The 60,948-nt window shown below is 38.8% G+C and overlaps 2 protein-coding genes across 2 annotated transcripts; one reads left to right on the top strand and one right to left on the bottom strand.

Moving 5' to 3' along the window:
* Positions 1 to 41,063: 41,063 nt before the first annotated feature.
* Positions 41,064 to 41,738, bottom strand: LOC125828060 (uncharacterized). Its single transcript, XM_049507364.1, has one exon. It carries the CDS (start codon positions 41,736 to 41,738, stop codon positions 41,064 to 41,066), a length of 675 nt encoding a protein of 224 aa, XP_049363321.1.
* Positions 41,739 to 56,151: 14,413 nt separating this feature from the next.
* On the top strand, positions 56,152 to 57,989 carry LOC125828061 (uncharacterized). The gene is made up of 4 exons (XM_049507365.1): positions 56,152 to 56,532; positions 56,616 to 56,682; positions 56,839 to 57,185; positions 57,261 to 57,989. Exons 1-4 carry the CDS (start codon positions 56,152 to 56,154, stop codon positions 57,987 to 57,989), a joined length of 1,524 nt encoding a protein of 507 aa, XP_049363322.1.
* The last annotated feature ends 2,959 nt before the right edge of the window (positions 57,990 to 60,948 follow it).

The following is a 60,948-nucleotide window of genomic DNA, read 5'->3' on the forward strand; positions in this document are numbered from 1 at the left end:
TAGAAATGGGCTAGGAATTTCTAACTGGGTTGGAAAGGTTGGGAATTGTATTGAGAAGGTCCAAATTTTTGTCCCTTAAGGTGGGTTGAAGAAAAAGGTTAGATTTGGCTAAAATTGTAATAGAAATTAATTAACAATTTAGCCAAATTAAAAAGGTAACCAAAAGAATTAATCTTAGTAGATTCGGCTAGAATTTCAAATAGGACGAATTAATATTAATTAGTTAACAAGCTTCTAAATTTTAACGAAGTAAAACAATTAACTTAATTATAAAATAATTAATAGCTACAAATTAATTAACTCGAAATTATAACTATAACTTAAACCGAACTAAATTAATAAATTATTTAACTTAAAACGTAAAATCTTTTGAGATGATCTTTAAATATTTATAAAATCTACTAATTATATATATATATATATATATATATATATATATATATATATCTTAAAAACTTATAAAAACCTGACTGAAATTACTTAAAAAATATTTGAATTTTATAAAGTTAATTATTCTAAATCGTTTGAAAATTGAGAAGCTCAAAAACTAATCCATATCGTGGGGGTCAAAACTGGTGTCAGCAATTGTCCCTCGTTTGACTTGGATTGATGAAAGAAATCCAAGGAAAATAAAATTGACCAATCCAATTTTGACCAACCACATCCTCATCATAAGTAAAAGGATTTTCGTATGGACTTTAGTAGGGGTGTGCATCGGTTGGTTAGGTTCGGTTTTAGGTGTTATTGGTTCGGTTTATCGGTTTTCGGTTTGTAAATACCTCAAACCGATAACCAAACCAATAACATATTTCCTATCGGTTTTTGGTTAATCGGTTTATGGTACTTAACGGTTCGGTTTTTGGTTTAACCAATAAGAAAATACTCATATATATTATATACAAGATAAGAAAATTTTCAAATAAACCATATGATTTTTCCAGCATTTGGCATGAAAGTAATAATCATAAAAGTAACAATCATTTTTCTTGCAAGTTTAGACACTAGACACATTCAAAGCAAAAAGTGTGAAAGTAACAATCGTTTAACCATACAAAAAGTGTGAAAGTAACAATCGTTTAACCATTAACAATAAGACCAGTAAATTTAGTATAGTCTTATTGGGTTATCGGTTTAACCATTAACAAAAATTATAAAACCGGAAACCGAACCAATAACCCAATAAAAAAGTTTGCAAAACTGTTTAAAAACCGTTAGTCCAATAACCCAATATCAATAAACCAATAGTGTTTTTTTCGGTTTGATTTACTGGTTAAATCGGTTTTTGCACACCGCTAGACTTTAGGAATAATGGACGAACCCCAGAAATGGGTTTCCTACATATCTCAGGCTATATGAGAATTCAGGCCAATTGTAGTTCGATACGGTTGATTTGATGCATGATTTCGAAAGAATTTGAAAGCCATCCTTATATCAAATTATGGAGAAATCAGGATGCTCGAGAATAAGATTTAAGAGCGAGTGTTGGAGTACACCCGAGATTTCAATATTGATCACGCCTACATATCCTTCAACTTAGGGAATCAGGCAACTTGTAGTTCGACTTAATCAGTTGAAAGGAAATCTCTTATGCTAAGATATCCTTCGGTTCAGCAAAAGTGACAAAGTAAGTCGAGTATGAAAAAGAGGCTTGTAAAATCTTAGCCATTAGTGTGGCACACTTCACACCCATAATTTAGAACTTACACGAACATAATTTCCAAAGCTCTTGGCACATTGTCACTCGGATTGGAAAACTATTTCCAGTGGACACCAAAAATTTTGGATGCCAAATTAAAATTCATAAACCTAAGAAAAACCCACATGCCTTCTGATAAGGGAATATTTTGATTCTGGTGGAAGTCGCTTCTCAGATCGCGTCCTAAGAGTTTGACATTCCTCTTTAGACTGTGTCTCAGTTCGCTGCTAAGAAAAAAATTCACGTTGTGCTGCATGCTTTTTGATGTCATCCGCACATGTGGTTTGTTTTGAGAATTTATCCTTTCGAATTCTCTCGACAAAGACTGAGATAAAACTCATTAGCATGAAAATGTAATACGAATGGGAGATAGCGTCTTTTACCGTGTTGACACTTAATTGCTTTCCTTGAACATTTGACGTCAACTTCCTTTAGTTTGACGTAGGGCAAATAAAACTTGTATTTCATATTTGCAATATAATTCTTCAATATACGCTTTCTTTGATATCAAAGTAATAAAATAGACTAGCGTATTATGTTGATGGTTTTCCTCGCGATGCATGAAGATAGTGCTTCCGTGAGAAATGTGGTTGGTGCTGATTTTCTCGCAATGCATGAAGATATTTCTCCTGATGCATGACTCTTCCCGTGATGCATGATTCTTTTTCAGGATGCATGACTCTTCCCACTATGCATGATTCTTTTCCGCGATGCATGAATCTTTCCACGATGTATGAAAGTAATACTCCCTTGAGAACCGCAACAAATTATGATTTTTCCGTGATGTATGAAGATAATGATGATCTTCTGGGTGGAGGTATCGCCTTCATTCGACAATGCAATGTAAATAACTCTTAAGGGATATTATCATCTACGATAATATGATGCAGATAAACTTCCTCAAGGTATCTTTAGTAGCTAGAAAACAATAATATTGCTTTCTTCAAAGTTTTCATTTGTTCCATCTCCGGACATAGTTGCATGTTCATTATGAACCTTGCCTTGCTGAGAATTTTACTGAAATAATGCTAATCATATTCCCAATTTTTGGTATAAGAAGAACAAAACTTATCCTGCATCCACAAAAAAATAGTTAGTTTAAAATGAATTGATCTATGTCGACCTCTTTGGTTGTCTACTCCTTGTCCTGCTATCTTCGGTTGATTTCTCCGATCGTCCGCTTCTTTATAGATAAGACAAAACATTTTCATGCAAAAATAATTAGACCACGAAAGAAAAGTTTTAAGGAAAATAGATTTTCAAAAAGTAACATTTGAAAAATGTCACTGCCAAGTGTCATGTCACGTCAAGCTTAGCGAATGTCTTTGAAGTTGATGGTTCGGACTCCATCTGATAACTTGTTGTAAAGATTCTGAAGATTCTTGAAGTTTGGGCGATTTAACTCTTGAAGTGTAAAAGATTCCTGAAGTTAACTTCTAATCTTGTAATGGACTTGGGGATCATTTGAAGTTACTTCTAAATTTCTAATCATGCTGGAGGTATTCAAAGTTGTTCTAAACTTGTGATGAACCCTATTGAAAATATTGAGGTCATCCAAAAAAAAATTCTCCTAGTTAACTATCTTGACGTGTTTTGAACCATCGATGAGTAAATCGTGGAATTTTTTTAGATCTTCTCAAAAAATTTGTCCCAATTGCAATTCTTGATATCACTTTAGTCTTGACTTGTTGGAGAGATCTTCTTCTTGAGAATTTTTGAGTTCCTCTCAAAAATTATGTCCTAGTTTATATTTTTAAGAAAAATAGAAATCTTACGAGAGATAGACCGAATCGTTGTGGCGCCTACATATCTCGTTAAGGCAGGAATCAGGTCAAACATAGTTCCCCCTCGAGGACTAACAAAAATAAGAAATTTAACTAAGGAAACGACCGAGGCCGACATAGGCCGCCTACATATCTCATTCTTGAGAATTCAGGTCGAACGTAGTTCAAGTACAAGTAAATATTAAAAGGGATAAGGGGGAGACCGACGCCGACATAGGCCACCTACGTATCTCATTCTTGAGAATTCGGGTCAGACGTAGTTCATTACAGAGGGATAAAATTATAAATAAAACGATTACAATCAAATAAAAGCAATTACAAGGAAATGACAGAAATACAAGCTGAAACTTCACACATAATATATCTTGACAACATCTGAGTTGATCGGTTTTGGCAATTCGGTGCCATCTATCTCTAACAAGACCAAGGCACCTCCAGATAACACTTTGTGAACGATATAAGGTCCTTGCCAATTTGGTGCAATTTCCCTTTTTACTCATCCTGATGAGGGAAAACGCATTTGAGAACCAACTGACCAATTTCAAAAATCCTGGCTCTTACTCTTTTGTGGAAAGCACGAATCATTCTCTGTCGATACAGTTGACCATGACAAACTACAACCATTCTCTTCTCATCAATCAATGTTAGTTGATCAATCCACTTACGAACCTAATCAACATCACTCAACTCAGTGTCCTGGATGATTCTCAATGAAGGTATTTCGACTTCTGTAGGTATAACTACTTCTGTTCCATGTACTAACAAGTATGGAGTTGCTCCAATTGACATTCTGATAGTCATTTTGTAACCCAACAAAGCATTTGGAAACATCTCATTCCAACCTTTGTGATTGTTAATCATTTTCCTCAAAATCTTCTTGATGTTCTTGTTGGCGGCATCTACAGCTCCATTCATTTAGGGGCGATAAACGGTTGAGTTCCGATGAGTAGTCTTGAATTGTTCACATGTCTCTTTCATCAAATAACTATTGATATTCGCTCCATTATCAGTAATGATGGAATCTAGTACTCTGAACCTACATATCACATTGTTACGGACGAAATCAGCAACCACTTTATTGGTTACCGACTTATACGAAGTTGCTTCCACCCACTTGATAAAGTAGTCGATGGCAACCAAAATGAATTTGTATCCGATAGAGGCGGCTGGTTCTATTGGACCAATGACTTTCATGCCCCAAGCTATGAAAGGTCAAGCGAGCTCATAGCATTGAGTTCGTGAGGCGGCACTCGAATCAAATCTCCGTGCACTTGACATTTGTGACATTTTTGCACAAACTTGCAACAATTATGCTCCATAGTCGTCCAAAAATAATCGGCTCGGAGGATCTTCCTTGCCAAAGTGAGTCCATTCATATGAGTACCACAAACTCCAACATGTATCTGTTCCAAAAGTTTTGCAGCTTCACTAACATCAATGCATCTGAGGAGGCCTAGATCTGGAGTCCTCTTATAAAGGATTTCCCAGCTTGGAAAAAAATTGTTGGCCATACGGTGTATCGACTTCTTCTGGTTGAACGTTGCATTATCGGGATAAGGCTCCGTCTCCAAATACTTCTTTATGTCAAAAACAAGGCAAACCATCTGGTTCCGCTACAACGTGTCAATAATGAACAGGCTATTATTTTACCTCTATATCCAAGGGATCAATATAACTTCTATCTAGATGTTTAATCATCGAGGCAATGGTGGCAAGAGCATAGGCCAACTTATTCTGTATCCTGGGAGTATGCCTAAATTCAATCTTACTGAATCTTTTGCACAACTTTTGTATATACTGCACATATGGTGTGATCTTTGGGTTCTTTACGGCCCACTCTCCTTGAACTTAGTGAATTAGCAAATCTAAATCTCCAATAACTATCAACTCATGAACGTTCATATCAATTGCCATCTTTAGACCGAGGATGCAAGCTTCATATTCAGCCATGTTGTTTGTGCAATCAAATTGGAGTTTAGCCGCCATAGGATAGTGTTGACCAGATTCTAACACTAAGACCGCTCCAATACCTTTCCCTTGGTGATTTGGTGCTCCATCAAAGAAAACCCTCCAACCAGGGTATTCTTCAAAAATGTCTTCCCCAACAAACACTACTTCTTCATCAAGGAAGTAAGTCTGGAGTGGCTCATACTCTTCATCAACCGGATTTTATGTGAGGTGATCAGCCAAGAATTTCTCTTTTATAGTCTTTTGAGTCACATACACAAAATCAAACTCACTCAAAAGCATTTTCCATTTAGCCAACTTCCCGGTCGGCATCGCTTTCTAAAAAAATATACTTCAACGGGTCCATTTTGGAAATGAGGTATGTAGTATAGGAGGACAAATAATGTCTCAATTTCTGAGCAATTTAGGTCAAAGCACAACATGTCATTTCTAAAAGAGTGTAACAGGCCTTATATGGAGTGAATTTTTTGCTCAAGTAGTAGATGGATCGCTCATCCTTCCCAGACTCATCATGTTGACCAAGCACGCATCCAAATGCACTATCTGAGATAGACAAATATAGTAACAACGGACCTCCTTCCCATGGAGGAACCAACACCAGTGGATTGGACAAATAATTCTTGATGGCATCAAAGGTAGTTTGACATTCTCCGGTCCATTTGGTGAGGACATCTTTTTTCAACAACTTAAAGATGGGCTCACACACCACAGTGGATTGAGCTATGAACCAGCTAATGTAGTTCAACCTTCCCAGGAAACTCATCACCTCTTTCTTGGTCTTCAAAGGTGGTAACTCTTGAATAGCTTAAATTTTAGAGGGGTCAAGCTCAATGCCCCTTATATTGACTATAAATCCCAACAACTTGCCACCTAGCACCCCAAAAGTGCATTTAGCGGGATTTAGCTTCAAATTGTACTGACACTGGCGATCAAAGAATTTCCTCAAGTGGGTCAAGTGATCTGAACTATCGCGGGATTTGATTATGACATCATCTACATACATCTAGATCTCCTAGTGAATCATATCATGAAAGATGGTCATAATAGACCTCATATAAGTAGCACCAGCATTCTTGAGACCAAAAGGCATCACCTGAAAATGATATACACCTCAAGGCGTAATGAAGGATGTCTTTTCTACATCTTCTTCATCCATCAAGATCTGGTGATAACTAGCATAACCATCCCCAAATGACTGCATCTCGTGTTTAGCACAATTATCAATGAGAATGTGAATGTTTGGCAATGGAAAATTATCTTTCGAGCTAGCTTTGTTAAGATCTCTCTAATCGACACAAATTCTAATCTTTCAGTCTTTCTTGGCCACTTGAACAATATTGGCTAACTAAGGCAGATATTGTGTCACTTCTACTACTTTAGACTCAATCTGCTTTGTAATCTACTCTATGATCTTCAAACTCAACTCTGGCGTGAAATTCTGAGTCTTCTGTTTTACCGTACTAAAATTTGGATTAATCGGCAACTTATGAGAAACCATGTATGTACTTAGCCCTGGCAAATACGTCGACGTATTTTCTAAGCAAATGAACTAGGTCCCTTCTTTGAGCTTCAGTCAGATGGACACAGATTCTCACTTCTTTGATGCATTCATCATCTCCCAAATTTACGGTCTCGGTTTCTTCTACATTCGGCTTGTGCTGGTTCTCAAATTGTCAAAACTCCTCAGCAACATGTTCGGGTATCACTGTTTCTTTTCATAGCCCTCGCATTCATCATCATCTGCCTCATTTTGTTCGTTCGGCTCATGACATGACATAACATTGGTAGGTTTCAAATTACTATTATTGTAATCATAAACAAACAAAGTTAGATAAGTAATACAAAAACAGATAGGTAAATAAACAATTTTTTGATAAAAGAGGCTTTTCATTTAAACTTAAAATAGGCACAAACTTTGGTCAGGGCCAATGGCCAATCAGCCTAGTTAAACATTATGGGGAATTTAGTGACTTAAACAACTACAATTTGCATAAAGGGTGGATCTACGGCCTCTTCTTGACTACCATCAATTTTGTAAAAACAAACATAAATGCATGTCCTTTCTACCAAGATGAACAGGGAATCACAATCGGTGTGGAGGTCCAGTTTGGCAATTGCTCCTCTAGCTCAGCATCACAGATGCCCGATGTCTCGGCCTCTTCCTCAACGATCGTGTCAACTTACTCGAAAAGGCCCCAAATTCCTTCCTTGAGACCACCATCATTGACATAATCTCGTACTGGAATGACTGGTACAAATGAGGTATTGGCCTAGCCAACGCTCGATCAACATTCTTGTTCATCATCTTTGCCTCATCATCATCTGTAGGGACATACCCGAAACCAGACTTTTCTCCTCTGGCGGGAATTTGAATAGGCTCGACAATTCCTTAAAAAATCTTCCCAAATCTGAAACCTAGTTCAAAACCGCTTCAGAGAAAGACAATGGCTATCATTTTATAGACCGAAGGAATAGGGGAATGTGGAGCCAAATCATCACCGGTGGCATTTACCAGCTCCACCGTGTAGAAATCACAACCTCGGGAGACCTCATCAACAATCGACGCATACCCGTTAGTATGGCTTCCTTCACCATAAATGACCAATTCATGGTCCTTCCAGATGAACTTCATCAACTGATGGAGGGTGGACGGCACAACCCAACCATATGAATCCACGGTCTTCCCAGGAGCAAGTTGTAACTGGTGTCGATATCCAAAACCTGAAATTCTACACGAAATTCTATAGGACCTACCTCAATTTTCCAAATTTACTATTCCCAACGTATCTCTTTACTCCCCATCGAAAGCCATTACATTGACTTGGTTCTTGTGAACCTTTCCCAAGTCAAACTTTAACTGCTTCAGAGTTGAGAGTGGACAAATGTTGAGACCCAACCCGTCATCAATCAAGACAGTATTTATAATCTTGTCCCGACATTTGATTGTAACATGTAGAACCTTATTGTGCATTGAACCTTCAAAGGGTAGCTCTTCGTCACAAAAGCTGATGTGGTGCCCCCGAATTGCTCGGCTGACCATTACAGCCAGATTATCATTGTTTTTACCCACGGGTACGTAAGTGTCATCCAAAGCTTTCATGAGGGCTTGCCTGTGTAGTTGTGAGCTCATCAATAAGGCCTACATATAAATCTGAGTTGGTGTCTTCTCCAGATGCTTCACGATTGAATAATCTTTCAGTTGCATTTTTCTCCAGAACTCTTCCTCATCAGCCTCACTAATTGGCCATTTTGATTGATCCTTTTTGTTCCCCCCTTGGGCCAATTCTTTTGGCATATAACATCTACCGGGTCTAGTCATGCCTTGAGTAGTAGCCATTTCGATCACGAACTTCTCTCAAGTGGGAATTTCTCTTGGCACCAAGGAAATAGCCTTCTCAGGTGTCATAATCGCAAATTCCTTCTTCTCTTTTATGCTTAGCGAGGCCACAGCCTTCTCAAACTCATAAGCAATAACTGGAACTATCGCTTTTGTCACGCACCACTCTTTCTCTGTCTCTATCATATTGATAGTGACGCCCCCATGATTTGGAAAAGGATTACTATTAACATTGGGTGCGGCTGTCTGGAGGGTAACCACTTTCTGGTCGATCAGGTCCTGCATCTTGTGCTTTAAATTGATACAGTCCACGATATCATGCTTAACACTGTTGGAATGATATGCACACCTTTGATCAGGTCTGTAAGATATCGAGCTAGTGTCAAAAGGCTTGGGCCCAATTGGATGAATAAAACATGTTGCACTCACTCGCTCAAACAACTTTTTCCAGATTTCAATGAGTGGAGTGAAATTTCTAGCGAACTTCTTCTCAATTCTTAGACAAGGAGGATCGTAATTGCCTTGTTGAGGGGGAGGCATTTGACAATAATTTGGAGTGTTTTGACAGGGAGCTTAATGCCTTGGATATGAATTGGTTCGCTAATTTGGTTGTGGATCTTGGTAATTCGGAGGGGTATTTTGGTAATTTGGAGGTGGGGGGGGTAGGAGCTTGGTAATTTGCGTGGATGTTTGCACAATTAGGGGCGACATTTCGGTAGTGAGGAGGTGGGGTTTGGTACACTGGAGGTGGATTTTGATAACTAGAAGGAGGAGTGTTTTGGCAATTCGGGGGAGGGACATTTTGGTAATTTAGGGGAGGGGTATTTTGGTAATTCAGGGGAGGGGTTTGATAATCAGCCTGAGCATAACAATTCGAGTATGAATTATGTGAAGGTTGAGAATGACCTTTGTGCGGCAAGGATTTCCTGGAGTGCTTCTTTCCCTCAAATGCATAGGAAATAGAAGATATGTCTTGTCTCTTCTTCTTCAACAATCTCGAGGATCCAGACACGGCAGCAATGCATGCAATCTTCCCAATTCTTAGCCCGTCTTTAATAGTCTCACAAACTTTGACTATCTCTGCAAAATTTGCTCCAATGAGCAACATAATCCTATCATAATACTCGGTCTCTTGAACACGTACAAATACTTCAACATTCTCTTTTTGAGACATAGGAGGACAAACTCTAGCTGCCTCTTTTCTCCATCTATATGCATATTCTCTGTAACTTTCGGTCAATTTCTATTTGATATTCTCCAATGAATAACGATCAGGAACGATCTCTACGTTGTAGGTGAATCGTTCGACAAAATAGGCCATTGTTTCGTTTCCTGAGACGCAAACCATTCTAGTGCTTCTCCGTTCAGACTTCGGCTAAAGAGCCGCATTAATAAAGCATCATTCCTTCCAACTCCCATGAGCTGATCACAGTAGGCCCTCAAGTGCACTAAAGGATTTCCTATTCCTCCAAAAATGTCAAATTTTGGATTTTAAACCCTTCCGGGAGGTCCAGATTTGGATGGATGCATAGATCCTCGTACCTCAACCCAACGACCTCAAGAATATAGTGCAGCTTCTTCATGGCTTTCCTAATCTCTTATTGTATATTCAGCTTGGCTACCTCTTCATTTGTCCTCCACTCTCTTTCTTATTCCTCATAGCTATCGAGATCGGAATAGTTGGAATAGGGTTCATTTGGGATTGGGATTTGAAAAGTAGTCTTTTGAGGCAAGGGTAGAGCAATGGAGGGATTTTGGGTATTTTGCGGGGCTTGGTAATTTTGGAGGAGTGTTTGGGGGTTGGTATGTTGATTTTGGTGATGGAAAGGTTTGCGGATTGTAACATTTTGGCTTGAGGGGGAGCGCAAGCCTGCGGGTTGGCATTTTGAGGAGGAGGGAAGGTTTGAGGCTTTGTATTTTGAGGGTAAGGAGGTGCTTGGTAGGGAGTAGAGGCGTGATGGGGATTTGAAGCAGTTAGATCAATGATGGGGGGATTTTGAGCGGGGTTAGAGAGTGGGTTCTGCACTTGTTCCGCGTTTGGAGGAGGAAAGTGGAGTGGAGGTCTTCCATCCTCTGGAGCATTGAAAGCGAAAATTGGATTAGGCAAATCTTGCCTCCTCTGCATTTCGACTCTCATTTCGGCAATCTATTGGATCAACTACATAATTAATTCATTTTGATCAGCGGCGGCGGGCTGAGCCACAACTACATCAGTTTTGCCAATCTCATCATTGTTATTACACATTACTGTCTTTCCTTTCTGTGAACTTTGATCGGGGAAGGAATCATTGAGAGCCTTAGATCTTGTGAAATAAGGATTATCAGCCAGCTTATCAAAACAAATCAGTTCTAAGTATCTGTAGAAGGAAAACAACTCAAAGGCAAATCCGTTAGTTTTAATTCATGACAACATGATGCAAAATATCACATAGAAGGCATATAAACATGTAAGAGTTGCTTTGTTTGAGGACATGTTAACCCGCGAGTAACGGGGACTGATTTAAATAAGCAGGAATTTGCTCATTTGATTTTGAGACTAGTGAATCAAGAAGGTTGATTTGTGTTGAGCTAAGGTCTTCCTACTGCATCTCTCGACATTTGTTAATGTAAACTCAATGCTTCCTTGTAGAATGAAGGCGAAAAGAAAATTTTAAAAGGATAGGGGTCGAGCCTTGAAAGGCTGCCTACGTATCTCCAAAGGAGAAATCAGGCCCTACGTAGTTTGAATACAAAGATGATTTTGATTTTCATTCATTCGAAAGTGAAAACATACAATAAAACTCTTAAAACATAAACCATGCCTTTGTCAAGGCTTCTTCTTTCCAACAGTCGAGACCTTCTTTTGTCAGCATCTTCAATGATGATAACATGAGAAACTTGACTTAGATCCTCCCTTTGTTGATCAACGATTCCACGTCATAATGGAACACGAGACATGTTTCAATGTTGTGATTCTCAGTGCCATGATAAAGGCAACCTTCAAAGATTTCATTTCCAAAGGCAAAGACCACTCTTGCCTTCTTTTTGGGAGGGGTCAGGATCCCGCCTCGAACAAATTTAAGGTAGATGCTTGCAAGAGAATCTTCAAAAGCTGTGAAGTAGTGACAACAAAATCTGTGCTCTGTGGCCGACATACCAGGATCCAGTTTATCACAAGTAAAGATAGTGTAGTGACCCCACATATAAGTAATTTTCTCAATGTTGATCAGGTCGCGAATCGTGGTCTTCAGCTCTACACATTCTTCTACGGTGTGCCCTTTTTGGTCTTTATGGTAGGCACATGTCTTATGTGCATGTTCAAGTTCAACCTCCGAAGTGATATTCAGGATGCCTAATGCTTATCGTTACCAACGACACTAACCTACGGTTCAAGTGTCTACGATCTTCGATAGTATAGTAACCCAACTAAAGGTTGGGGTCGTGTCCCGAGGGAGTGGTAGTGAAAATAGTAGTTAGGCTAGAATTTTGTTCTAGTTAGCTGCAGATTGAGAAATTATCGAATAAAAACAAAGTAAATTCAAGTGGGTGACACCAAAGTGTCAAGTATCAATGGGGGTTTGTAACAAGTATAGCTAAAACAACCAATAAAAAAAAGAAAAATTCAAGTTTGGGGAGAAGTTCTTGGGATGTGACCGCAATATATATTGATATAAATCGTTGGGTACTTGCTTTCGATAGGACATTTGCAAGATAATAGTGACTAGGCTAAGCTTTAGATGGAAATAAGTTCCCTCTCGGGCAACTTACCCCGTTTCAAATGGGTTCCTCTCGGACACCCATTTGCCGCATAAAGGCCAGCCTACGCCTTACCGCACTCACTATCTTGAGCTAAGTGTTAGGATATGGGACTAGGGCTCACCATCTCGGGCTGAACCTCAAGTCGACCCACTCCTTAGGCCATCAGTCTAGCGGCCTTGGTTTCATGACCTCTCTCTCTCGCAAGCTGAAAACACATGGGTGGTTTTGTATTTGCAACTACAAACCCATTAAATTAAACCACAACCACTAGGTGAAATCACCATTAAAATACATCTAACCTATCAGCAAGCAAGACCCAACAATAATATCAACACATATTTGCTAAATCACACCCCAAGAATGGGGGTTTATAGCCACACATCAAGAAATAAGAAATTATACCTAAAATGATAGAGAAATCAAATGGGTATAAGAAATTAAACCTTAATATAAGCAAAGGAAGAAGAATGGAGAAGACCCACTTTCAATTTTGGGAAGATGAACTCGTTCTCTCTTCAAGTCTCCCAAACATCCTACCCAAACTTGAGAGAAAATATCCCCAAAAAAGTACTATTCTATTCTGAAATTTATAATAATGGTTCCACACCCTAAAAATTAATAACAAGTTTAGTATATATAGACTTCAGTAAATAGTGCTGGCGGATCTTTCGGTGAGGTTAGTCTAAGTCGCCGAATGACTCGGCGACTCTCCCTTCTTCTGTCTATTCGCCGTTTCATGCTTGCCTTTAGTATCTCAATGTTCTGGACCATTGGGCGGTATAGTACTACTTCGCAGAACTATTCGGCGAAGCGCCCACTGCTTCTTTCATCGCCTTTTTTATCCTCTTCCTTCAGGGCTTCGCATACTGGAACAAAGGGCGGAATATGTCCCTTCGGCAACTCGCCAAATGTGCTTGGCGATTCTCAGGCTTCAGCTTCCTCCTTTTTTTCAGCCTTTTTGTTCCTTTTTGAGCCTAAATGTCCATGCTTCTGCTAAAACTTCAAATACCTGAAACTTAATAGTTTTCATCAGATATTGAGACAGAATAAGCATTTGAGGACACTATTTCTATTAAAATAAAGCCCTAAATGAGTCCAAATTGTGGACTCATCAACACCCCAACTTAAAATTTTGCTTGCCCTCAAGTAAAACTCAAGTTCAGCAATTCAAATAGGATGTCTCAAACAGTGCTATACAAGACTCAATCATGAACATACACAACAAGACTCAAACTACTTATGCAAAGATCAATTGTGTACTCAAAGATTCAAGTTGTGACACACCATTACCAAAGATTCTCATTCTCGCAATACTTGCTTCAAATGCAAGTTCAAGCTCAACAGTAGTATCTGAATGCCCTCACATAAAGGATGATTCCATATTCACACACAGAGGTTAGTCAATTTAAGATCAGGAATCAGATGTAACGCTCACACTCAAAAAGAGGAACAGAATGCATGTTTTCACCCATAGGTTTGCCCTTATTTTCCAATCGATCTTCAGTTCAGCTCACTCAAGATCAAAAAGGTCTTTCCAAGGCTTGTAATGGGGCTGAGTGCAAAGGTATGGTCATTTAGGCTCAGTGACTTTTTCCTCATGAGATGTGGTTTTCTCAAGACATCCCCTTCTTTTCCTTTATCAATTCCTTTCTAGTGCTTCTAAGTCATCTCTTTATTCACCTCCATGGATTGTTTGGAAACCCTATTTCTTTTGTGATTTTATTCCACAACTTTTTCTTTTTCATTCTATTCTTTTCTTTTTCTTTTTCTTTTCTTTTTAATATTAAGGGTTTCCATTTTTTGAAACACCATGGGTTAAGGGAGACTTTTCTTGCACTTCTTGACTTCTCCTTTTCCTTTTTCACCACACCCCCAACTTGGGCTTTTGGCCTAAGTTGGCTATTCACTAAACCACAAATCAAGAGGATTATAGGTAGTGGATCAAGTAAGGTCTAGGGTTCATCAAGGTTCTTTCAAAGAAGGTTAAGGTTCAAGGGGTGTTCAAGAGAGATTCACACACTCACAAGGTAGGCCACAAAAGAGGTATATGTCAAATTGACTCACACTCTTCAAAATTGCCTAAGATCATCTCAAGAGAAAGCTTTGCTTAGTCGCCTGGACCAACGGGGCGAATTCTAGGATCTATCATGCATGTTTCAAAGTAAGCTTAGCACACTAGGCATCGATACTAAAGTCAAACAAGACTTCACACTTTTGCTAGTGTGCAACGGTCATCCAACAGAATCGATTTGATAAATGGCTAATCACAACGAGATGTAAAGAGTTCACATATTATCTATGCAACTTCATTTGGCCTCATCGTAGCCGCACATTCATGTTTGTTCGATTGAGAGCACTATTCAAGTCATCGGTATGGATCAAAACCGAGACTTGAATTTGTACAAGAATAGTGACTTTCAACACAAGAGGTGGCAAAAATTTACGAAAAAATTGAAAAAATTTCGGAAGGGTCAAAATTATTTTTCAATTAAACCCAAAATAGAGCCATAAGCTCAAACAATCGCAAAGCAGTTTTTAAAAAACACAATTAAAAACAGACAACCTAAATGTACACCAAAACACAAGTATCTGAAACAAGCAAAACAAGGTGGGGCTCACCCCACCACAAATAAAAGCATTTGTCCTCAAATGCAAATAACAAAAAAAATCATTGCAAATGAGTACAAAATTGCTAAACATAAATTTGGGGTTCGGAAAACCAACCTTAGATGCCGATTAAAATACTTTTGAAATGCTAGGCGGCAATGTAATCCACTCCAAGCACTAATTATCGACTACAGTACTAAAGGCAAGCAATAATCTAGAAAATATTACCTTGCTGTGAAGTTGAGAAGTTTAAAAGGAGGGAGAGTGGAAAATTTAAAAATTCTGATATTTTTGGCACTTTATAACCGTTCAGTTCTTGTCCATTCAGCGATGTTAGTCAACTCGCCTACCCACTCAACGGTCCGCCAAGTGGTCATTTATCCCCCCTCCTTTCTTCAAAATCTTCAATTTTCTGGAGGGGGAGATCGGCAGTCTGCATCGAGATCGCCAAGTAGGTTGGCGATGCGCCAGCTGCTTTTCGAATTCGCCTAGTTTTACAGGCTCTGTACAACTTTTGTATTGAGCCAAATGGTGGACCTAGTCGGGCTCGCCGACCTGTTTAGCGACTCACGAAATGGACTTTCTGCTCGCCAACTTGAGATTTTCCACACTTTCCTCGGTTTATCTGCACCTTCAACACACCATTATTTATAAAAGTAAAATCCTAAATTTACGACCTTGGGTTGCCTCCCAAGAAGCACCTTATTTAACGTCGTGGCTCGACGCAACTCCTCACTCAAGTTCCATCAGTGAGGTTTGCCTCATTTTCATGAGGCCGCCCCTCTTTTGGCTCTAGGTATAGGACCTGCATACACAAAAAATAAACAAAGAAAAACAAAACTAAAGTAAAATTAGTAAAAACTACACTAAAACGAACAAAAACTCTAGGAGAACTACATCTTCAACGTAACACCACTCCCCGGCAGCGGCGCCATTTCGATGTTTATCGTGACCAACGATACTAACCTACGGTTCGAGTGTATACGATCGTCGATAGTATAGTAACCCAACTAAAGGTTAAGGTCATCTCCCAAGGGAGTGGTACTGAAAATAGTAGTTAGGCTAGAATTTTGTTCTAGTTAGCTGTAGTTTAAGAAATTATCGAATAAAAACAAAGTATATTCAAGTGGGTGACACCAAAGTGTCAAATATCAATGGTGGTTTGTCACAAGTATAGCTAAAACAACCAAAAATAAAGAGAAAACTCAAGTATGGGGAGAAGTTCTTGGGGTGTGACCGCAATATATATTGATATAAATCATTGGATACATGCTTTCGATAGGAAATTTGCAAGATAATAGTGACTAGGCTAAGCTTTAGATGGAAATAAGTTCCCTCTCGGGCAACTTACCCCGTTTCAAATGGGTTCCTCTCAAACACTCATTTGCCTCATGAAGGCCAGCCTACGCCTTACCCCACTCACTCTCTCGAGCTAAGTGTTAGGATATGGGACTAGGGCTCACCCTCTCGGGCTGAACTTCATCTCGACCCACTCCTTAGGCCATCAGTCTAGCAGACTTAGTTTCGCAACCTCTCTCTCTCGAAAGCCAAAAACACATGGGTGGTTTTGTATTGCAACTACAAACCCATTAAATTAAACCACAACTACTAGGTGAAATCACCATTAAAATACATCTAACCTATCAGCAAGCAAGACCCAACAATAATATCAACACATATTTGCTAAATCACACCCCAAGAATGGGGTTTTTAGCCACACATCAAGAAATAAGAAATTATACCAAAAATGATAGAGAAATCAAATGGGTATAAGAAATTAAACTTTAATATAAGCAAAGGAAGAAGAATGGAGAAGACCGACTTCCAATTTTGGGAAGATGAACTCATTCTCTCTTCAAGTTTCCCAAAAACATTGTCCAAACTTGAGAAAACATATCCCCAAAAAAGTACTATTCTATTCTGAAATTTATAATAATGGTTCCACACCCTAAAAATTAATAACAAGTTTAGTATTTATAGTCTTCAGTAAATAGTGTTGGTGGATCTTTCGGCGAGGTTAGTCTAAGTCGCCGAATGACTCGATGACTCGCCTTTCTTCTGTCGCTTCGCCGTTTCATGCTTAGCTTCAGCTTCTTCACGTTCTAGACCATTGGTCGGTATAGTACTACTTCGTGGAACTATTCGGCAAAGCGCCGACTGCTCTTTTCATAGCCTTTTTTATCCTTTTCCTTCAGGGCTTCGCATACTGGAACAGAGGGCAAAATTTGTCCCTTCTGCGACTCACCAAGTGTGCTTGGCGATGATCAGGCTTCAGCTTCTTCGTTCTTTTCATCCTCTTTGTTCCTTTTTGGGCCTAAGTGTCCATGCTTCCGCTAAAACTTAAAATACCTGAAACTTAGTAGTTTTCATCAGATATTGAGACAAAATAAGCATTTGAGGACACTATTTGTATTATAATAAAGCCCTAAATGAGTCCAAATTTTGGACTCATCAATGCCTAAAGCCTTAAGATTCTTATAAATGAGAGCACATGAAATGACTTCTTTCCCCATGTTTTGGTTTTGACAATACGCTTGGAGGGTGATTTTTTTGTCCCCTTCTTTCAATTGTCCTAAGAAAGAAATCGTGTCACTAACTTCTTCCTTGGGTTTTGTTTCAGCAACTTCAGGTTTATTGTTTTCTGGAATGGTAACATTAACCTCTTCATCAAGGGAATGGTATTTTTCTCGTAGCCTCTGAATGTCTAGTGTTGCGTCCTCTTTCTTCTTTAGTGTCATAGCTATCTCTTTGTCTACCACAACCAATCTCATCTTTCTTGCCGCAATCTCCATGTCTATCACAACACTTTTGGCTAACGCGACTGCAGTGGCGAAGTGTACTTCCATTGTCCTTTTCTCGACGTCTCAGATCTCCTGGTTGATCCGGTGCAGTTTCAACATCAGTTCCTCCTCAGTCAACTCAACTTTAACATTCTGGTTTCTTTCCATCTTAGCGGCGATTCAACCTTTCCTGAGATGATAGAGTAAGGTTTAGGATTTGGTAGTGGAGTTTAGTTTTGGCTGAGAAACTCAAGACTTAAAGAATTTTTTTGTCGAACATTGAGGTAGTGGCTTGCTTTCAATATTTGTGAAAATTTTCGTAAAATTTTCAGAAAGGGGTGGGCTAGAATGTCCTCATTCAAAGCAACATATCTCATAAATAGTTAAAGTACACAACAAGATATCGCGCATCCTAAATAGATATGTGAGCCTTTTGTGCCAAGGGTAGGCCTAGCAATTTGAAGGATGTATTAAGCCATTTAAGAAAAAATTATTGCACCCCCAAAATAAGATCCATAAATAATTAGAGAAGTCATTACAAAGTTAACAAAGGGGTACATCTTTTAGGCAAAGGGACAAAAAGCATATACAACAAAAATCAATCTCGCACAGGGGAAAAGGATAACTAGAAGGCCTAAGGTCCCGCTCCTCTTTTCGCTTTCTCCACTTCTTCGCAGATGAGGTGCTTGCTAGTCACCACATGTGGCTCGGCGAACACGGCTTTGGAAGACATCGAGTGTCTGACCATCCAGGTTTGAGTCCAAACGGATTAGGCATGCCCCTGCATTGTCTAACTCTTGTGTGATGAAAGCTAAGGCTCTTTGACTTTCATACTCACTTTGCTGGAACTCTTGTTCCTTACACAGATATTCTTGCTCTATTTGGTCCCACTGTTGTTGAAAATGGTAGGCTTGAAGTTGGAGCCTTACTTTGACATCTTCGATCTATCGACCCATACATGGCCCCGGGTTGAGTGTACCAAGTAAATCATCCTCTAACCATTTCTTGTACTCATCCACATACCCAGATTGATACCTATTTGCATACATGCTTTCTTTTAGGTTGACACACCCGACCCATTCTTGGTGAATTTCTTTAGCGTGAGGGATCTTATAATAACCATTATAGTCGATGACATATCGGCTAGTCTCTCCTTTCATAGGTAGGATCTGTTTCCTGTCGAACTTCTGCATAACTCTACTAGGATTATAGGGTCACATCCCTCTAATGCCCAGGACATTCAGGAAAGGACACACAGCCCCTCGAGCGACTATTTTTTCTGACATGAGATCCTCAAACATCCATTGAATATTTTCCTCCTTTATGTCGTAGAGGACTTGGGCCCACGCTTTACTTTTGCGGTGGATCTTGAATTTGTGGATGCTTAAATAGAGCTCATAGTGGTCAAGGTGACTCAAATTTTTTGGCCTGGCCAGCTCCTGCTCTTGAGTCTCGTTCGTTTTAACCAGATGTTTAAACATCCATCATTGAAGCAAGATATTACACCCTTGAAAATATGGATATCCGCCTTTGCATTTACCCAAAGCTCGATAGATGTAGGCCAAAATGATCAGGGACAAATTAAAACATTTCCTATCTTGTTCTTCTTTACCAATACCCTGAAAGATAGCGTGTGTAACCATTACAACCCGAGTATCAATTTTATTTTCTTCGTTCTGAGGAAATATCATTGTTCCTAAGAGGCATACGGAAAATGCCAAGGTTTGAGTCTTGCTCCAAGTACCGTGATTTAGAAACTCATTTGGAAAATTTTCATAATAATTCTTGTGCCTCCATCGTTCAAAGAATTTCATAAACGGAATACTCGGGATATCTAACCATTCTTCATTTACTAATAAAAGCATGTCTTTCAATTTCAAGCTAGTCGTCTTATCCGGTAACAAAATGTGATAATCTGGATGCTTTTCCCTCTTATTGCACATCCCGATAGTGTCTAGACAATCTACAATATCCTCAATAGTTAGGGTTAATTCGACATCCCCGAATCAAAAAAACCATTCTCTCATCATCCCAATACCGAGTGATCACTTCAATGAACTCGGCCAAACTTTAAGATTGATTATTGACGGGAGGTGAACCAAGTGGATTGAAATTTCCCTTTTCTAATATGCATTGAGGCAGCTCCACCAAAAATGAATGAGGTTTGGCATCTCGGTGATCATTTTGAAACTCAGGAACTGTTTAGCCATCTACAAAAACATACAAAAGATTAGCAAACCCCCTAAACCCAAGGCACAACAATTTTGACAAACAGCGCATACATCCTTTAAACACGTAAGTATGAGCGTTTGTTTGGGCCGGAAGCCTTTTGCACTCAAGATGGTCTATCTAATGGGCCCAACACACCTTGGGTTTTGGTCATCTTAGGCGAATGCGCTACTTTTCAGGATTGGGCTTCGTTCTACGCTAGTTTGACTAAGAGTGGGCTTTATTTTTAGTGGATTGGTTACCCAAGGGGACTACTTGGACTGGGGAAGTTAGCGATTGTTGACCATTCAATGGCCAACTACATTCGCCAGGGTACCCCGAGAACAATTTGGTTAATGATCGACTGCAACCCACATGATCGTCCGTTAAGTGGAAAATAAAAGAAGTGTCGTTTGACGAAATATGTTATGTCATGAATGCAATAGTTTAATATTACGGAAATTTAAACAAACAAACAGTAGCCAAATAGATTATTTTTTAGAACCCAATTCAAATCCCCAGCAAAGTCGTTATTCTATTTTATTTAAAATAATGAAGTGTTTTAGAGTCGCCACTTATGTTTTTAAAGTAAAATTATGAAAATTAGTTGTTTTGAAATATTAAAACAGAAAAAACTAATGAAAACTTTAAGATGGAGTCCAAAGTGGACTCGAATGGATGTCACATGTAACAAAAAGAATAATATAGATTAATACACGAGAAAGGGACCTCCAATCAATTAATAAATTCACACAATTAATTTTAAAACCATAACTAATTCACATAGCCAGTATGCCATAAATATTTGCACCAAGTTACCTAATAAATTGATGAATTTATTATGCACAAGAAATCATTACCATACTTGAGATGAGTTAATCATGCATAGTTTAGATAAATTCCATTTAATTTAATAGGAATCAGTAGCAAGTTTCATGATGAAATCAACCTAAGCTAATACACTCGAATGTAAGAATGAATTTAACTAAAACATATCACATTAAGCCATAGAGATAATAACCTAAGGTAAAGTTTAAACCAACATCAAACTCGCATACCAACAAAACAAAGAAAATAATACTAATTAAACTAAATAGCACCATCAAAACTAAATGAGAGCATTTTCAAATGTGGTTGGATTTTAACAAACCAATAGAATATCCTTTTAACAAGCAAATTTAACACCTAGTCAAGAACTCAAGACTACCACCTAAATCGAATATCTAAGAAGCAAAGGCAGTAATTAGGCAGTAAAGAAGTAATGTAACATATGAAATGCTAAACACAAATAAATGACCTGGATAGAAATAATAGTAGTTGCTTGACAAAAGAATGAAGAAATTAATATTTTCATGACTCAAGCTAGTAAGAACTCAACTCTTTTAAAGCAGAAAATCAAAAATCGAAGCTCAATCATAACAATAGTCGGTTTGAATAGTAAATAGCACCAAAAATATTAAATCTTAGCACAAATTAAACTATGTAAAGAACTTACAACAGAAAACGAAAATCCAAACAAAATCACAAACAAACACATATTTAATGCATACTAATGGAATGAAACATAATAAAAGAAAAACAGATTACCTTCTTTGGTACATCGAACTAAGACAAGCGTGCCCGCAATGAGTTGCCACTGTCACGCCCCAAACTCGAGAGGCACAACTGGCTACTAATGCCAAAACTCAGGCCCGAGCCGACCCTGCTGAACCATTTGCTACTAGCACATGGTAGCCACTCGCAATCAAGAAATCAAACAAGTATATCTCGGCTTAAAACTAAGCCATCGGCCGGCAAGGCCCCTGTCAACTGATCTATAAAAAAAATAGCTACTTCCAGGAGATCATATAAATAAATAGTCAACTAGCATAGAAGTCCTAATTGGGCCGTCGAGGCCACCATGATATCTATACAGAAACAAAAAGCAGGTATATATCAATACAATACATCAAACAGCTCACAAACTTCCACAAACCAACAACATAGGCCAGCATGGCCATAACGTAGCTATAAACCCCACACACTAGTCTGGAAGCCTCTAAGAGTAGTAAAGATTGGTGGGACAGGGCCCCAGCCTACCCATAAACATATATACAACAAAAGGTAACAAACCTCCCAACTCTGGCAGCTCCGGAGGATAGGGGCTAGCTAACTGAATAAAAGTCAATCCTGCTGTTGAGGAGGTCTACTCAGTTGTCTGTCAAGATCTGCATGCATGAATGCAACGCCCCCAAGGCCATGGGGCATCAGTACAAAATAATGTACAGAGTATGAAAGGCAATAGACTATGATGAGGTATCCTGATATACTGGAATAATCCATTAAATAAATCAAGGCTAAGATAAGTGTATTGACCTTCTCCTAAATCTAAACTTATCAAAAATAATAAAACAACAACCAAACCAAGCCCCCATAAGCAGGTACAAACAGCACACAAGACCACCTACTCAGGCCCCCATAAGCCTGGAAGGTGTCAATCAGCCTATATACCCCTATCAGTAGTCCCCTAGCCCTGTAAGCAGTCACATATCCCTCTTAGGCATTAATATAGCCCCTTAGGTAGCACATAGCTCCCTTAGGCATCAACGTAGCTTATAGACAACTCATAGCCCTCTTAGGCAACAATATGGCCCTATAGGAAGCACATAGCCTTCTTAGGCGTCAATATAGCCCTGTAGGCAACTCATAGCCTTGTTAGGCATCCATATAGACCTGTAGGCAGAACATAGCCCTTCTACGCATAGATCACATTCTTGCAGCTAACCACAATAGCCCCAACGACAATAATAACAATCCAACCGCTAAAAGCGAGCAATTTAGTTATAAGCAACCTATACAAATAGCCTCTAAGTCGTGTCCAACATAGGGACACTACTAACTGAATAAGAATCCCGACAAGGGAGGATTATATCAACTCGAGCAGCCAACAATCAACAATCACGACTACAAGTATATCAAGGATAACAACCCAAATACATTGCTTCTAAACTTTAAGGAAACATGTCGTAAGTAGGGAATAGCCTTAACATACCTTTTTCGCTAAATTCACGTGGCCTAATGACTTTTACTCAATACTCCCTAGATACTACAACAAGGTAGGACCATAATCAACACACCAAAATAAAAGATACCATGACAATATGATAAAATACATGTATTTCTGTCGCAAATTGCTATTTGTTGCTTATAAAAGCTAGAGTCGATGAAAGAAGGGTCTTACCTTGATCTTAAGGTCGTAATACGCTTCAAAACCTTCAAATATATCCAAACCCTTGCTATCCCAACACTAAAGTGTGATATGCTACGCAATCGATAAACCAAATTATACCACAATGATAAGCCCAACGCGTAGAACAACTTTTGTCAAGGACTTAAGTCGAGAAAATCTATATTTCACTTGATCCTAGAAATGGGCTTCTCTAATTTCTCTATTTTTTAGCTTAAAAATGGTGAATAAGGTCGAAGCAGACGATATATGTAACATTCCATGGACTTAGGGCCCCACCTCACGTGCCTGCTTGCGCAGTCCCAGGAAAATGCAAATATCTCTCTATTCTGAAGTCGTATGAACGAACGGTTTGATGCATTGGAAACTAGACTCGTAGACCTTTGATTTCATACTTTGCAGGGACCATAACTATTAATAGATTGGGAGAAAACGTCCGAGACATTTGACTCAAATTTCAGACAAATCTTTAAAAAGGAATTTACGGTAACTTTCACCAACTTTTATTTAATCACTTACCTAACTTCAAAACTTGAGATACCACACTTGAACACTTAAAATATCACATAACACATCATTTTTAATTTATTACTCACCCTCCTTGTCTTTCCACGAAGATACGAGTTAATTTAGATGTTTTTAAAAGTCGGGGTGTTACATCCTTCCCCCCTTAGAAACATTCGTCCTCGAATGAAAATTCTGAGTCACGTTGTTCAGTCCTTAGGAGTTGCCAAAATTTAGGCAGTGTATCCTTTGTGAATGTCACTATCAAGGAACCTGAAATGTAAAATTTCTAACCTAGGCGTCTCACATGACAACATAAATAGCTAAGCGTTATAGCTCCACCACAACAGTGCGAGCAGATATACAATGACAACCACAATAATAATAATAAGCAATAGTGTATATATATATATATATATATATATATATATATAGGTATCTTACCTTATTTCCCTAATATAAACTAATATGACATCACCCTGGGTATGAAACAAGTGAGGATATTTGGACCTCATGCTATCCTCAGCTTCCCAGGTCACCTCTTCTCTATTTTTGTTCCTCCACAATACTTTAACCGAAGCCACCTCTTTTGTCCTCAATTTACGGACCTGCCGATCTAATATAGCAACTGGAGTTTCCTCGTAGGACAACTTCTCTGTGATTTGAACATCCTCAACTGGGACAACCCGAGAAGGGTCTCCTACACACTTCCGTAGCATCGATACATGGAAAATTGGATGAACCGATTTTAGCCCCAAAGGCAATTCTAACTCATAAGCCACTCGACCTACCCTTCGAAGGATCCGGTATGGCCCAATGAATCTTGGACTAAGCTTTCCCTTTTTGCCAAATCGCATAACACTTTTCATAGGTGAGACTTTTAAGAATACCCATTCATTGACGCAAAACTCTAAATCCTCTCGTCGCACATCTGAGTATGACTTATGTTGGCCTTGAGCTGTTAGCAGCCTCTCCCGAATGAGCTTAACTTTATCCACTGTCTGCTGGACTAAGTCGGGTCCAATCTACCCTGACTCACCTACCTCGAACCATCCAATGGGGGATCTACATTTTCTCTCATACAAAGCCTCATAAGGTGTCATCCCGATGCTGGAATGATAATTATTATTGTATGCGAACTCTATAAGAGGTAAGTGGTCATCCCAACTCCCCTTGTAGTGTAGCGCGCACGCCCGTAACATATCTTTGAGTGTCAAAATTGTGCCTTCAGCCTGGCCATCTGTCTGAGGGTGAAAGGCAGTACTAAGATTAACCTGTGTCCCCAGTCCTTTCTGGAAAGACTTCTAGAAGTTGGCGGTAAATTGTTCACCTCTATCAGAGATAATAGATACTGGGACACCGTGTAGCCTAACAATCTCTCTAATATAGAGCCCTGCATAGTCTTCGGCCGAAAAAGTAGCCCTGACTGGTAAAAAGTGGGTTGATTTTGTTAGTCTATCAACAATTACCCAAATAGAGTTAAACTTGCGACGCGATTGAGGTAACCATGTAATAAAATCCATATTAATTGCTTCCCACTTCCACAAAGGAATGGCTATCTCCTGAACTAGCCTAGCGGCTTTTGGTGCTCAACCTTCACCTGTTGGCAGTTAGGACACTATGCCAAAAATTCAGCAACGTCCTTCTTCATCATGTGCCACCAATAGATCTCCTTAATATCATGGTACATCTTCGTCGAACCAGGGTGAATAGAATAACGGGAATGATGTGCCTCTTCCATAATTCGATGTCAAAGCCTTGCAATATTTGGAACACACAATCGATCGCTATATCTGAAGACTCTATCTTCTGCTATATCAAATGCTAAAGACTGTGGATCTTGAGCCTTGGCTCTAAGCTTCTCTAAGCTAGGATCCTCTTGTTGCCGTGATTTTACTTCTACAACTAGAGATGATACAGCTGTATCCTGAATTGTGACCCCACTATCGTCTGCCTCTAACAATCTGACTCTTAAGCTAGCTAACTGATGAAGATCTCGCACTAGCTCCCGCTTCTCAACACCTAAGTGGGATAAACTACCCATAGATATTTTACTGAGGGCATCGGCTACCACATTCGCCTTTCCTGGATGATATAAAATATCCACGTCGTAGTCTTTCAGTAACTCAAGCCATCGACGTTGTCGCAAATTTAACTCCTTCTGTTTAAATATATATTGAAGGCTCTTATGATCTGTGAAGATGTCAACATGAACGCCATACAAATAGTTTCTCTAGATCTTTAACGCATACATAACAGCAGCCAACTCTAAATCGTGGGTCGGATAGTTCTTCTCATGCTTCGTCAACTGCCTTGAAGCATATGCGATAACCTTACCATGTTGCATTAGAACACATCCCAACCCAACACCAGAAGCATCGCAATACACCACATAGCCTTCTGAACCATCTGGTAATGCAAGAACTAGTGGCTGATGTCAACCTGTCCTTCAGCTCCTGGAAACTGTGCCCGCAATCCTCAGTCCACTGGAATTTAGCTGCTTTTTGAGTCAGCTTCGTTAATGGGTCTGAAATTGAAGAAAATCCCTCTACAAACCTTCTGTAGTACCCAGCTAACCCTAAGAAACTACGAACCTCAGTCGGAGTCATGGGTCTGGGCCAAGGCTTTACAGCCTCAATCTTTTGTGTATCAACCGCAATGCCTGCATCTGATACAATATGGCCTAAGAAAGCTACAGATTCTAACCAGAACTCACAGTTAGAAAACTTTGCATAAAGTTCTCAGTCTCGAAGAACGTGAAGGACTGCTCGCAGATGATTTGCATGCTCATCTTTTGAACGTGAATACACCAAAATATCATCAATAATACAATCACAAACAAGTCTAGATACAGCCTGAATATACTATTCATCAGGTCCATGAACACTACTGGGGCATAAGTTAATCCAAAAGACATTACCAAGAACTCAAAGTGTCCATATCTAGTTCTAAAAGATGTCTTTGGAACGTCTTTCTCCCGAACTCGTATCTGGTGGTACCCTGATCTTAAATCAATCTTTGAGAAACACTTAGCACCTTGTAACTGATCAAACAAGTCATCTATCCTCGGAAGGGGATACTTATTCTTTATAGTTGCCTTATTCAGTTGTCGGTAATCGATACACATTCTTAGTGAGCCATCTTTCTTCCTTACGAACAACACTGGTGCACCCCATGGTGAAGCACTAGGCCTAAAAAGCCTTTATCCAGCAAGTCTTTCAGCTGATCCTTCAACTCCTTTAGCTCAGCAGAAGCCATTCTATGAGGGATAGATATGGGTTGTGTACTTGGTAGCATATCGATAGCAAAATCAATTTACCGTTCTAGAGGGATACCAAGGAGTTCGTCTGGAAATACATCTAGAAACTCATTAACTACCGGAATATACTGAAGAGTCGGTGGTTCTGCATCTATATCATAAACGTGAACAAGATGATAAATACAACCCTTGATAATCATCTTCCTTGCCTTAAGATAGGAAATAAACCTACCTTTCAGCGTTGATGTATCGCCTTTCCATTCCCAAACTGCCTCTCATGGAAAGTGAAATCTAACAATCTTTGTCTGACACTCAACATTAGCATAACAAGATGCTAACTAGTCCATACCCATAATGACATCAAAATCAACCATCTCTAATTCTACCAGGTCTACAGAGGTTTGACGGTCGATAATTTCTACCGTGCAACCTCGATAGACTCTCCTGGCAATAGTAGACTCACCAACTGGTGTAAATACAATAAAGGGTCCGATCTAATGACTCTGCTACTATACATAACCTCCCCGCAATAAATGGAGTAACATAAGACAAAGTAGATCCAGGATCTATCAAAGCATAAACCCAATGGGAGCAAACAATCAATTTACCTGTCACAACATCTGGTGATGACTCTGAGTCTTGTCGGCCGGTTAATGAATATGTACGGTTCTGTCCACTACCAGAACTAGATGCTCCCTCTCTGCCTCCGCCTCTACCCCAAGTGCTGAAGTATGGGGTCCACGCCCTGTAGACTGTGCTGATGAGGAGGAACCTACTGCTAACCTGGTCGACTGACATGTACCACCCTGACCTATGGTAGGGCAGTTTCTCCACCCATGCCTCTCCTGTCCACAAGAATAACAACTTGTGGAACCCTGTCTGCACCTCCCGAAATGCATCTTACCGCAAGTAATGCAATGCGGCGGGAATGTCCTAGCCTGGCTTGAACCCCTCTGTTGTTGCAAGTCTGATGCTCCGGAACCCTGACCTGAGCCTAACTGTTCCTGATGATCAAATCTACTACCCTGGAACTGCTGTGGTGGAGGTCTAGGTGGCCTAATAAAATATCGGGGTCTGGGACTACCCTGAAAATCTTCCTGCGAACCGCGGGCCTAGCCCTCTTCTGTCTCTCTCTCTCGAACCTCTCACTCGTATACTGTAGATGTCGGCGATCCTCTATGCCCTGTGCGAAGGCCTGAATCCGCGAGATATCCATATTATCATTTAGCGCAGCGGTAAAACAAGCCTCGATATAGTCTGAGTTAAGCCATCTCATAAATCTACGTACCCTGCCATGCATCGTATCAACAAATGCTTGTACATATCTAGCCAATGAATCAAATCTCAGCCCGTACTCTCGGACACTCATGCCACCTTGTCGGAGGTTCAGAAACTGGTCCACCCAGCCATCCCTAATCTCTCGAGGCAAATAGTGATCTATGAAAGCTTCTGTAAAGCTATCCCAAGTGGGTAAAGATGTATCTTCTCCGCTGGATCTCTCCCAACTTTCATACCACAATACTGCAACATCACGCAATCAAAATGCTGCTAACTCAGCCGCTGAGGCATACATGACTCTGAAGATCCTATGAAGCTGATCAACAAAGTGTTGAGGGTCTTCTCTGCGATCTGTCCCTGTAAACTGTAGAGGATTCAAGGCAAGAAATTCACGAACTCTCAAACTTCTGGGCCCTTCAGAAGGTCCGGCAATATATGGCGCAACTGGTTGGCACTGTGCAGCTACTAACTGTGCTAACATATATACTGCACTCATGAAATCCTGATCAGATGGAATAGGAGGAACTAGAGGTGGTACTGCTGGTGGAGCCGGAAGTCTTGTAGCCCTCGGAGGCTCCTGAAGCTGTGGAGAAACTAGAGGGGGCTGAGAAGATGTCTCCCCCTGGGTCTCACAATGGGCCACCTCCACCTGTGGTACTTTGTCGGTACCCTTGCTTGTAGTTGTATCTTGCCCCTGGCTAGTGGTGGTCTGTCTAGTGTCAGTCATCTCTATCTGCATACAAGTATCAATTATAGGCTAGAAACCTCAACCCTTAAGACACCGCTCTATAGCACGAGGTGAGCAAAAGAAGGATAGTCATTCTAACATGCCCGGCAGCTTCTTGCTTATCGAATGTGGTGCACAACACATTTATAAACAAGACTCTACTAGACATGGCTTGCAGACTCCCTAGGATACAAGGTTGCTCTGATACCAAGTTTTTTCACGCCCCAAACTCGAGAGGCGCAACTGGCTCCTAATGCCAAAACTCAAGCCCGAGCTGACCCTACTGAACCATTTGCTACTAGCGCATGGCAGCCACCGCAATCAAGAAATCAAACAAGTATATCTCGTGGCTTAATGACTTTTACTCAATACTCCCTCGATACTACAACAAGGTAAGACCATAATCAACACACAAAAATAAAAGATACCATGACAATACGATAAAATATATGTATTTCCGTCGCAAATTGCTATTTGTTGCTTATAAAAGCTAGAGTCGATGAAAGAAGGGTCTTACCTTGATCTTAAGGTCGTAATACGCTTCAAAACCTTCAAATATATCCAAACCCTTGTTGTCCCAACACTAAAGTGTGATATGCTACGTAATCGATAAAACAAATTATACCACGATGATGAGCCCAACACGTAGAACAACTTTCGTCAAGGACTTAAGTCGAGAAAATCTATATTTCACTTGATCCTAGAAATGGGTTTCTCTAATTTCTCTATTTTTTTAGCTTAAAAATGGTGAAAAAGGTCGAAGGAGATGATATATGTAACATTCCACGGACTTAGGGCCCCACCTCACGTGCCTGCTTGCGCAGTCCCACAAAAATGTGAATATCTCTCTATTCTGAAGTCATATGAACAAACAGTTTGATGCATTGGAAACTAGACTCGTAGACCTTCTATTTCATAGTTTTCGGGGACCATAACTATTAATAGATTGGGAGAAAACTTCCAAGACATTTGACTCAAATTTCAGACAAATCTTTAAAAAGGAATTTACGGTAACTTTCGCCAACTTTTATTTTATCACTTACCTAACTTCAAAACTTGAGAGACCACACTTGAACACTTAAAATATCACATAAAACATCATTTTTAATTTATTACTCACCCTCCTTGTCTTTCCACGAAGATACGAGTTAATTTAGACGTTTTTAAAAGTCGGGGTGTTACATCCACGGCCACATAAAAAATTATGACGAACTCTGTCTAAAGAATGGCAAACAGAACAATAGAGCAAAGCTCAGACTTAAGCCTCTTAGACTCAATCTGTAAAAAAATTGCTATTTAGCTTAGGTTTCCACTTTCTTTTTGTGTGTATTTCGTAGCTACTCTTAGTGTATTTTTTTCGTGTGTCTCTAACCCTAAACATTGAGGAAAAAAATGTCTTATATAGAGGGAATTTAGGACTGAAATTTGGGGGGGGGAGGAAGTTGGGTGAAAATTGAATGATTTCAAATTTGAAATTCAAATTTCTCTTTAGAGGATAAGGTTGAAAGTTGGAATTCATACTAATCTTCAACAAAATGAAAACGATAGCCATTGATTCGAGGAGCAAGGACAAATGAAGCAAAAGATTTCTTCCACCTAGCTCGATCAAGAAAAAGCTCATGTATGGAGAGGATATGGATGAAAGGGGAGAAGGACATGCACAAAATGGGCTCAATTTGGACTGGTCTGGGATCGTTGTGATTCTGTTGTACTGCTAGAGTTTCTGGGTTCGTTGCTATTCTGCACGTAAAGAAGAAGACGAAAATGTATAAGGGTAGGTCAGTTTTGGCATTGCTATAGTGAATAGTATCGAGTGGGCAAAAATTGTTGTTGGTGTTGTTTGAGAATTGATAGTGGGCCAAGTTAATTGTAATAGGAATTTGGGCTCAAACTAGAAAATTGGCCCCAAAGCTTGGCTTAAGGTGAAATGGGAGTGGCTAGATTTTGCAATTACAAAATGCCTAAATGGATTGCAATTATAGCCATAAAGAATTCAAAACATAGCCGAATTGAGTTAATTTAGTGAATTCGCCTAGAATTTAAAAACGATGAATTAATATTAATTAAATAACAAGCTTCTTAATCTCACTGAAAATAAAATAATTAACTTAATTATGAACTAAATGAATTAAGAATATAAACTATAATCTTTAAATTAAACTAATTAAATAAAAAAATATTTAAGAAAGAAATAAAATCTTTTGAGATGATTTTCGAATATTCACTAAATATATAAAGACAAATTTATCATTTAAAAATTAAAATAAATGACAAATTATTTTTAAAATAACTTGAAAATATTTTAGATTATTTTAAATCATTTGAAATTGAGGAAGCCTGATGAGTAATCTATATTGTGGAGGTACAAAATTGGGTGTCAACAGAGGATTACCCATGTCTTGGCTAAGTATGAATTGAGGTTACTTCAAGAAGTATTCATTATATGTTGATATGATCTATTATATGCATTGATTATGCTTTATGACTTATGTTGTCTAACTCTTATGTTTATGTTTGATGTTTATGCAAGTTACCATATTTAGTACATTCTTGTACTAACGCATACTCTTGCCTAAATTTCTTGTCCAAAGGTAGGGTCCGGTATTCCTGACTCTCATCCCCGTGGTTAGGATCTATAGTAGAGGCAAGATTGAAGATTGGTGAGTCCTCATAGTTTTCGAGGATTTGGCCATCATTTCTCTTCTGTTCTTTCATTTTATGTTTTGAACATTGTTGTATGGGTTGTGTGTATTAGATGGTTTTTGAGATATTAGTATGAAACTTCCGCTTCATTTTATGAAACTTTGGTATTGTTGAAAATGTTTTAATTCTTACCGGATTTCTATTAAATTGACTATGAAAGCTAAGTGGCTTATATGAGTCCTCTTGGGGTCTTGTATGTCATGTTACATCTAGGGGTACCCTTGGGTCATGACAACTGCATTTATGGATTTGATGAATAGGGTGTTCATACAATACCTTGACATGTTTTTTATCGTGTTTATTGATGATATATTGATCTATTCGAGGAGTGGAGATAAGCATTCCGATCATTTGAAGATTGTGTTGCAAGTCCTCAAAGACATACAACTCTTTGCAAAATTTAGTAAATGTGAGGTTTGGTTGAGGGTTGTAGCTTTTCGTGGTCATATTGTTTCCGGTAAAGGTATTGAGGTAGATCCTAAGAAGACAGATGCAGTCAACAGATGGCCTAAACCTCTATCCCCTTCATATATTATAAGTTTCTTGGGTTTAGTCGGTTACTATAGAAGGTTTGTTGATATGATCTATTATATGCATTGATTATGCTTTATGACTTATGTTGTCTAACTCTTATGTTTATGTTTGATGTTTATGCAAGTTACCATATTTAGTACATTCTTGTACTAACGCATACTCTTGCCTAAATTTCTTGTCCAAAGGTAGGGTCCGGTATTCCTGACTCTCATCCCCATGGTTAGGATCTATAGTAGAGGCAAGATTGAAGATTGGTGAGTCCTCATAGTTTTCGAGGATTTGGCCATCATTTCTCTTATGTTCTTTCATTTTATGTTTTGAACATTGTTGTATGGGTTGTGTGTATTAGATGGTTTTTGAGATAATTGTATGAGACTTCCGCTTCATTTTATGAAACTTTGGTATTGTTGAAAATGTTTTAATTCTTACTGGATTTCTATTAAATTGACTATGAAAGCTAAGTGGCTTATATGAGTCCTCTCGGGGTCTTGTATGTCATGTTACATCTAGGGGTACCCTTGGGTCATGACAACTGCATTTATGGATTTGATGAATAGGGTGTTCATACAATACCTTGACATGTTTTTTATCGTGTTTATTGATGATATATTGATCTATTCGAGGAGTGGAGATAAGCATTCCGATCATTTGAAGATTGTGTTGCAAGTCCTCAAAGACATACAACTCTTTGCAAAATTTAGTAAATGTGAGGTTTGGTTGAGGGTTGTAGCTTTTCGTGGTCATATTATTTTCGGTAAAGGTATTGAGGTAGATCCTAAGAAGACAGATGCAGTCAAGAGATGGCCTAAACCTCTATCCCCTTCATATATTATAAGTTTCTTGGGTTTAGTCGGTTACTATAGAAGGTTTGTTGAAGGGTTTTCATTGATTACCTCTCCATTTGATGGTATTGACCCCGAAGAAGGTTAAGTTCATATGGTCGGAAGCATGTGAGAAGAGTTTTCAAGAATTGAAAGATAGACTTAGTGGAGTGTTGCCTTTACCAGAAGGAACCGATGGATTTGTTGTTTATTGTGATGCCGCAAAAACTGAGTTAGGATGTGTACTTATGCAAAATGGAAAACTAATTGCCTATGCCTCAAGCCAACTTAAGGTTCATGAGAACAATTACTCTACCCATGATCTTGAACTGGCGGCAATTTTGTTTACTCTTAAGATTTGGAGGCATTATTTATACGGTGTTCATGTAGATGTCTTTACCGACCGTAAGAGTTTTCAATATGTGTTTAAGCAGAAAGACCTAAATCTTCACCAAAGAAGGGGGTTTGAATTACTAAAGGATTGTTACATGAGTGTTCTCTACCACCCCGACAAGGCAAATATGGTGGAGGATGCTCTTAGTCGGTTATCGATGGGTAGTTTTTCTCATATTGAGGATGATAAAAAGGAGTTGGTTCAAGATGTTCATAGATTGGCCCGATTGGGTGTTCAATTAGTTGACTCTACTAAAGGTGGTGTTATCGCTCACAATGGTTCTGAAATCATCTTTTGTGCCAGATGTGAAAGCCAAACGAGGTCTTGATCCAACTTTGGTTGAATTGAAGGAAGCGGCACTTAAAAATTCAGTAGAATATTTCTCCCAGGGGAGATGGTGTTCTTCGATATCAAGGTCGTTTATGTGTTTCCAATATTGATGAATTGAGAGAGCAAATCATATCATAAAAGCCCATAGTTCTCGATATTCCATTCACTCGGGAGCCACCAAGATGTACCGTGACTTGAGGGAGGTCTTTTGGTGGACTAGGATGAAGACATATACTGCAGGATTTGTGGCTAAAAGTCCCAATTGTCAACAAGTGAAGGTTCAGCATCAAAAGTTGGGAGGTTTATCTCAAGATATTAGCATTCCTACTTGGAAGTGGGAAGATTTGAATATGGACTTCATTGTTGGTTTACCACGCACCCGGCTGCAACATGACTCGATTTGGGTCATCATAGATCGAATGATGAAATCAGACCATTTCATACACATCAAGGTTTCTTATTCGGCGGAGGACTATGGTAAGTTGTATTTGAGGAAAATGATCAGGTTACATGGAGTGCCCCTATCCATTATATCCTATCGTGGTACCCAATTCACTTTTCTATTTTGGAGATATTTCCAAAAGGGTCTTAGTACTACGACCTTTCATCCCCAAACTGATGGGCAAGCGGAGCGTACTATCCAAACTTTGGAAGATATGTTGAGGGCTTGTGTAATTGACTTCAAGGATAATTGGGATGATCACTTGTCTTTGATTGAGTTTGCATACAACAATAGCTATCACTCAAGTATTGGCATGGCTCCATTTAAGGCTCTATATGGTAGGAGGTATAGGTCTCATATAGGTTGGTTTGAAGTGGGTGAAGTTGCTTTGATAGGTCCTGAATCGGTACATGAGGCTATAGAGAAAGTTTTGCTTATTAGAGAAAGGTTGAAAATGGCTCAAAGTCGACAAAAGTCCTATGCTGATGTTAGAAGAAGAGATCTTAAGTTTGAGGTGAATGATTGGGTCTACTTAAAAATTTCACCCATGAAGGGTGTAATGAGGTTTTGTAAGAAAGGGAAGCTAGTCCCAGTTATGTGGGCCCATATTAGATCTTGAGGCAGGTTGGTAAGGTTGCTTATGAACTAGATTTGCCTAATGATTTGGCATCAGTGCATCTTTTCCATGTCTTCTTGTTGAAGAAATGTGTTGGAGATCAAACATCTATAGTTCCCTTGTTGAAGAAATGTGTTGGAGATCAAATATCTATAGTTCCGGTAGATATTTTAGACCGAAAAGTCAAGAAGTTGAGAAACAAAGAAGTTGCTTCCATAAAAGTTCTATGTAGGAATCAGTTAGTTGAGGGTGCTACTTGGGAGGCCGAGGCCGATATGATGTCCCGTTATCCTCATCTCTTTCCTTCTACCTCATATTCTAGCTTGAGGTGTTTAGTTCCTCATGGTTTACTATTTTGGTGTCATGTGTCATAGATATTCTCATGAATCCCTCATATATGCATGTTCATGAAAAGCTTAAAATTTGAGAAAATGAGTTAGTTGATTGAAATTTTCATGTGCAATTGAGTATGAGTTGCATATAGACCTCATGAAATGATGTTTTGAAAATGCTTTAGCTTGGAGTTGATGTTTCCTCCTCGGATATGTCCATTTATGTGATTTCATGCATGTTAGGCTAATAGGTTTGAGTTCCTACCATCCTTATGATGTTTTGAATCTCATTCGAGGACGAATGCTCCTAGGGGGAGATATTGTAACACCTCAAATTTTAGAAAGGCTGGAAAGAGACCAAGTGGGAAACTCACAAACCAAGCCTGGACCAAGGGACCCTTCACGGATCCCCAAACGGCCGTGAATGGGACCACTGTCTGTGGGGTGGATCGTGGTAAGTTTCCATGACCAAATGAGCATGCGTTCCTCCCATGGAGGCCTAAACGGCATGTAGAGGGGTTGACGGGCCACCATCTAGGTCGTTAGGTAGTCGTCAGTGATGGGATTTTTCCCTAGCCACTAGACAAGGACCACGACGGCCATAACGGCCCGTGGAACCTTTGACAAACCGTTAAGGCTCTCGTGGGATGGAAACCGTGAAGCCCTCCATCAAGGACCTCTTCACGACCCAAGTCAACGGGCCTTGAAGGTCAACGTCCAGTGAGTCTGTCAACTTTTAAGCCAGGAGATTTTGGGTCTTTTCCAGATTATTGTAATTCAATACCATGTGATTTTACCCTTAACCCAAAGCCTTATATAAATGTTTGTAACCCCAGAGTCTTCCAAAGCAATTCACTCTCTCAAATTCTAAAAAAAAGAACAAGTTATCCTCTCAAATATTTCTCTCACTAGAAGGTTGAAGAAGAAGGTTAGGGTTTCAAGTCAAGTCTCCAATTCCTCCACTAAAATCAAGCTTTTGGCATGAGGTATGATAGTCTTCATCTATGGAGCCTTTCCTCCATTGAGTTCCTAAGTTCCCCAATTTTGAAGCTAGAAATCTCCAATTGAACTTAGAGTTTTCTTCTATGTCATGGGTTCCTTTCAATATTAAATTATTTGTTTGTTTTATGATATATTATGCATGAATTGATATAATTTCATGATTTTAAGATGATTCCCCATGAACCCATGCGTAACCCATGTTTTCTAAGATCTTCATGAATAAAAGTGGGTTTTGAACTATGAAAGGTAGATGATGGAAATATGCATGTTCTTATGAAATTGATGAAATATGATATAAGTTGCATTGAGAGTAAAGTATAAATGATGTTGTTGTTGTTTGATGAGTGTGAAAGGATTTCTCACATAAGTACTCAACACATGAATGTTAAAGGGTTTCTCACATAAAGGATTCTAAGGTTGAAAGGTCTTCTAACCTAAAATGAATCAAAGTTAAGGAGCTATTCTAATGATGAGGCAAGTGGGCGATTACCCATGCCCTCTAATGCAAAGAGAGGTGATTACACATGTCTCATGAATGTTAAGAAAAGTTAAGAATAATGAATATTATGTGGGAGTTATGCTTAGCACCGAGTGGACAAGTGGCAATTACCCATGTCCCATACACTATGTGCCACCATAGGTTTTCTAGATAAACATTAGCTAGTGGATCCATGTAAGCTATAAGTTTATGGTTCTTACCTTGGCAAGTGAGAACACTTCTTTTCGATGTGGGGTAGACAGCGTATTCCATGTTAATAGCTCACATGGTCTTACATGTCGATTAAAGGTAAATCTCTCACACTAATGAATCAAGGTTACTTCAAGAAATATCTCATAAACGACTTAATGAAGTTAACTTGGATTGACCATGTTTTATGACTTATGTTTTGTAAATCTTTTATCTCATGTTCTAACTTGGTCATTGCATATTATGTAAATGTCCCGTTTTAGCATGATTTCATCTTTTTATGCATTGCTATCATACTTGGTACATTTTTGTACTAATGCATACTTTTGCCTCAATTCTCCCAAAATGTAGGGTCCAACGCTCTAGATTTGCATTTCAGTGGCTAGGGATCTGATAGTAGAAGTTTGATTATTGGTGAGTCCTCTTGATTCGAGGACCAAACCTTTTTTCATTATGTCTTGACATTTAAGTTTTGAACTTGATGTATGGATTACTTCCCGATCACTCATTTTACTAAATGGCTTTGAGACATTGTTTAGACTTCTACTTCATTTTATAAAACTCCTAATTGTCTTTTAAATTCTCTTGATTTTCTCTTATCGTGTATGATATATGCTAAGTGGCTTGTGTAGGGCCTCTCGGGGTTCTATATGCCATGTTACTCCTAGGGTATACTTTGGGTCGTGACACAGCTTTGGTTTCTTTCCAAACCTCCTCACAGCCTTCATAGATGAGATTTTCAAGTAAACCCAATCATGAACATCAAACTCAAGATCTCTCGTTATAACATCAGCATAAGACTTTTGTCGACTTTGAGTTGTTTTCAACCATTCTCTAATAAGTTGAACTTTTTACATAGCCTCATGTACCAATTCGGGACCTATCAAAGCAACTTCACCCACTTCAAACCAACCTTTAGGAGATCTACACCTCCTACCATAAAGAGTCTCAAATGGAACTATACTAATGCTTAATTGATAGCTATTATTTGTCACGACCCAAAGTATACCCTAGACGTGACATGGCGTATAAGACCCCGAGAGGCCCTACTCAAGCCACTTAGCATACATCATACAAGATAGTTGAATTAAAGAGTTCAAAAGACAGTTTTATTTCATAAAGAGTTTGACCAAATGTAGCGGAAGTCTAACATAGTCTCGAAGCTATCAAGTACATCAAGAGTGATTTGGACGTAACCCATGCATCACATACAATACCGAAAAGTAAAGACAATAAACAATAAAGGGTTCGGTCCTCAAAACATGAGGACTCACCAATCTTAAAATCTACTAAAGTGATCACTAGCCACAAAGATGCAGAGTGGGAACGTCAGACCCTACATTAGTGAAACAATGTACGCAAAAAGGATGTGTTAGTACATGAAATGTACTATGTATTTGGGGAATGCAATAAAACATGAGACATGATCATAAATGGGAAAATTTGAAAATATGGAATACATGACCAAGTTAAAACATAGTAAAATCATTTAAGAAGATTCATAAAACATGAACATGGTCAATTCATCTTTAAATCATAAAGGAAGCTTCATAAACATTAGAAATCAACATAGTTCTTTTTGTGGGAAGTTTACTGTAAACCAATATATAGACCATGGGAGTTATAACATGGAATCTAGTGTTTGCCCCACACTAAAAAGGGGTGTCCTACTTGCCAAGGTAAGAACCATGAACTTCTAGCTTACGTGGATTTACTAGATAATATCTATCTAAGGCAATCATCCTATGGAGGCACATAGGTATGCAATAAGAAGATTACTACTAGAAACCCGGTCTCAAGCTACGAGAGAGCTTCCATCTCAATATCCTATCGGTGTTAGGCATAAATCCAACGGACTAGTCATTATTCTTAATTTCTCTTATCATTATGGGACATGGCTATTCACTTGTTGTCTTATCATTATGGGACAAGGATATTCGCCACTTGTCTTATCATAGGATAGGTCCTTAGACCATAAGAAAACCTTTCACCATTCATAATCTTTTCATAATATCTTTTTAAGGCCCATAGTCATTCACTTCAGGCTAGAGATGCCCTACTACTAATGGAAATAGTTTTGAAAGCATGATCTATGATCATTGATGGCATATTTGTATACCATACTAATCAAGACCTGATTTTGTAAAATAACCCAAAAAATATTGAAGGCAAATCTAGATGTCATTCATGTCATGTGGCCAAGCTTCATAGAACATATAGATACCTCCGTCTATAAGCTTACTTGAGTCATACACATTGCTTTCATAAAAACATGCATAATTTCATAAAACATATTCATAGATTTATGCTTCTTCATAAATTCATATAAATTAGGGTTCATAGTCAAAATTCATAGATAAATGCATGGCTTCACATGGAATTAGTTGGAAAACATGTAATTAAATCCAAGTCATCAATATAAGATCATAATGAACCAATTGAATCCATACAAATAGAACCCATGAGGAATTAAGTTAAAATCTAATCAAAACTTGGGAAATTAAGCTAGAGAATTGAAGAAACTTTAGGGGATCAATGGGTGAATTGAACTGATTGATGAACTCCATACATACCTTGATGGAAGCCCTAAGAAATAATGAAGAAAGAGGCTTGAACATGAATAACCCTAGCTTCTTCTTCTTCCTTGATCTAGAGAGAAGATATTTTGGAGAGGATGAATTTGGTCAAGTTTAGGGAATTTAGGAGAATGAATTGAAATTGGTAGTTTTAGGGTTTCATTTGCTTATATAGGCCTTGAAATAGGGTTTAAAATGATGTAGTTTAGGTACCAAACACTTTGAGAAAAGACTAACATGACCCTAACTTAAAACTGACGAGGTGACTTAGAAGAAGGGCTTCACGAGCCGTCTAAGGCTTCAAGGGCTGTATTGCCGGTTATGAAGCTTCAGCTGTCTGAAGTGCTTCACTAAAACGGGTATAACATTTTACTCCGGGCTTGGAATTAGGAAAACTTGCTGGAGTTGGGAAGAGGACTCAAAGACCTTTAATTAAATAGGTGATGGGCAACCTAATTCATTATGTGCTAAAAGATATGATCGTTTAAAGTTGACCCAAAAATCTAAAACGTTATCAACCCCTTTCACATATGACTTTACGGTCCATGTGAAACTCCACAGACCGTTTAGGTGATTGTGGTCCTTCAAAGTAGCTTGGGGGTTCTTTGCCTCTTTTCATGGACCACCTCACAGTTCGTGTGATGCTCCACGGACCGTCGAGGCATCTGTGGTCATCTACAGTGGTTGGGTGCAACATCACGAGCAGGGTGATGTGTCGTGGTCCTCCTCACAGCCCATGGACCCCTCTGTGGTTTGCCCTTCTCCCTTGATAATTCTAGTTCAAATTTTTGGGGTATTACAATATATCCCCTTTGGGAACTTTTGTCCTCGAATGGAACTCAAACTAGCACGAAAAGAGTAAGAGAGAAACTAACAACCCAAGATTAATGCAACTTCATAAAAATGCACATAGCCAAGTAGGTACCTCGACTCCAAGCTAAAACATACTTTTTAAAATATCTTTTCATAAGACAAACATGCAAATCATACTCAATGCACATAATCATGAAACAATAAATCAAGCTAAATCATATCTTTGAAAAATCAAATTTTCATGAGCATGCATGCATGAGGAAACACGAGAATGATCAAACACAAAAATCCTAAAGAGTGAACATGAGGGGCTAATGCATCAACTAGACCCGAAGATAAAGGAAAGAGATAAGGATACTAAGACATCACCGTCTCTGGTCTTTCACATACCAATACAAATCAAGGAACCCTTCCAACAATTTAAATAGTCCCACACACACTCCAACCATGAAGCACACTATCTCTCCCTTGGGAGCAAATCTCTCTAGTCTTTTCAAATCTATCTCCCTTAACCCAAACATAGTACTAAAGTCTCAACAACCATGAAATCATTAATACAAGTTAAAACTTAAGGAATTTCCGTGAAAATTTCAATATCCACTTCAAATACAATTACCACACATGGAGTCTTACCATAGCCAATGAAACACCCAATATCAAGCAATGAACAACAACAAGATAAAAGACCATAACTTACCAATTACCGCATCCGGGGAACCCTCATGATCTTGTCGAGTCTAAAGAGCATAAAACCTATTCTATTTTTACCACCACTAGGACCTAAAAAAAGGTAAGGTTGAGTCCGCCGACGATTAGCTCCCTCATTCTTGGCAATCGTAGGACAACTCCTTATCTTATGATCCATTTTTTCAAAACCAAAGCATGCATTATAACCAGCTAGACACTCACCCCTTTGAAGTTTTCCACACCTTTGACACTCAGATACCATTTGCTCACTAGAACCATTACTTTGAAAATGATTACTTCCATTGGACCCTGAATGTGAGAAATCACCATCATCCCTTCTTGCGCTCTTTGAATTCCTAGTTTTCTCCTTAAGTTTTTCCTCTTCTGTTTGTTGTGCATGAACCATTAAACAGGATACATCCATCTCCTTAACAACCATGGCGGTTAGGCGTTCTTTGATCACCAAGTCGGAAGCACCCGACACAAACTTACTCATCATTGCCCTTGGATTGGCAACTATAGTTGGAGCGTATTTGGACAGTTGCGTGAATTTCAAAGCATAATCCTTCACACTCATATTCCCTTGATGAAGGTTAATGAACTCAAGTGCCTTTGCCTCCCTCGTCTCAAGGGGAAAGAAACTATCAAAGAAAGCAACCTTAAATATATCCCAATCAAAAACACACATTTATCGCCCTCTCTTCCTTCCATTGGTTAAATCAAACTTGAGCAACACCCTTAAGTTAATAAGCGGCCAATTCCACCTTTTCTACTGAAGTGACATCCATAATTCCTATTATCTTATAAACCTCATCAATGAACTCTTAAGGATCTTCCTTGACTTTTGACCCATGAAATTCCAGAGGATTCATTCTAGTAAAGTCTCTCACCCTTGTTGCCGCCGTACCCACCCTTGGGTTCACGAGAACTACAACTTCTCTATTTTCTTGAGCCATCATATCTTGGGCCAATGCATGAAATGCGGCTCGAAACACATCATTAGTCACTTGCTCGCCAAAGGGTTGACTGGCACTTGGGAACTTCTTGTCTCACATTTTCACAAACATTCCTATTCATTCTCATGGGATTCCTTCGTAGAGGCATATTCTGTAAAGAATAAACATAGGTTAGGAGAGGAGGACCTTTACAGATCTAAACTCTATGGCACAACTTTAGAATAATGAAAGAAGTGAAGTTTCCTAAACATATTATAGCCTCTTATTCATAAATGTCGCTCACTTCACACTCATGAACAAGACTCTACTCAAGGTGGCTTATGAGACTTCCTAGGACCTTTTTAAATCTAATGCTCTGAATACTAAGTTTTTCACGACCCAAAGTATATCCTAGACGTGACATGGCATATAGGACCTCGAGAGGCCCTACAGAAGCCACTTAGCATAAACCATATAAGATATTAGAATTAAAGAGTTCAAAAGACATTTTTATATCATAAAGAGTTTGATAATATGTAGTGGAAGTCTAACATAGTCACAAAGTCATCTAGTACATCAAGAGTGATTGGGACATAACCCATGCATCACATACAATTTGAAAAAGTAAAGACAATAAGCAATAAAGGGTTCGGTTCTCACAAAATGAGGACTAACCAATCTTCAAATCTACTGAAGTGATCACTAGCCACAGAGATGTAGAGTGGAAACGTCAGACCATGCATTAGTGAAACAATGTAGGCAAAATAATGTGTAAGTACATGCAATGTACTAAGTATGAGGGAAATGCAATAAAACATGAGACATGATCATAAAGGGACATAATCGAAAACATGGAATGCATGACCACGTTCAAACATAGTAAAATCATTAAGAAGATTCATAAAACATGAAAATGGCCAATACATCTTTACATCATAAAGGAAGTTTCATAAAACATTAGAAATCAACTTAGTTCTTTTTGTGGGAAGCTTACCATTAACCGACATATATACCATGCGAGTTATAACATGGAATTTGGTGTCTGCCCCACACCGAAAAGGGGTATCCTACTTGACAAGTTGAGGACCATAAACTTCTAGCTTACGTGGATCTACTATCTAATGTCTATCTAACACAATCATCATGTGGAGGCACATAGGTATGTGATAAGGAGGTTGCTACTAGAAACCCCGCCTCAAGCTAAGGGGGAGCTTCCATCTCATATCCTCTTGGTGTTAGGCATAAATCCCACAGAATATTCATTACTCTTAACTTCTCTTATCATTATGGGACATGCGTATCCACCTCTTTTCTTATCATTATGGGACATGGATATTCGCCACTTGCCTTATCATATGATAACTTCTTAGATCATGCGTGAGAAAACCTTTCACCATCCATGATATTTTCATAATAGCTTTCAAGGCCCATAGTCATTCACTTCAAGCTAGAGATTCCCTAATACTAATAGAAATAGTTTTGAAATTGTGATTTATGATCATTGATGACAAATCCAGATACCATACTAATCAAGATCGTATTTAGGAAGATAGCCCAAAAAGCATTGAAGGCAAATCTAGATGTCATTCATGTCATGTGGCCAAGATTCATAGAACATATAGATACCTTCATCTATAAGCTTACTTGAGTCATAAACATTGCTTTCATAAAAATATGCATAATTTCATAAAACATATTCATGGATTTAAGCTTCTTCATCAATTCATGTAAATTAGGGTTCATAGTCGAAATTCATAGATGAATGCATGGTTCACATGGAATTAGTTGAAAAGCATGTAATTAAATCCAAGTCATCAAAATAAGATCATAATAAGGCAATTCAATCCATACAATAGAACCATTGAGGAATTGAGTGAAAATCTAATCAAAACTTGGGAAATTAAATTGGAGAATTGAAGAAACTTTGGGGGCTCAATGGGTGAATTGAACCCATTGATGAACTCCCCACATACCTTGATTGAAGCCCTAAGCAATGATGAAGAAAGGAGACTTGAACTTGAGAACCCTAGCTTCTTCTTATTCCTTGATCCAGAGAGAAGATATTTTTGGAGAGGATGAATTTTGTCAAGTTTAGGGAATTTAAAAGAATGAATTGAATTTGGTAGTTTTTTTGGCTTAATTCACTTATATAGGCTTTGAAATAGGATTTCAAACGATGAATTTTAGGGACCAAACACTTTGGGAAAAGACCAATATGATCCTAACTTAAAAACTTACGAGGTGACTTAGAAGAGGGGCTTCACGAGTTGTCTAAGGCATCACGGGCCGTATAGTCGTTCGTGAAGCTTCACCTGTTTGCAGTGCTTCAATAAAAATGGGCATAACTTTTTACTCCGAGTTCGAAATTAGGCAAACTTGGTGGCATTGGAAAGAGGACCCAAAGACCCTTAATTTGATAGATCATCAACCACCTAATTCATTTTTGTCTTGAGACATTTGATCATTTGACAATGACACAAATTTTTAAAACTGATAGGTGACTTGTATGGACCCCTAGATGGGTCGTCCAAGTCACCACATGACGTCTAAGGTGCCTTCTAGGAAACCTCTCCTTCCCAGGAAGACTCTAATGGTCCTTCACGATGCGCTAATTCATTTTGTGCTAAATCATATGATCTCCTGAAGTTGACCCAAAACTCCAAAACCTGATCAGCCCCTTTCATAAACGACTTCACGTTTCGTGTGAAGCTCCACATACCCTTTAGGTAATTGTGGTTCTTCATAGTAGCTTAGGGGGGTTATGTGCCTCTTTTCACGGACCACCTCACGGTCTATATGATGCTCCATAGACCGTCTAGGCATCTGTGGTCATCTACAGAGGTTGCATGCAACACCACGAGTAGGGTGACGGGTCATGGTCCTCTTCACGGCCCGTGGACCCCTCTGTGGTTTGCCCTTCTCCCTTAATCAATTCTAGTTCAAATTTTTGAGGTGTTACATTATTATACGCAAACTCAATCAACGGCAAATGATCATCCCAATTGCCCTTGAAGTCAATTACACAATCTCTCAATATATCTTCCAAAGTATGGTTATTACACTCCACTTGCCTATCGGTTTGCTGATGAAATGTCGTACTAAGCTTAACACGAGTACCAAGACCATTTAGAAAAGATTTCCAAAATTGAAAGGTAAATTGGGTACCGCGATCAGAGATAATGGATAAGGTCACTACATGCAACCTAAACATTTCCCTTAAGTACAACTTCACATAGTCCTCCACCAAATAAGAAATCTTGACTGGAATGAAAATGAGCTGATTTGGTCATTCGATCCACAATAACCCAAATCGAGTCATATTGACGCTGGGTGCGGGGTAACCCAACAATATAGTCCATATTCAAATCTTCTATCTCCCAAGTAGGAATACTAATATATTGGGATAAACCTCCCAAATTCTGATGTTCAACTCTCACTTCTTGATAATGAGGACATTTGGCCACAAATTCCACAATATATTTCAACATCGCATTCCACCAATAGACCTCCCGCAAGTCACGGTACATCATCATGGCTCCAAGGTGAATGGAAAATCAAGAACTATGGGCGTCTGATAGGATTTGCTCCTTCAAATCGTCAACATTAGGAACACACAAACGACCTTGATATCGAAGTGCACCATCTCCCTCTTGGGAGAAAGCCTCAATGTATTTCTTAAGCACCACTTCCTTCGATTCAACAAATATTTGATCGAGACCTTTCTTGGATTTCACTTCTGACACAAAAGATGATTTTGAACCATTATGTACTATAACACCGCCTTTGATAGAGTCAACCAACCGAACATCCAATCGGGCCAATCTATGAACATCTCTAACCAATTTCGTCTTACTATCCTCAGTATGAGGAACACTACTCAATGATAACTAATTAAGAGCATCTGTCACTACATTTTCTTTATCGGGGTACTAGAGACCACTCATGTCATAATCCTTTAGTAACTCAAGCCACCTCTTTTAGCAAAGATTTAGATCTTTCTGCTTGAACACATAACTGCTACTAGTTCCAAATCATGTGTAGGATAGGTCTTTTTATTAATCTTAAGTTGTTGTGAAGCATAAGCAATAACTTTCCCAATTTGCGTTGTTGAAGCCCAAATTTGACTCTCCACATTTATTTAACTAAAGTTTTATTAATAATATTAATAATAACAATAATAGTAATAATAATAATAATAAATAAGTAAATATATATATATATATATATATATATATTATGAAATTTGTGTAGGAATACAAGAAGATTTTAATTATTTATTTTATTTGATAAATTTATTTCATAAATATTATTATTTATAAAAATTAAATGTATTATATAGATATTACTACTTAGTTTCTCATTTTGTTTTAAATTTTACGTGAAATAAATATTGTTCTTAAGGGTTAACTCAATTTTTATATAATTTCTATCGTTACAATAAACATTTTTCGACATTTTTTAAAATTACGAAAGCTTAATTAATTAATGGGTTACTAATTTATATTAATTTTATTTTTGGAATGACTAAATTTATCAAATAAGCTAGTCTTGCAAATTAATTATTTTTAATTTAATAATTATGGTTATTTAATAAAGAAGAGATTATAATTTTAATAGATTTAATTTGAGCAAAACTTGGCAATCCAAGTCTTTTAAATTCAGTCAATCTGCATGCGCCACGTAGGAAGCACATGAATTGTTCTTTTTCAGCTTAAATCTTGACCCTACAATCTAATCTAACAACCTTAATTAATTCAAGTCAAGAAAAGTTAAGAGTCAAGTCAAGAGATGTTAGGAGTCAAGTCAAGAGTCAAGTTAAGAGAAGTTCATAGAGTTTTCCAAAAGTCTTTTACAAATGTTTTAACTTTGTTTTAAGACTTGAGTTTTGAGTTGAATAAAGAGTAAAGTTTGGAGTGCATTTCTTCAAAAGAGTATATCGGGACTATGTATTCCCCAAGAGTAAATGTTTTCACATTTAAACAAGAAAGGAAACTAAGATTTCAAAAAGAGTCTTTGAGCTAGTTATCAGTAAAGAGTAAGAGTAAAGTTCATTCTTCAAAGATTATATGGGAACTAAGTATTCCCAATAGTTCAAATGTTTTCACATTTGAGCAAGAAAGGAAACTGAGATTTCCAAGAGAGCTTTTAAGCTAAGTTTTTGAGTAATTATCTCAAACCAAAGAAAGAGTTTTGTTTTTACAAACATATGAGCTAAAGTATATTTTGAAGTAGTATTGAGCACCGATATAGGGATGAGTTTGAGTTCAGATAACTCACGTCTCCATAAACCATGTAGCCATCATGGGTAGTAAAGGATCATACTTTTTAGATGACTCCTTAAGATACTTTTAGCATAGACTAGTGGATCCACTAAGTTAAGCGTTCTATATGACGGCAAAGTATAGGACAGTTCTGGCAGCGTGGGCAAGATGTTGTATCACCACTAAGGCTCATAGTGGTGGTTGTCAGTTAGAAAAACTCCCACAGAAACTATATTACTTTATTATATTAGTAAAGTTGAGTTTGTTATTAAATTTTCTTTAGCGAACTAAGTTGTGTTCTACTATTCTAAATGCTTTGTATAAATTGCACTATTATTGTTGTTTTACACTGCATTTTGAGTTGAGTTATTCAGGAGTTGAGTAAAGCCAAGGTAAGTGTTTCTTCCAGATTCTTTTCAAGCTAAAGTTATGTTTAGCATTCCAACTCGCATACTGGTACATTCAATGTACTGATGCCAGTTGGCCTGCGTCTTATTATGATGTAGACGCATGTAACTAGGATCAGCATCCAGCGCCTCGTTGATCCAGTTGAGCACTCAGAGTCAGTTGGTGAGCCTCCTAGATTTTCGGAGGATCCTTTTTATTGCTTTCAGTATTTTAGTTCATTAGGATGTTGTGGGTCTTGTCCCGACATCCATCTCAGTTGTTTAGAGGCTTCATAGACAGAGTTAGTGATGTTAGTTCATGAATCTTTACTTTTCCTTTTCAGTTAAGTTAAGACTTGAGTTGTCACTTTGGCAGTGAATGTTATTATAATACATTCTAAGTTATATGTTGAGTAGTTCAGTTTTACTTGTTTTAAAAGTATTTATCTTGAGTAAAGTCTTCTGCTGAGTAAGTAAGCCAGACCAAGGGTTCGCTTGGGGCCAGCAATGGTTCTCGAGTGCCGACCACGTCCAGGGTGTAGGCTCGGTGCGTGAGACCCATGATGTTGGTAGAAATATCTCGATCATTATCCCTCTGCTCTAGAGGATATGATCACTTTAAGGGAAGTAACTTGTTGCTACAGATTTGGGCGTTGGAACACTTCTATCAAATACAAGCAGAAAATGGCACTGAAGCAGACTTACACCACAAAATCAGAAGTCATGCGATGAGATTGAGCATGTGGGATGCCCCAAATAATGAAGATGATTGGTGCTTTTAACCCACCTCGTACGAAACATATTCAGTGTCGACTACTATGGGTCCATGGCCTAGCTCTGTTGAGAACCAACCATGCATATTTCATTGAGTTGATTGGGTTGGAAGGCTTCCAGCCTTATGCACCTCTAAGAGTCCTCCGACAGTTTGGAATTACCCAAGGCGTTCGTCTATGGTCAAATATAGCATTAGTAGAGGTTGATTATGAAGGAAGAATCCTGATCGAAAGGATTGCTACTTTGGTACAAGGATGGTATGACGTTCTTGACTTAGGCATGGGGTTGAGTCGTGGTGCACTCTTGAATATTATACTTGGCTTATGATGGGAAGAATTCTCACAAGGCCCAGTTGTGATGGGATCTTGGGGATCACAGACACCCAAAGATCAAATCAAATTGGCACAGAGTTATTGAACCTTATGCCCATCACCACAACCATGTATCATCAGGTGACCCCACGGTCTGTCGACCATCTCATACAGGTAGTTGACGATGAACCAAATGAAGAGACGAAGGAAGACCTAGAAGAGGATCCTAGAGAGCCAAATGAGGAGATGGAAGAGGATTCAAAAGATATTCAGAGCATGACCCTAACTTGTATGACCCTAGATATGAAGGAGTGATGCATATGGAGAATGAACTGGTTCCAACAGTAGAAGACACTCACTCAGAATATGGTTCCATAGGGTTTGATGAAAGGGAAAATTCAAACAACTGGAAATGGAAGATCGACAAATCCCTAGAGTACCACCCAAGGCCATATTATGATGGGGACGATGACGGTGACGATGCCCCAACTTTGTCGTAGGTCATCTTTCTTTTTCGAGCTTTCTCCTCAAAGTGTCGTATGGCCTATTCCTCTTGTATGCCTTATAGCCTCCCCTATACTTTCATTTCTTAGGCTTCTGATTGCCTACATCAGTGTAATAGCCATATTGTCTTGAGCAATGAAGTTATGTTTACTCCAAATCTAAAATGTGTTTAAATGGATCATTCATTATCAAACTAATTGCAACGCAGGCCTACCTCAGACAAAAAGAGGTTTTATATTAGGACGCATCTTGAATGTCGCTAAATTGGTGTATATATATGTTACACTTACATATTTGTTACGACTTTCAATCTTTCCCAAACTAACATAGTTTCTTTTTTTCTTTTTTTCTTCTTTTTCATCATTTGTCCCCAAAAGTACGTTGATTTGTGTCGACTTGCAAATTGCCTGACTCACGATACAACCTTCGATCAACAGGAAAGATGATTGATAAAGACGAGTTCAACGCTGCTGTAAACCTAATGATACCTATTGAGAACCCTGAAGGTTCTCAAAACATGAAAGACATCCAAAATGAAGAGAAAATGGCTCAAATGGAGCAAGAACTCGAGATCTTGAGGGAAGAATTACGCCAAGTGTGAGACTTGGCCAAACTATCAGCTACCACTTTCCCTACTTTCAAGACGTCTATCTACTTCACAAAGGATGACTTGCCTTCTGCCTACTTGCCAAATCAGCCAGAACAAACTCAACACGCTCCCGCACACGGTTAAGTTCCACCAACTTCTCCAACCCTAGTCAGGACCGTTCTTGACCTCTCTAATCGCGACCCTACCATACCTACAATGCATCAGATACTTGGGGCACATGTCGCCGCTCCCTACGAGCCACATGTTCCACCTGTATATGTCGTTGGAGCTCCTACCTTCACAACTCCAGTTGTGGTTAATGTCCAGTACGAGGTCGATCAATATGCAGAAATGGAGAAAGATGCTCGATTGAAAGAGGATGCATCGATCAATGCCCAACTTCATGGTCTGAGAAAGGCATTGAAAAGCTTACAAGTCACTAGAGGAACAGAGAGTCTGGATTATGATGGCATGTGCATTCATCCAGACATTGACATGCCGGTAGGGTACAAACCACCAAAGTTTGACATGTTTGATGGAAAGGGTGACCCTCACACACATTTAAGGGCATACTGTGACAAGTTAGTCAGTGTAGGGAGAAATGAGAAGTTGAGGATGAAGTTGTTTATCTGGAGTTTGTCTGGAGAAGCATTAACCTGGTATACCCGCCAAGACCCTCGCAAATGGCGTGATTGGCAGGAAATGGTCGAGGATTTCATGACATGTTTCAGATTCAATACTGAAATTACTGTTGACAGATTCTCATTGGCCAACATACAAAAAAGCCATCAGAGAATTTCCAGGAGTACGCACGACGTTAGAGAACTGAAGCCACAAGAGTGCAACCACCACTAGATGAGAGTGAGCTCTCGAAGTACTTTATTCGAGCTCAAGAAAGTGTCTACTTTGACAAGATAATGTCAATGATGGGCCAGAAGTTAGAAGAATTGGTCAAGATGGGAGACTTTATCATCCAACTACAAACTGTTGTTGGGAAGACCATGGGTTCACTTTGCGAGAGAGATTTCTTCCACTCTACATCAATGTGTAATGTTTGAGTGGGGTCGCACAGAAGTTACCATCTTGTAACACCCCGGAAACTAGTAGACCAAACTAGAGCCACAAGCTAGGGTTCTATGGTTTGATGTATGTGAAATAGAGTCGTAGATGAGACTTTACGTACTTAGAATAAGAGGCTTAGTAGTTGAACGTCAAGACACATTTTAGACCCCATAGTTTAGAAGGTCATCTATGGAGTGGTATAGGGTTGCAAGGGCAAAGGCCAAGGCCAAGGGGGTAAGGCCCTAGCCAAGGGCCAAGGTTGCCCAACCTTGGCTAAGTCTGCCTCAAAGACCACGACCACTTTCACGGCCAGTGGACTTGAACACATACCATGAAGTGGTCCGTTAAGATGACTTAGGATGGTGGGAGGCAAGGCCATGAGGCCAAGCTACTGCCCCAAGTTCACGAACCACTTCACGAGTCATTGGCTTGACCACGGCCCATCAAAGTGCTCGTGAAGGTGCCTTAGTGTTATAGGGTCTTGGCAGGTTGTGGGAGCCACTGGTCAAGGAACCACGGGCACCACCATGGGCCGTGGTACCCTTGATGAGCCGTCATAGTGGCCGTGGTGTCTGGACGGGACAGCCAAGTTGATGGACTTTTGGGTAAATTCCTATTCGACTAGGTTTAAGTGGGGGTCGTTTTGTATGTCTTTTATTCACCTATTTAGAATATTTTAAGTCATTAGCGCCCAAGTTTAAGTCACTTTACATTAGACACAATTCAAAACCCCAAATCACTCCTCTCTCAAATATTTTTCTCTCTAAGAAGAACCTCCATTGAAGAAGAAGAAGAAGAAAAAGCTAGGGTTGAAGCTAAGGTCAAGAACAAAGGCTCCATTGCTAAAGGCTTGTGCTAAGGCTTTGATTAAGGTATGTTTAACTCTTCATCTATGGGTTCTTCCACCCATAGAGTCCCCTAGAATTTCTCCTAATTTGTGAAGAAGAACCCCAATCAAGTTAAGGTTACTTCCAATGTATGGGTTTTAGGTGGGTATGATTCCAAATGGTTGGATACTACTCATATATGGTTAATTTAGTGTTGATTCATGATATTATGAAGATTTTATATGAATTCCTTGGTTAACCCTAATTTTCAAAGTATGTGGGTTTATGCTTTTGGATGAAAAATTGATGATTCTTGCTAGATTCTCTTGGGTTGTTATCATGTATAGAGCTTATCCAAGAATGTGAATATGAAATCATGAATTGAACTAGACTTATGCATGTATGTTAGAACATGAAATGAAATGATTAAGAATTGGGACTTTCGATGAATTATGCTTAGAATTACTTATGACTAAGGCTTGTGACTAGTATGTGTGGTGATTTAGACTAGTATGATGATTGTGGAGTAAAGCTGGAATGTAGGGCTTGAAATCATAATGTTGGTCACTAGGGCTTAATGAGTAAGTTTAATAGCATAAACTAGTTTGCATTGATTTGATTCACAATATAGATAGAGTTATGGTGGAAGGCGCTTACCCACATGACCTACTTAGAACTATATGTATGCATGTATGTAGAATTTGAAGGGTTAATTACCTAAAATGAATCATGCTTGTTAGAATAGAATAGCTTGAGGTTGAGTATTATGATTCCTTCATGGATAGTTGAATTATGTAGCTTGGGATGGTAGATCTCATGGTAGCTTGGGATGGAGGAATTAAGCTCTCCTAAGGTTAGCTTGAACTAGCATTGGTAGGATGCTTTTCATGGTAGCTTGCATTAGTATAGGGATGGTAGCCTAGGATTGAGGATCTATACTCTCATATAGGTAGCTTGAACTAGCATTGTTAGAATGCACTTCATAGTAACTTGATCTGGTTAGGCCAAGACCATTTATGGTAGCTTAGGATTGAGACACCACACTCTCCTAAGGATAGCTTAGGGTTGAGGATTCATACTCCCCTTAGGGTAGCTTGCATCATATTGAATGTTTGCATGGTGTCTAGATTGGTATACTTGTATCCTTCCTAGGATAGCTTGGATTGCATGGTAAGGTGTTTTCCATGGTAGTTAGGTCTAGCCTGCTATGTGTTATTCTTAATGGTATAGAATGATAAATAGTAAGCATTGAGTAAGCTAGCCTAAAGGAGTACTTAGTGCGAGTGGTAATATGGGATGCCATTCATACATGGTACAAGTATGACTTGAAGCTACTTATGAAGTGTCATCTTACGTGATGTATGCCTAGCTTGGATTGTTGCTATAGTTGCCTTCCATGATATGATCGACTTAAGATGATAGTTCCTTGTCAATATGAAATTAGGTCAATAGTGACACTTAGTAATGGTAAATATGAATATGGTGACTTCAAGGGTATGCTTAGTGTGTGAGGTATTATGGGATTCCCCACATGCATTGCACAAGTGTGCCTTGAGGTTACTTAGGAGTATAAGTGCTCTTATGATCTGAAAACCTAGGTCTTGACTATGAAGGTGGACTATGACCAAGAATGACCAAAGAGAGGTATTTAGCTTGGATAGTATTATGGGATGCTATCTTTGCCTTGCACAAGTATGCTTGGAGGTGGCTTGTGAAGTAGTTCTCTTGAATATGAAAGGCTAATGGTTGGAGTATGAACTTATGGATGTCTTATGTTGACTTGTGATGGTATGATGCTTATGTTGGAGTTTATGTTATGAATATGTTATTGTCTCTTATGCTTATGTCTTGTGTTGACTAACCATTTGAGATGCTTCATGATGTTATGTTAGCTTTCATACTTGGTACATTTTGTACTAACGCATATTGCCTACATTCTAATCAAATGTAGGGTGTTGGGAGATTGAGTTGCTTGGAGGCTAGGTTCCTAAGTGCAAGAAGACTTGAAGATTTAGTGAGTCCTCATAGCTTCGAGGACAAACCCCTTTATGTTCCTTTTATGTATTTTCTTATGTTTTAGACTTTATATGGGCTGCGTCCCAAGACTTTTATTCATGTTATTCATAGATGGTTTGAGACAAAGATTTTAGTAAAGACTTCCGCTTTTATGAAATGCTTTCGATTGTATGTTTAAAGAAAGTTTTAAATTTTTCCCTACTTTTCTATGATCTTATGTTATGATGATGGTAAGGGCTTGTATGCGACCCCTTCGGGGTTAAGTACGCCATGTTACATCTAGGGGGTACCCCTGGGTCATGACACATCCACGGGGAGCTCAGTCACCCCATCCTTTCTGTTAATGCTATCCCAGTCACTGATGAGCTAGACGGAGCCACTTTTCACACTTTGGAAATGATGCAAGCTGTAAGGGTTAGTGTGGAAACAGAGCCAGAAAATACAAAATTGTCAAGTGCAGCAAAAATGGTTGCGTCAGAGATATTGAAGTATGGATATCAGCCAAAGAATTGACTTGGACCAAAGTCCAATGGCATAGTTGAGCCAATCCAGTTGAAGCATCAGAGAGGCACCAACGGACTCAGATATGAGCCTACCTCAGGAAGAGTCCACCAGGAACAAAGCAATACAATTTTCGTACCAGAAAAAGCTTTGATTCCAGATCAACCTGGTAATGATCACATTGTAGAAGCAATAGGCAATCTATTCGTGGCCATGGCTGGAGAAGAGGAAGAGATAAATCTCAGTAAATTGACCATTTGTGATGCGAACATGGAGAAATCTTACAAAACTGGACAATCAGCCCGTCCCTATTTCAACCAGAGTCCTGGTAGTGTGGAAACGAAAGTTTTATTTTAAAATTTGCATGATCAAATTGAGGCTTGAATCATACCTAATCTTTTGTTGCTTGCCTCTTCTAAAAGCTAGAATGCTTTGAAATAAAAGTCTTTATTTTTCTTTAAAAAATTTCTCTTGTTCAACGGTTATGACATGTAACGAATCTACCGAGCAAGGTGAAAGTGATAAAGAAGATCACAAAGAGTACAATAAAAGCATGATGCCTGAAAATCTACCACATGAGATCGAACAAGTTGAAAGTCAGAAAAAAAAACCAATATAGATGAAACAGAGGTCGTCAACTTAGGAGAGGAGGAAATCGTGAACGAAAAATGAGTCAGCATACATTTGGAGGTTGAAAGAAAACAAGAGTTAATAGAGTTGCTTAAGCAGTACGTTGACGTATTTGCTTGGTCTTATGATCACATGCCAGGATTAAGCACTAATATTGTCTCATACAAATTACCAACTGATCCCACTTGTCTACCCGTTAAGCAAAAGACAAGAAAGTTCAAGCCGAATTTGAGTTTAAGGATCAAGGAGGAGGTAACTAAGCAAATCGAGGTGAATGTTGTGAGGGTTACAAACTACCCCACATGGTTAGCCAACATTGTGCATGTGCCAAAAAAGATTGGAAATATCAGAATATGTGTGGACTATCGAGATCTCAATAGAGTCAGTCCTAAGTATGACTTCCCCTCTTCCAAATATTCATATACTCATTGATCATTGTGCCAAACATGAGTTGCAATCATTTGTCGATTGCTTTGCAGGATATACCAAATCCTAATGGATGAAGATGATGCAGAAAATACAACATTTATCACTCCATAAGAAGTGTATTGCTATAGAGTAATGTCATTTGGTCTCAAATATGATGGTGCAACCTACATGAGGGCCATGACTACCCTTTTTCATGATATGATTCACAAGGAAATTGAATTGTACGTGGATGATGTCGTTATCAAATCCAAAAGAAGTTCAGACCACCTGGATGACTTACGAAAGTTCTTTGAGAGGTTGCGTAAGTATAATCTGAAGTTGAATCCAGCAAAGTGTGCATTTGGAGTACCCGCACGAAAACTATTGGGATTCATCGTTAGCAGGAAAGGCATAGAATTGGATCCATCAAAGATAAAAGCAATCCAAGAGTTATCTCCACCCAAGACCAGGAAAGACGTGATGAGTTTCTTGGGAAGACTGAATTACATCAGTCAATTCATAGCTCAATCTACAGTGATCTGTGAACCCATATTCAAATTACTGAAGAAGGATGTTGCCACGAAATGGACAGAGGAATGCCAAAAGGCTTTCGATAGAATCAAAGAATACCTATCCAACCCATCATTGTTGGTCCCACCAGAGCCTGGAAAGCCTTTGTTATTATATCTATCTGTCATGGATAATGCATTTGGATGTGTATTAGGGTAGCATGATGAGACACGTAGAAGAGAGCAAGTTATTTACTATTTGAGCAAGAAGCTCACACCTTACGAGGAAAGATAAACCTTGTCGGAATGAATATGTTGCGCTTTGACTTGAATTGCGCAAAAATTTAGGCATTACCTGTCTGCATACACCACGTACTTGATCTCAAGAATGGATCCACTCAAGTACATCTTTCAGAAACCAATGTCTATAGGTAAGCTAGCAAAGTGGCAAATTTTGTTGAGTGAGTTTGATATCGTGTACGTGACACAGAAGGACATCAAAGAAGAAGCCCCGGCTGATCACCTCGGAGAAAACCCGGTGGACCAGGATTACAAGCCACTTATGACTTACTTCTCTGATGAAGATGTTTTGTTTGTAGGAGAAGACATATTAGAGTTGTATGATAAATGTGGGATGTTCTTTGATGGAGGATCAAACTATATTGGAGTTGGAATAAGAGCAGTCTTAATTCGGAAACAGGTCAATATTACTCAATCTCGGCCAAGATTAGGCTCTACTATACCAATAACATGGCGAAATATGAAGCTTGTATTCTCGGACTCAGGATGGCCATCGACATGAACATCAAAGAACTCTTGGTGATAGGAGATTCTGACTTATTGGTTCACCAGGTGCAAGGAGAATGGACCACTAAGAATGTCAAGATCCTGCCTCATTTGCATTACGTAAAAGAGTTGAGTAGGAAATTCACAAGGATTGAGTTCAAGCATGTCCCTCGAGCTCAAAATGAGTTTGCCGATGCTTTGGCCACATTGTCCTCGACATCCAAACAAAAATTACATTGACCTATCGATATAAAGATACATGATCAACTTGCATACTGTTTTCATGTAGATGAGGAACTGGATGGAAAACCCTGGTACTATGGCATCAGAAGATTGATAGAAGCACAAGAATATCCTGAAAATGCCACAAGCAAGCACAAATGGACTTTGAGGAGGATGGTCAATCATTTCTTCCTTAACGGAGAAATCCTATATAGGAGAACTTCGAATTTAGGATTGCTAAGGTGTGTCCACGCCGCAGAAGTGACAAGGCTTTTGGAACAAATACATGCAGGGACATGTGGACGCCACATGAATGGGTTCACTCTAGCAAAGAAAATTCTAAGAGCTGGATATTTTTGGATGACCACGAAGAGAGATAGCATCCGGTATGTGCAAAACTGTCATCAATTTCAAGTACATGGGGATTTTATATGAGTTCCACCGAATGAGCTCAATGTGATGGGTTACACTTGGCCATTTGTTTTTTAGGGCATGGATGTTATTGGACCCATAGAGCCTCCCGCATCAAATGGACATCGTTTCATTCTGGTGGCTATCAATTATTTCAAAAAATGGGTCGAAGCTTCGACATACAAGGTAGTGACTAAGAAGGTAGTTGCAGACTTTGTTCACAACAATATAGTTCGTCGGTTTGGAATTCCAGAATCAATTATAACAGATAATGCAGCCAACCTCAACAACGATCTTATGAGGGGAACTTGTGAAAGGTTCAAGATTGTTCATCGAAATTCCACAGTTTACCAGCCACTGATGAATGGAGCAGTTGAGGTTGCAAATAAGAATATCAAGAAGATTTTAAGGAAAATAGTGGATAATCACAGGCAATGGCATGAGAAGCTAACATATGATTTACTCGGTTATCGCACCACAATCAGAACATCAACTAGGGCAACTCCTTATATGTTGGTTTATTGTTCGGAGGCAGTAATACCTGCCGAGATGGAAATACCATCTTTAAGGATTATCCAAGAGGTTGGTCTGGACGATGCAGAATGGATACGTAGAAGGCATGAACAATTGATGCTCATCGATGAAAAGAGGATGGACGCGGTTTGTCATGGACAACTCTATCAAAACAGAATGACCAAAGCATTCAACAAGAAAGTCAAACCCCGACAGTTCACACTTGGGCAGTTAGTATTGAAGAATATCTTTCCTCACCAAGGAGAAGCTAAAGGGAAATTTGCACCAAATTAGCAAGGGCCCTACATGGTTCACAGAGTACTCTCTAGAGGAGCAGTAATCTAAGCAGAAATGGACGGCAGAGTGAACACAAAGCCAATCAATTCAGACGCCATCAAGAAATACTACATTTGAAGACCTCAAGATTAGTGCTTATTTCTTGTACTTTTGCATTTTTCAATGTAACAGAACTACGTCTAGACCTGACTTCCCACGGTGGGGTACGTAGGCAACCCACATCGGATTTGGTCTCTCTTAGAAAACCCAAAATCATCATTTCCATGTATTTAGAACTACGCTCGACCTGAATTCCCTCAGTGGGATACGTAGGCAATCCTTGTCAGATTCGGTCCCTTGCATATTTTTCACTTTCCTATTGTATTTGAACTACGTCCTGACCTGATTCCGCTTGCATGCGTAGGCAGCCTGAGTCAGGCTCGGTCATTGCATAACATGTTTCTTACTTTTCCTTCATAGTTTTCAGTCTTCTATTGTAATCAAACTACGTTACGACCCGATTCTACTTAGATACATAGGCAGCCTGAGTCAGGCCCGATTATTGCATTTCATATTTTCACTCTCCCCTGTTGTATTTGAACTACGTCCTGACCTGATTCCACTTGGATATGTAGGCAGCCTGAGTCAGGTTCAGTCATTGGGTTATATTTTTCTTACTTTTCCTCTATATTTTTCATTCTTCTATTGTAATCGAACTACGTTACGACATGATTCCACTTGGTCATTGCATTACATAATTCTATTTCTCCCACTTGTATTCAAACTACGTTGCAATCTGATTCCTACTTTGGGGATACGTAGGCAGACTGAGTCAGGCTCGATCAATGCACTGCATAATTTCCACTTTTTTTGTTACCCTTAGGAAACGCGTCCTCATAGTTAGCGTAACCTCGGAATATGAAGAATCTTGATCGTTGCAGTGTCTGCAAAAGATATTGGAAAGCTTCATCAGGAGGGTAAAATCTACAAGAAGACTATATTGGATATAGTCAACAAAATGTAAATCTCGATGGACTTCGTAACATGTCATAATCTAAAAAATGCTGGAGAATTACTATATATATACATAATATATACGTAATACACTTATTTGCTAGAAAAACAAGCTAATTCTTTTCAAAAGATTTTTATACTCTTCCACCTGCCAAGTCTCTAGGTTAAGCAACTATGTGCAGGACAAAGAAGGTACCGAAGGATTCCAGTTACGAGGCTTCAATCCGCGAGTCGATACAAATCAACACCCCCTCCCAAACAAAAAAAAATACTTTGGGTGCAGGAATACATGAATCAAGAAAGATAACATCAAGCCTCGGGGCACGACTGGAGGCGCTATTCGACTTCTCACAATCATGAGCCAAAATACTCTTTCCCTACTTTATTTCCTAAAATTACTTCCACCTACATATTATGTCTAAGAATATTTTTTTTAAATCTTCGCAGGTACACTCAAGATCTAGACCTAATACTGAAGAAAAGAGGTTCTTCGTAGAAAAATAGGATAGTTAGCTTTCTGTCAAAATAACTCCACCAACTGGAGCTTGTAATCTAACCTCATAAACAACTCTGCCAATCGGAGACCACCGTCAAACATCGTCAAACTCCGCCAACCAGAGGTTATACATAGCAAACATCGATCGACCTCCGCTAAATCGGAGCATGTATATAAGCAAAACAAGAAACATTCCGCCAATCAGAGGCTAACATCGTAGTGACGTCACCAAAGCTCAAATAATCAGGGGAATGCAAGCATAGCGACGCTGTCATACGCCGACAATCAAATGTTACATTACAAGTTTTACACAACCAGATACATGCTTTTACATTACAATAACCCTGTTGGTCGGAGGTTTTACATTACAAGCTTTACACAGCCGGAAGTAGGCTTTTACATTACAATAGCCCCGCCAGTCGGAGGCCTTTACATTACAAGTTACTTTACCTACGTCACATTCACAACACAATAAGAAGACATCAACAATCGTTTGAACATCTACACTCTACTCTTTACATTACTATTTCAATTTATAAGTTTTGAACCGCAACAGGTACTTTTCACCCTTTTACATGTTTTGCAAGACAACGCATTACAACGAGGAACTCCCTCTAAGAAGCAAACTAGGGCAAGTTAGTGCGATGTCAAGCATCACTAACTACGTCAAGGATTCACTTTCGAAACTCAACTCGACTCGATTTTCAGGAGTTCAAATTTAAATCTTCCTTATAACTCTTTTATGTCTCAGTTCATTATAACTTGACACTGGGGCATCCTTTTGAAAATTTATCTATCTACCATAAGTCTTCAGTAGAAATTGCTACAAAGCATTTTTCATTCAAGTTTTTTAAGGACTGTGTCGCATCCCTCTATTCTTGCTAATATCTTCATACCTCACCATCAAAAGATTTTAGTATTACCATAATTCCATACTGGGAAAATTTTAATCAAAATTTGCTATGGTCTTACACTCTCGAACTACATATGGACTGATTTCTCATGAAACCTGAGATATGTAGGTAGCTCAGAAGCCAGAGTTCATCCATTACTCCATAAACATTTCTTGTCAAGTTTTTTCTCAAAGTATATTTTGGTGGTTGCCTAAATTGGATCGTGTCAATGTGTATTTGTCCACGTATTCTCTACTCTCCTTCATGGACAAAGAAAGGGGCAAGTTGTTGACATCCAATTTTGGCTCTCCACATTTATTTAACTAAAGTTTTAATAAAAATAATAATAATAAATATATATATGTTACGAATTTTTTGTAGGAATTCAAAAAGATTTTAATTATTTATTTAATTTGATAAATTTAATTCATAAATATTATTTTTCAAAAAAATTAAATGTATTATATAAATATTACTACTTACTTTCTCATTTTTTTATTTTACGTCAAATAAATACTGTTCTTAAGGGTTAACTCAATTTTTTTACAATTTCTATCGTTACAATATACATTTT

The sequence above is a fragment of the Solanum verrucosum genome, unplaced genomic scaffold (assembly GCF_900185275.1).
Source record: "Solanum verrucosum unplaced genomic scaffold, falcon-dt-bn FXZP01000078.1, whole genome shotgun sequence".
NCBI lineage: Eukaryota > Viridiplantae > Streptophyta > Magnoliopsida > Solanales > Solanaceae > Solanum > Solanum verrucosum.

What these genes read in the sequence shown, in the direction of transcription:
- LOC125828060 (XM_049507364.1), bottom strand. Translation starts at nt 41,738, where the DNA reads ATGTGTGTTTTTGATTGGGATATATTTAAGGTTGCTTTCTTTGATAGT.
- LOC125828061 (XM_049507365.1), top strand. Translation starts at nt 56,152, where the DNA reads ATGGATCCACTCAAGTACATCTTTCAGAAACCAATGTCTATAGGTAAG. An exon ending in CATGGCGAAATATGAAGCTT is followed by an intron (nt 56,533 to 56,615) that starts GTATTCTCGGAC and finishes TTGGTTCACCAG; the next exon opens with GTGCAAGGAGAATGGACCAC. An exon ending in AAAACTGTCATCAATTTCAA is followed by an intron (nt 57,186 to 57,260) that starts GTACATGGGGAT and finishes TTTGTTTTTTAG; the next exon opens with GGCATGGATGTTATTGGACC.